Raw genomic sequence first — 58462 nt, forward strand, 5'->3', positions numbered from 1 at the left:
GTATAAATCGAATAATAAATAAATAAAATAAAATGTCTCCCAGGCTAAGGTAGCGGCTGATAGCTTGCTCGCGGTCGCTTCACACGTTCGCTTCGCACCCTTCGATAATCTCTCACGTTCATGTGTGAACAGCCTCTGCATAATCATTTCCGACGATCCTCCTGCCTTTGACATTTCTTTCACCTGAAGACCCTTTTGCACACACAACCTCGCAGGAACCAACCCAGGCATCTTTATTTTTACGCGCGTTTTTAAAAGTTCCCCCTTTCGCCTGCGCTCCTGCCGGCGGTTGGCAGCAACCCGAGCCCTGGTCAAACGTCCCTGGGGCCCACCAAGGGTTAAACCAAGCGTGGGCTCGGCCAGCCCTAGAGAGGAAGCCAGGAAGCCCGGCGAGGGGGATGAATTAAGCCGGGACACCTTCCTGCTCCTCCTCTTCCCGGGATCAAAACTTGGGATTTGAATTTTAATAAGGGGGGGATTTGCCTCTGCAGGGGTGGCAGCTTTGTGTGCGGCGGGGCTTTGTGTGGCGGAGCTGGCCTGAAAGGTCGGAGGGAGTGGGGGAAGGCAAGACCCTTGGAGCTGCAGATCCAGCTTTAAAAAAAATAATAAGGATCGAGGGAAGAAGCATCTGGGTGAGAAAAAAAGGCGAGGGGTGGCTCTTGCACGGCGTGCGGATGTTTATGCGTGTCTGGGTTGGATCCGAATGGAAATCGGGGGTTGCTCGCGGGGTGGGTCCGACTTCTCTTTCCAAGCTGTGCTGGAGTTTGTTGTTGTCTGTCACCATCTCTATACCATAGATCTCTCTCTATAACATTTTCCCTCTCGCTTCCCAGCCAAAAAAGGATGATCGGAGCGATTTACCCACAGCTTGGTAATAAGAGGTAGGCATACGCCGCGGGTTCATCTTCCCACTTTCTTCTTTAGGGCAGCCTCCGTGGGTCTAACTAAGAACCCCTTTGGGACCCTCACGGCAGTCCTGTGAGAGAGGGGTCAGGTCGAGCAGTGGCCAGTAGCCCCCATGGCCATCCTGTGAGTTTTGTGGCTGAGCAGAGATTTGAATCCAGTGTGTGTGTGTGTGTGTGTGTTTGTTTGTTTGTTTGTTTGTTTATTTATTTATTTATTTATTTATTTATTTATTTATTTATACCCCACCTATCTGGTCAAACGACCACTCAGATCCAAGACTGATAACTGTGATCTTTACACATAGTTGCGCACAGTCAACGCCATGATAATAGTCTTTATTCTTCCCGTTTCACAAGCTGAAAGATGAGGCTGTGAAGTGGGGGCGGGCGGATAGAGGTGACAGGGACATCCAAGGTTGGATTTGAACTCAGATCTCAAAAACCAGGATGTTCCCCATCCTTCTCTTTCTCTCTGTTTACTCAGGCCTGCCTGCCCACTCACATCCTTTGTTTGGAGTTGTAGAATAAAAAATCAGGGTCAAGTCTAGGAGAAGAGGTCTGTGGTAAGCTTTCATTGTGTGTGTCCCTCTGTGTGTTGTTGTAGGATTAACAAGAAGGTTTGCTGTGACTTCTCCCTCCTTTACAGAGTGTATTAGGACGGAGGAACGGTGTTGTTGCTGAAGCAGAAGATCCACAGCTAGATGATTCAAGGGAGGAGGTTGGGGCCACAGCTGTCCCTGTTTCCTAGACAGAAAATGAAAGCAGGACTGTGTGTTGCGTTCAGGATTATGAAAGAGGAGTGAAGAGGCTGGAAGTTTGCCATGCTTCCGAATTTGTGGGTGAACAGATCCGAATCCACATTTGTGTTTGCGAAGATGGGCTCAGAAGATGATGTGGATTATCAGTGTGGATTTTCTACGTGAAATATAAACATGAGGCTCCCGGGGTGGGTGGGGGCTCCTCATTCATTTGCATCTGTTTGGCAGTTTTCCTTCTGCCTTGCTGTTGGTTCGGGGATCTCATTTCTGCTTTCTGGCTAAGGGATGTAGCAGCGGAGCAGATGAGGTTTTGAAATCTGGATCATGTAAAGGGGAAGACTCAGATAGGGCCTGTTATCTAGCTTTCCATTCTGTTTGCATCTGAGGATTTAGAGGGGGGAGGTCGTCAAGGGATTAAAGGACCCCCAGCGGGCCGTGGGGGAAGGGCAGGCAAGCACCGGCAATGTTGATTCTCTGCAGAATGTGTTTGACGGCTGAGCCGATTAAGGGCTCGGCTTTATCCTTCTCTGGGCCCTGCACAACAACCTCTCTGTTTTCTTTCAAAAGTGTGGTCCTCTCTTTCTCATTCTCTCTCCTCTGTGCACTAGCTGTCTCACAAGGTTTCACATAAAGAGTCGGTGAAAAAAACTTTTGAAGTATATATTCTAACACACACACCCAATGTATTTTGGAGTATAAGATGTAGTAACACAATTCAACATTTTCTTGAAGGCCAGTATCCTGAAACCTTAATGTTTTGCACTTATAACTCTGTCAGAAAGGATGACCACTCTATGCCCTTCTCCTTACAAATTTAATTTACCCTACATAAATGACACAGGGACATGGTGGCACTGTGGGCTAAACTACAGAAGCCTTTGTGTGTTGCGGGGTCAGAAGACCAGCAGTCGTAAGATCAAATCCACGCGACGGAGTGAGCTCCTGTCGCTTTGTCCCAGCTCCTCACCAACCTAGCAGTTTGAAAGCATGTAAATGCGAGTAGATAAATAGGTACCACCTCGGTGGGAAGGTAAACAGCATTCCGTGTATAGCCACGCTGGCCATGTGACAACGGAAACTGTCTTCGGACAAATGCTGGCTCTGTGGCTTGGAAACGGGGATGAGCACCACACCCTAGAGTCGGACACGACTGACTAAAATGTCAAGGGGAACCTTTACCTTTACTTACAGAAATGACAGCTGGGTTACGTGTAAGCAACTGAACTGTTGACTTTTAATGGTTCAAGTACAGAACTGAATTTTCAAGCGAATAGGTAAAGGTAAAGGTTCCACCTGACAATTTTGTCTAGTTGTGTCAGACTCTAGGCGGTGGTGCTCATCTCCATTTCCAACCCCTAGAGCTAGTGTTTGTCCGCAGACAATCCTCCGTGGTCACATGGCCAGCGTGACTAGATACGGAATGCCGTTTACATTCCCACGGAGGTGGTACCTATTTATCTACTCGCATTTTTGCATTTTGCAGGCTTTCGAACCGCTAGGTTGGCGGGAGCTAGGACAAGCGACGGGGGTTCACTCCGTCGCGTGGATTGGATCTTACGATTGCAGGTCTTCTGACCTTGCAGCACAGAGGCTTCAGCGATTTAACCCACAGCGCACTGCATTTTCAAGTAAATAGTGAAATTTTAATACACTTCTCCCTTGAATTGCATGGGTCTGGGCAGCAGAGTTTCGGTTATACAGTGGTGCCTCGACTTATGACCATAATCTGTTCCAGAAGATGTACATAACTCGTAATGGTCGTAAGTCGAAGCACCATTTCCCATTGAAATGCATTGGAATGCGATTAATCTGTTCCAGAAGAGAGAGAAAATACACCCCCAAAATAAAATTAAAATAAAACACTGCAAGTCTCATAGGAACACGCTGGGGCTGCAAAATAATAATAATGATAATAAAATAATAAAAAACAACGGAGCAAGCCCCAAAGGTGCTAGGCCTTTCAAAAAACAAAAGACAAAAATAAACAATGGACCAAGCCCCAAAGGTGCTGGGGCTGCAAAAAAATAAAATAAAATAAACAATGGAGCAAGCCCCATCGAAAGGCGCTGGGGCTGCAAAAAATATATATATCAAAAAACAAAACAACAACACAGCATAGAAACATACTCAGTCACTTGGCAGCTTTTCCTTCTGAACCTTTTGGCTATTTCCTTCTGCCTTTAGCTGCATTCATAGATTGTGATAAATCATGGCTTGTGATGAGAACACACCTAGCCTCCCCTGGACTTGAATTCTCCTTTCTGCCCTGATGTGGCAAGGAAAAGCAATTCAAAAGCTCTTTTTTCAGATTTTAATTAATCAGTTTTGTGACATCTAAAAATATGTTGTTTTAAAGAAAATTCTTGCTGTTTACTAATTATATTGTGTATTTGAAACAAGCTAACTTCAAATTGTGGCCTTTGAAGGCTGGCATATTTTGACAAATCTGGATTAAGCTCAGTCACAGTTTAGCGTTCAGAGGAAATACTAAAATATGGTAATTGAAACTGAGGACAAAGCCCATCCAGCCTGTTTGCAACCATCTGCATGCAAAATTGGTCTGTGTATGCAATTAAATGATGGACGGCAAAATTTCTAGAACCCACACTGATTGTTCTAGACATCACAATAAACTGTGGCTTATCTTGATAGGAAACAACCTCAGCCTCCTCTTCAGCTCAAACATGGGAAAAAAGTTTTTTTACCTGTATAATATTAAGATCTTTCTTGGATTAGAACTAATCATGTTAACCACCACTGTATATTTATTGTTTTCAACTTTAAATATTGTCTTTCAATGTTGTTAGTCGCCTTGGGTCCTTTTCAAGGAGAAAGGTGGGGCAAAAATATTTCAAATAAATAAATGACTTTATACTTTGTTTTCACCCCAGAACAACTCGCAGCCTTGTGAATTGGAAATGTGTTGGCTCCGGGGTCAGCTGGCTTCCTTGAACGCTACATTACTGAGAGGATCGTTCCATTCGCCCTGCACAATGGGAGCTATGAGGTGGTATGAGGGTATTGCCTAAGGTCAGAGACTGGAGTTTTTTTTGTATGTGCCTGTCTGAGGTACAAAATCTGGATTTTTAGGGGGCAGGTAGAAGTCTTTGAACTCGGGAGAGAGCCAGCCCAAGGAAGACAAGGTTGCAAGCTCAGACTTGGAGACGAGGAAGGAAAGTGAGCACAACATCTTGTGGGAAATGGCGGAACAAAGCCATAAAGGGCTGGAGTCAGGGGAGGGATCTGGAGGCTCAGGGAGAGACAGCTTTTCAGCCCAGTCCGGTGCTGCTCAGGACCTGTCCCGATGGGCATTATCACGGCAGGAAGGAGTACCCCAACGCCTGGAAGCCCAGTGGCAAGAGTACTTGAAAACTGTCCAGTATCCCACTGCAGGATGGGGAGCATCACAGCTGCCAGACTTGACTTCATGGGATGAGCTGGCTGCATTTGACCGTGTGTTTGGTGCCTGCCAGTGGACCAGAGAGGGGATGAGCCGCCTGATGCCAACCCTCAGTGCCGAAGCCCAGCAGGCCTTAAGCAGCCTGAACACCAGAGACAAAGGGGATCATGGGAAAGCTAAAACCGCTGCCGTGCGAGGCAACCCCAGTAGCGCCGAGATGCAGCGCCAGCGCTTCCGGCAGTTCCGCTACCAGGAGGCCGAGGGGCCCCGTGAAGTCTGCAGCCGGTTACGGGAACTCTGCCATCGCTGGCTGGAACCGGAGAGCCGCACCAAAGAGCAGATCCTGGAGCTGCTGATTCTGGAGCAGTTCTTGGTGGTTCTGCCACAGGAAATCCAGAACCAAGTGCGAGAACGTGGGCCGGAGACTTGTGCCCAGGCAGTAGCCTTGGCTGAGGGTTTCCTTCTGAGGCAGCAGGAGAGTGTGGAAAGTGAACCGCAGGTGAGGATATGGCAGGCAAATGATTCCATCAATCTAGTAACCTTGTTTGTTGAATAGGAAGCTCACATCTTTGCACTACAACTCCCAGAATCCAACAGTTAATGTGGCTACTGGCATGGGGAATTCTGGGAGCTCCACTTCTTTTGAACTAGAACAAATTAAATAGAGCCCAAATCCAGGCTGTGTTCCATGAAAGGCGAAAATTTGCCAGCCGAGTAAATTCACTATACGATTTAGGTGGCCTTCGTCTATAGGTAAAGCACAGAAAGTTATGCAAAAGCTCTATCTGTGATCACTGTAGAAATGGTTGAACTCCCTTCTGGTTCAGTAGGATATGTGTAGTATATATATTTAAAGCGTGTTATCTCATTCTGCAGCTGGGGAAACAAAGCTCTGTATCACGTGGCAGTACTAAAGCAAAGCAAAAGCAAAAAGCGTGCTGCTTATATACTGCCTCAGTGCTTCAAGCACTCTCTGGGCGGTTTACAAGTTAATTATGCAGGCTACACATTGCCCCCCCCCCCCGCGAGCTGGGTACTCATTTTACCAACCTCAGAAGGATAGAAGGCTGAGTCAACCTTGAGCCGGCTACCTGGGATTGAACTCCAGGTCGTGAGCACAGTTTTGGCTGCAGTACAGCAGTTTAACCACTGGCCCCCTCCCTGATGTCCTTTAAAACAGTGGTCCCCAACCTTGGGCCTCCAGATGTTCTTGGACTTCAGCTCCCAGAAACTTTCACCACCACCTCTGCTGGCTAGGATTTCTGGGAGCTGAAGTCCAAGAACATCTGGAGGCCCAAGGTTGGGGACCACTGCTTTAAAAAACTCCTAAAGACATTTTATTTTGTCAGATCTTTCAGAATCCACCAATCTAAGATCCCTAAGAACATCAGCCTTTTACGTAATTGCTGGCTGTTTTTCACCTTGTTTTAAATGTTTATTATTTAGTATAATTTGTTAATTTAATGTAATACCCTTGATTATGTCGCATAATCAATTTTGTTATTGTGATTGTCTGTGAACTGGCTAGAGTGACCATTGGTCAGATGTAAGTATAAAGAACACACACACACACACACTGTTCTTTCAGTTCTTCAGATTCAAGACTGGGAATTGTGCTTTTGAATGGGAAGGCTAGAATTTTTCTCCCTGCTAACTAGTGTTCTGTGAACAAACTAGATGCCTATGCCACACAGCTCTAAACAGTGATGTTTTAATGCATCCCAACGAAGGTTTTTTAGCCCATATTCTTCTGCTTCCTCTATTTCTTTTCCCATTTATTCTGCCTCAAAGGATCAGCTGTAATGATCGATAGATTTTGTTTTCAGTATGTAACCAAAGTATCCTGGGTTTCTGTGTTTTATAAGTTCTTGATCTTACTTGCATATTTGCTGAAGTGGGGTTACAGGAAAGCAGGATGGGCCCCATCCTGCGCATTTCTGTGTTAATAATAATAATAATAATAATAATAATAATAATAATAATAATAATAATAATAATAATAATAATAATAATAATAATAATTTATTGTCATTGTAAGTATATACACATACAACGAAATTCACAGACACCCAGAGACCAGACACATGCACACACATAAAATTCCCAAACACTCCCCACCCACTAAAAGTCCCCCACTAAAAATACAAACATCTACATCCTGCCCTCCCCCTAAGATCCATGCATAATCTGATGAAAGGGGGCTTGACACCCAGTTAGACCACCCATATGGCCAGGTACCCTAATAATGCAGGAACTGCTGGATAGCTCAGTGGTTTAGGCATCTGGCTGCAGAGACAGAGGTTGGGAGATTCCCCTTTAGTCACAGGGGATTTATTCCAAGCCCTCTCTTGGAGGCTGAAAAACATGGGTTGTAGCAAATGCTATTATAATAGTGAACACTATACAGTGGTATCTTGACTTACGAACTTAATCCGTATTGGAATGGCGTTTGTACATCGAAAAGTTTGTAAGTTGAGGCAAGATTTCCCATAGGAATCACTGAAAACCATTTAATCCATATCTACTGGTTTTCATTCGTATGTCGAGGCGCTGCTCGTAGGTAGAAGCATTAGTTCCCACAGGAAGTAATGCAAAGCCGTTTAATCCGTACTCTACCACTAGGGTGTGATTTTTTATTTTATTTTTTCTTCTTTTGACCTAAGGTGAACTTAGGTCAAAAAAAGGGCAGGAAAGTTTTTTTGTTTTTTTTTTTTGTAAGTTGAGGCTCCGTTCGCCAGTTGAAGCAACTTTTTTTTAAAGATGGCTCATAATTGTTAACGTCTACTGTCATTTCTGGGGGGTGATTTATTCCAGATGATATCCGTGAATCTCTCTGAAGATCAACGGGCTGCTTCTGGGGCCAAGCAGAGGCCACTCACCAAGGAGGGCAGGCAACAGGATAATGGAAAGACCAACGTACTGGGTAAGGGTTTTTTGTTTTTTGATTTTTTGCCTTTTACTGCTGGTACTTCTGTTTTGCTCAGCACAGCTCAATGCTACAGTTCAAGAAGAGTTTTGGATTAGCTGGAAAGGATGCAGTAAAATACTAAATGCTGCATTCTAGATATTTTATCCATACTGATTTTATTGTAATAAAAAAGAATAAAGTCTCCTAAGATACTTCAAGCATCCTTTAACACGTGCAAGCAAAGCTTCAATGACAGTCTGTAAGGGGAAATACATTTTCCACTTCTGGGACATTGGGGCCTTTTCAGCTAATGACAAGAGTTAACTGCCCTGGGGTTGCTGCACCTAATAGTCCTCTCCAGTATTCTGCAGATTGATTTAGCTTTTTCTCAAACAATCATGCAGTGTGGTGCCATGGATGGAGTAATAGACAAGTAGTCAGGTGATCTGGGTTCAAGTTCTGCTTGCCATGGAAACTCACCAAGGGTGTCACTGATAATACCGCCCCTTAAATATCTCTATTAAGGTTACCATAAGTTGGATGGCACATAATACACATTATAAACAGGTCATTCAAAATTTATATAAAGAGCAGTTGGTTAGTACTATCCATATATGCATTACAAATTAAAATACTTTGGCCAAAATCCTGTTGTGTAAGTACACTTGTGAAAGAGTAACAACATCACCAGCTGAAGAGGTTTCTGGTAATTGAAGAATTCCTCTTTTTGTCCCACTCCTTGTCTGACTTGGGTGTAATAAATCTTATTTCATATGAGCCGTGGGAGTCTCAGGACAGAAGAAGGGAGTCTCCTTCTATCCAGAAACTCCCACGGCTCTCATTCAATAAGTTATGCAGGTGTAGCTTATGCAACAGGATTCTGACTATTATTTTGGTGCCTTGAACTAAGTACCTGATCTGTGCAGGAACTGAAGCCTACAAACACCAGAGTTCTTGTTCATCAACCCTTCTGGCTTTGGAGATTTTCTTAGAAGAGAAAGGCACATGCTCACTTTTAATTACTCTTTTGTAGTTGTGAGGGCTAGAAACTTGCTTTAAATATGTATATTAAAATGGGTGTTATAACATTTAAATTCTGTCCTTTTCTGTTGTCATGTTTTAGGTTTTTTTTCTGCAGTCTTGTCATAATTGCAAAAATGCAATTATGCCATAAGCAGAACGAATTACGCTATTCACCCCAATAACAGATACTGACCATATAATGTAAGAGCATTAAGAAACACTGAACTGAAATCACTGAAATGTTCTTCTTTTGCCTAATCTTACAGGGACAAAGGTGGCAAACAGAGTCAGTGGGTCATTTCAGCATCCCAAGGCCAAGGAAGAGGGGACACATACTGCTACCGGGATGACCCCAAGGAAAGAGAAATCCCACATCTGTATTGACTGTGGAAAATGCTTTGCACGCCCCTCTGATCTGGCTAAGCACGAGAACATCCACACTGGCGCAAAGCCCTTTCGCTGCATGGTGTGTGGAACACGATTCAGTCAGTTGTCCCACTTGACCAGGCACCAGAGGATTCACACAGGGGAAAAACCCCACACATGTACTGAATGTGGCGCAGCATTTGCTCAACGGGCTTCTCTAGTGAGTCACCAGAGGGTCCACTCAGGAGAGCAGCCATATCGCTGTTCTCACTGCCAGCAGTGTTTCAGCCACCAGTCTGCGCTCAAAGTGCATGAACGTATCCACACAGGCCAGAAACCTTACATCTGCCTGGAATGTGGAAAGAGATTTGTTTCCTCCTCCACCCTTAAAATTCATAAGAGGATCCATACAGGAGAAAAGCCATTTTCCTGTGGCGAGTGTGGGAAGCGATTCATTCAGCGCTCCAATCTGATTTCCCACCAGCGGACGCACTCTGGGGAAAAGCCGTTTTGCTGTGGCGTGTGCGGGAGAAGGTTCAGCTACCCGTCGGACCTTACTAGGCACCAAAAGATCCACACAGGGGAGAAACCATTTCCCTGCGATGAATGTGAGCGGAGATTCACCCGATTCTCAGATCTTCTCATACACCGGAGAATCCATACAGGAGAGCGGCCGTATCGCTGCCTTGAGTGCGGCAGGAGATTCAGACAGAAGAGTGCTTTAGTAACACATCAGAGGATCCACACGAAAGAGAAGGCAGTGGAGAAAGGCAAGCCTGTGACATCCAAAGAGTCGCAGCCAAAGAGTGAACTGAAAGCCAGTGAAACAGAAGAGAAGGGAGATACTCTAGGAAAGGAAAAGAAGTAGAAAGGTCCATTGAGAATTTGAAGGAACCAGCCTTGCCTTGTCTTTCCTGCTTCTGACCCATCAATTCCTCCTCAGTTTTAGAAGGATTCTCTAGAGGACAAGAGGAAATTTCATCTTGTTCCCTTGACAGGTCCTTTTGCTTCTCCAAAACTGGTCCCTCACAAGAATACAGCTGGATCTTTTTGCAGAGGAACTTTGATTGGGAGATAATTGAAGCTGACAATAATCAGCCTCATCCTTATCTCCAGCGACTTCACTAATACTCACTAGGAAGAGATCTTGTCACCCAGTAATGACTGGAAACTGATTTCAGGCTCGGATTCCTGTCTTTCTGTTTTCATTGTAAGAGGACAGCAAGGGCTTTGTTAGGAAGAAGTTGTCTGCTCTGTGGATCAGGCATGTCGGAGATGGTTTAACATCTTGCTGGAGCTGAAGCAGAGGAATCTACTGAAAGGAGAACCCTTAAGGCTGATCCCGGCTGTCATATTTCTCTGCCAGTGTTTCCAACCTTGGGTAACCCAGATGTTCTTGGACTGCAACTCCCAGAAACCCTGGCCAACACAGCTAGTGGTGAAGGCTACTGGGAATTGCAGTTCAAGAACACCTGGATTACCCATGGTTGAGAACCACTGCTCTATGCCATGATCTCCGAAGAGCTTGTGCATAAAGGATCTTTCTGTGCTGTGAGACCTGCTTTTCAATGGACAGTGTAACGGCAGGAAGAAATGTGCAGAATGTGTTATAATGAGAGACAACAATCATCCTGATTTGTGAAATGCTAAGGAGAGAATAGGTGTCTTTCTTGTAAATGGGAGCTTCCATTCGGCTGTTGTGGGATATGACGCAGCAAAGTGCATCGATCCTGGCCTGATCTCTCAAAATAATTGTCATGTGTATTGGGAGAAGAAAGATTACTGTGTCATTCAAGGGTTTCAGCGTTCCTCCACTATGTGGTCTGCATTGCCTATTGTTTGTAAGATTAATCTCCTGTTTCATCAATCTGAGCAATAACAGGGTTACTTGTGAGCACTAGCCACAATAAATCTCTTAGCTAGTGTGATCCATTGGCTTTGGGTACAGGAAATCTGAGTTCAAATCACCAGTCAGGTGCGACTTCACGGCACAGCCTTGGGCAAATTTGCAGCTTGATTTCCTCATTTGTTAAAAACAAAACAAAAACCATTAGACCTATCTCACAGGGATGTGAGCAAGAACAAGCTATGTAACGATTGTAAGGTCATTTGTCTATTGCAAATGCTACGTAACTGATGAATAGTGATTTGTAGATTTGGGGTGGATGGAGCATGGGGATAATTCTCTGCAGACGTACCCTGACAGTAGGCAACCCATGTTGTTTATACTCTTGGCTGGAGTAGAGTCAGTGACATTGCCACACGTGGGAAAGCTGTTGCTGATGATATCGATCAGCCTCACCTATGTTTACAGTGTGTTGAGTGGGCTTTATTAGCTGGTAATTATGTTTAGGACCCCACCCATAAGCAAGCAGCAATTGGAAAATGCAACCAGTCCTAGACTTCTTGAAGTGCCAGTATATACATTCAGTAAGATTTACTTTCGCATACACCCTTCTTCTCAAATTAAGAACAATGTTATCTTGTTGACCTACCCTTGCCCCTCCATTCTGCTTCTGTACTCTTGGAAAATCTTAACTCTGTAAAACAGATCCTAGTTTAGACTGTGGCAGGCTGAGCCATTTCTCTGTAAGTGAGCTTCACCAATGCACGCCAGCCCCCCCCCTTTTCCCCTCCACTGAGCCCTTCTTTACCTGTTTCTCTGTAACTGCTGCTATCTCTTTTCTACCCACCTTGTTCCTGAAATCTGTCTTTTTGTAGAGGAAGAGGAGGAGAAAATTCAGACTGGCTGGTCTGGTGACATCCATCAGGATCCATCATTTCTAGTCTCTCCATGTAACAGCAATTGAGAGCTGTCATGTTATCTTTTTCCATGATTTTGCCTCCTGGTGTATCCAGATTCCATTGAACTAGCTAGGCATCCTTCAGTCTCGAGAGACTATGGTAACGTGCTCTATATGGAGGACTTCGACGCTGTATGCAAAGGTGGAGTGTCCTCTCCAGAGCACGAAGCCTGGGTAAAATAATTTGGAGGATAGGCTGTTACCCACTGCTTCTGTAAAAGCTGCACTGCTATAGAAGTGAGGGCTTTGAAAATTACTTCAGAGGTGGCGTTTTAAACTCCTGCCATGCACATGTGTCTTACGAGTACTCCTTAAGAGGGCTCCCTGGATTAGCTGTTGTTGGATGTGGTCTGCTACTCCAGCACATATTTTCTAAAATTGATTTATAAGTTGCCTGGTTCTTGTGCTGAAATCTCAGTTTTAAAAATGGAGGAATTTGAGAAGTGATTTGGAAATTAAAAGAGGAAAACTACTGTACCAGGTTACTTGCCCACAAAGCGTGTTATGCTCAACACTGCGTACGTGCACCTGTGTCAAAATTGTGGGCTACATTTTGCAAATGTGACGAAATCATCTCTGATTTCAACAACCAAGAACAGATTCTTTTATTACATGTTACTTAATGTTATGAATTGTTTGGAGCCATTGAACTTTTAAAAGTTTTGTCATACCAAGCTTATCATATGAACCTTGATTTAAATTAAACACTGGCAGATTTTAAAGTTACTTTGTAAAATAATAATGAATCAGTGTTATCTGGCATACTTGTTTCCTACTTTCCTACCTCAGCTGACATGAAGTCTAAAGGGATTTTTCTACACTTAGAGAAGAGAAATAAACTGAGGTGGCTCTCAAAACTTGCTCTGCAAAGAGTTGTAGAAACACCTTTTAGTAGAAACAGGCGAACTATTGTTTTTTCAGAAAAAGGGGTTTTCATTTCACTTCCACTGAGTTCACTGGGGCTGATTCTGATCTGACTGGGTGTAGGATTGCTGCTGTAAGGTAAGAACTTCAAAAAGGTGACCTTGTTTTTGTGTAGCATCAAAAACAACTTAAGGACCCCATGTGTGTACTGCAGGAGTGAGTTGAATACTGGAAGCTGCAGTCCACAGTGAACGACATGCACCCCCTACTGGGTGTAATATGTGTCCATGAAGGATAACACTTCAAACAAATGATGATGATGATGATGATGATGATGATGATGATGATGAAAAGAAAAAGAATGGACCTTATGGATTATCAAGTCCAGCCTCTGTCAACGAGGCACAGTGGGGTACTGAACTCCCAACGTCTGGTGCCGCAGCCAGATGCCTAAGCCGTTGAGTTAGCTAGCAGTTCCTGAAGCATACTCTAATCCATGAAAATTTATTCTACAACAACTGTTTATTTTGAAACACTTCTAATTGCATTCACTGATTCCATCCAAACTGAACATGATTAAATCCCACTGAATGCTACAGAAAAGTCAAATGCTAGACTAAGAGAGTAATGCTGTATCAGATTACTCGGTGGAGGAAGAGGGGAGAGTCTGGGTCAGTCAGACCAAGGGGCCTTTCTAAGAACCACATTCTCCATCCCTCCTATCGCAGCCAACCAGATGCTGCAAAGAAGGCCATAAACCCACTCATGCTGTTTGTTTCCAGACTCTTAGATTTGGAAGTGGACTGCCTTGGAACATGGAGCAGCTGGGAGATGGTGCTCCCCTTTGCCTGGATGGTGCTCCCCTTTGCCCCATTGCCTGGAGAAAGTTCTTGTAGCGGGCTGTGGTCATCAGTGGCTCCAGCTACTTCTGAAGCCACTGCTTTGCAGTCCCAGTGATGTAGTTGATGGGGTACTTCTCCAGGCAGATATGGTGTGGATCTGGGAAGGAGCAGGAGGAAAGGGATGGTTTAGAGACTCTAGGGCTTGGCAATGCAGTATCTAGATATCTGCAAGTGTCTTAGGAGCCTCCTGCCTTCTGACGTAGAGTCAGTGGGGAGGCGGAAGAGGCTACCATTCGGTGGGATGTCCTGCTTCTTTCTCACCTCGTTGGCTGCAGATGCTCCGCTGTCCCTCAGAAATATTTCCATTGAGATGTTGATTCTCTGCTCCTTTGTCGCTTCTGCCTTCAGCCCGGGTCTCCTGTTTCTAGAACCCCATGCTGCTTTGTTCACAGGTGTGTATGTGTCATGCCATCCCTGGCTTCTTGTCAGAAATTTCTTGGAGAAGTGTCGGGCTTTTGTGATGGGTGTCAGAAGCAGGTGGCAACACTCCATTCATACAGAGATAGACACAACCCTCTGAGTTTTCCAGGCTGAAGGAAAGGGAAAGAATGCCCTGGGGAAAATTTCCCCACACATAGACTGTGAGCAGTGGAGGAATCATCATAGAAAGAATTGTCATAGGGTGGGAAGGGACCTTGGAGGTCTTCTAGTCCAACACCCTGCTCAAGGCAGGACACCTCATACCATCCCAGACAGATAGCTGTCCAATCTTTTCTTGAAAACCTCCAGCGAGGCACCCATGACATTGGGAGGCCAGCTGTTCCACTGCTTAATGGTTCTCACCATCAGAAAATTCCTCCTTATTTCCAGGTGGGATCTCCCACAAGTGGTGCTTGTGTCCCTACATGTTTCAAAGGCCAGCCTGACCTCCCTGACAATGCTGGCTTGCCCAAACTTCCAATAGATGCCCTCCGTTTGAAGGACATTCCCCTCATTGTCGTGTAGCAGCATCTCCAGAATGAGAGAGATGGAGCTGGTCCCCGCGGTGAATGGGTTTAGCTCACCCTAAGACCAGAAATGGGGGGGGGGTATTAATGAATGTGAGATGTGCTAAAAGTTAAACCAAAAGAGACTGGAATTCCATTGGCATAATTTAGTTGGGCTCAGTTCTCACAAACAACCCATCTTAGAAGTGTAGACTTCAGAGCTGATGGTGGGAATGCTAGGCCCATATAATGCAATCATTATATTTCAAAACAACCATGGTTTCAAAACAACCATGGAGGTCTCCACACCTACAGTATCCCTGACTGAGAAGCACTCAATCCCCACTTAAAATTTCCAGTGAACGAAAATCCACCACCTTCCCTGGTCTGCTGCCTCAGAGCCTTTACTCCCAGAAAGTTCTTCTGAAGGTTTACTCAGGGTCTGTCTTCCTGCCATTTGAGTCTGTCTTACTCTCTGGAGCCACACACACACAAAATGTGTTTCCTCCATCTCTTCAGGTGGCTTCCCCTTGCAAGGACTGAACCTCCGGACCTTTGCTGAGCCATCATATGATTCTGATGGGTCAGGGTCCAGTTTTGGGTCCCCCTGTTGCCCGCCCACCCCAAAGAGTCTCTGGAAGGGACTTCCACAGGCTGATCTGAGAAGAAAAAGCGAGGCAGTGGCTGAAGGAAAAACGTGAGGGTCCTGATCTGGGAGGGGTTTGCTGGGCCATTGCCCCAACTTTTCAGTTTTCCCTCTGAAATGAAAAGCTGTCTTGCGGGTGGGGGTACTCAAACCCTCCTCGGGTGCCTTTTGTTTCAAAATAACCAAAGTACTCTTAGAATTTCTGTTTAAATCCTGTGTTATTTTACCATAGAAAAGAGGAATGGGCTAAGTCCACTCCCAAGGCTGATTCTGAAACCTCCTTTGCAAGGAAGAAAGAAATCCTTAGAAACTCCCTCCACTGTGCCTTGCTATTGAGAAGCCTTCAGGAACAGTCAGGCCTCTGTTAGAAGGATTGAATTCCTGGCCCCCATATCATGCTCCAAAGTACTTCACCCCCCCTTTCGTCCAAATGGGAGGAGGACTTTTGCCCATTTCTGATGTTGTCCCTTTCACTTTGGGGCCATTCTTAGCAGTTCTTGTGTCCTGTAAAGGCTTCTGGGGACATCAACACGGGTCCCTGGAACCCCCATTTTTGCCCATCCTGACAACAGGACCACCAACCGCCAGTTTTGACACAGAACGTCCCAGTGCTTACAAGAGGTGTAATAGGGCAGCCATGGCACTCAAAGCCGAAATGACCACCTTCACTGCCTTCAGAGGGCCAACTGATAAGGGATGACCACCCTCTCCATTATCCTAGTGGCAACTGATAATGGATCTGATTCCCCTACGTTCTTTATTTTCTGCGGTCTCTCTAGAGATTGGAAAATAGGACATGCCTTGTCCCTCTGTTCTGTTTCCTCCTCCCGGAAGACCATCCCCATGTCAGGTTCTCTCAAGTATCTTCTTGTGATGTTCCATCAAGTCTGTTCCAAGGGATCATCATCCTCCCAGTGTTTTCCTGGTACTCCATTCTAAAAGTGGCCCCAGGCAAGGCCCTCCATTGGTGATGCCTTGCAGTTGACCATGCAGCTTACCCAAGGCCACCCAGGTGGCAGGACGGGGCGACCTCATCAGCCATACAATCTTCTTTGAGATGATCTTTGGTTGGCCCCAGGATTTGGATTCCTAGCGTCCTTTTCCTGTTGTTATCGGCTATCGGGCTGTTTCTGACATGCTTGTTGTCCACCTCGCAGGCAGGCGTTCCTGAAATGTCCACCTGCTACAGTGGGGAAAGCAATGGAACTTCCCAGGAACTGGATCCGTGTTGATGTCTCTTGAGGGAAATAGAGGTGGTTCTGTTTATGTATGTAGGAGGGTTAGCAAGAGGTACTTCTCTCAGAAGTGCTTCCCTCAGGTGCAAATAAAAAAAAAAGTATTAGCCCCATCATTGGGGAAAAGAAATTTGGATTGGAGGGCAAAAACTCCAGGCTGATTCGCATTGACTTGTCTCCCGTGGAGTTCAGAGACAAGAAGGCAAATGTGAGCACCCTAGTCCCAGAGCCTTTCCCACCTTATTTGTGAATGTATTCACACTCTTTGTTGGACTTTCCCACTCTCTGCTTCTGTCCTTTTTGGTCTCAGTTTCAAGGAAGAGAGAGCCTCTGTTTTCATGGGCCTGCTGGAATTTTGTATTGTGGTCTTTGTCATGGGGAGAAATCAGTGCGGCTTTGCTCTGTGTTTAAAGTAAGAGTTCCCTCTTGTGGGAAAATGAGTCCATAGCAGTCCAGCCTCTTTGAATTCTCAAGGTCTAATTTTGATTTCTCAGCTTGAGGTCGCTGAGAAACCCTCCTTTTGGAGATGACCTCTCTTCTGGCTGCGCTTGCAGCCCGACTGTCCAAGGATTGCTTTTATTTAAGAGGTGCCACTTTCACAAACGGAGTGGCTAAAATTCAAGAAGAGGTTTTCCTGCTATCGTCTGAATGTTGTTTAGAGAAGCCTTCTATGACATCCCTGCCTGATCTACTTTTATGCCTTGTTTTCCGCCTCCTCTGATGACTGATATTAAGTCTCTTGTATTATGTTTTATCACGAAGAGTCAGTCATGACTTAACGACTAAACAACAACAGTTATGTTTTATAGCCTCTTGGTTTTATTTTTAACCCTGTTGTTGTGGAGTTATATTTTATTCTGCTGTAACCCACTCAGAATAGTCTGCTGCGCTAATGGGGTGGTGAAACAAACAAACAAGCTATTTCTGAAGGCAAAACTGAGGCTACTCTACTTTGGGCACATCATGAGAAGGCAGAATTCTCTGCAAAAGACAATAATGCTGGGAAATGTTGAAAGCATCAGGAAAAGAGGAAGACCAAATATCAGATGGATTGATTCTCTAAAGGAAGCCACTTACTTGAGTTTGCAAGATTTGAAAAGTGCTGTTGAGGACAGGGCATCATTCATTCATCCAGTCCCCCCCCCCCCCAAATTCTGATGATCAAGAAAGGACAGGGAAAAGGCATTCAAAACACTCATATATTTTTATAGGACCCATCATTAACAAACCAAAGCCATTGCCTTTGACAACACAGTTTGCTACAGGATATCGTTAACTTAATCAGAAAAGACTGGTTTGAACCTATGTTAATGAGCATATGATTGCAGTTTCTCTTCATCTTGGGAATGAATATGAGAAAACCTTGTCTTGTGCCTTCCTTAATTACACAACATCACTCAAGCACAATGGTGAACTACCAACGGAGAAACACCACACTGGGTATATCTGAAAACAAATGTAATTGTATTGATAAAGTTGCATAATTTACACCTCTGACTCCCAAGAAATTGTTGTACAGTGGTACCTCGCAAGACGAATTTAATTCGTTCCGCGGTTAATGTTGTCTTGCGAAAAATTCATCTTGCGAAACGCGTTTTCCCACAGGAATGCATTGAAATCTAATTAATGCGTTCCTATGGGCAAAAAAAAGTCAGAACAAAGTCAAATTTGGTTTACAAAGGGTTTATTAAGTGCTCTTTAAAGCCATACATATTGTGCAGATGATTTCAAAAATTTCAATCAAAAAACTTTAACTTTTTAAACATCATAGAAAAACATTTAAAAATCAGCAAACATGAGGCAGGAACAAAAAACAGAAAACATTCGTCTTGCAAAGCACGGAACATTTGTCTTGTGAGTCATCAATCCCATTGCCAAAAACATTTGTCTTGCGAGTTTTTTGGTCCTGTGAGGCATTTGTCTTGCGAGGCACCACTGTAGTTGTAAACTGACAGATGTATTAATCCTAGCTTTTGTGTTCTTCAGACTGATGGGATTAAAAGATATGCATATATGTACTCTTCACATGGAACATTATGCATGTGTCTTTCTCCCCCCCTCCCCCCCTGAGTTTTAGCCAAACATGTGGTGAGTACAGAGTGCAAGCTTACTCTGGAAATGATGCACGTCTGTACTCAACCTATGCAGAGTTAACTACAATATGGGTGTACAAATTTGATGCTTCTTATTGTGATGTAGCTATAATAGTGATTATTATTGCAACAGGCCTGGCTTCCAGAAGGCAACTCTGTTATTCTGCAATCCCAAATAAATCTGTTAGGAAGTAAGGTGGAACTGAACTCAGTGGGATTTTCTTCTGAGGAAACATGTTGAGTATTGACTGCAAGACAGATGTCTCTTTTGCCCATCAACAATGTTTAATCTGCACTTGCAATTAAACAATTTCCAGATTAGATAAGTGGCAAATTTATGAAGGGTGAGAATACAGCAGTGGAAAAAAGCAGCATGAAATTAGAGTTAGACATACTCTGTGTTGTCTGAAGGGCTTTGTACTTATGATGGAGAAATTGTACAGTCTTCTCACATTGAAAGGCACTTGAGTGAAGGTGTTCTCTCCCTCATCCCCAGGTAGTTTGCCCTGAAAGAGAAACCTTGCAAATTAATCAGAATAGCAGCAGGAGGCATGATTTTTGGATCTTAGAGTTTAGTGGATAACAAGTATATTCTATCATGGTTACAGCAGAGAAGTTCGATCAAGAGCTGTTGCATGACCAATAAGAAAAAGGCAAGATTTTGAAACCAACTTTCCAAAGTCTTGTCTCTTGAAACTTCAGCATCATAGATATTCCCGAGGTCTTCCATTTGAATGTCTTCTGCCCTTGCCCAATAGTTCCACTTCTTTTGGATACTCAAGGAAGCTTGGATGTTTGCTTATCCTCAGGGATTTCAACAAAAGCACACCTAGTGTCCGAACATTCACAGGGAAAAGAGCTGGTGGCGTGGACATGGCCTCCCCCTGTTAAGTCTCATCAGCATCCGAGCCATCGCCCAATCCTTGTCTTTCAATTAATGTTGTCCACAGGATGGTCCGAGCTGGCTTTCACAAGGCAGACGGTGTCCGCATTAGGGTCCGCTTCAGATGCCAGTTGATTTCTTCCCCGGGTATACATCTCGCGAATGCCATTTACCATTTCGGACCCAACAGCGATATTTTCCATCATTCCTTCTGCAAGGAAAAGAGATAATGAGCCACAGTCCCCTGACCCCAAAGCTCCACAAGTTCATTATATTTTAGCCCTATGCATCCACTGGCTGGGAATAGGATGTGGTTGTGCATTGCCTGGTGGTGGTTGTTCATTGTCGGTGAAATTATATAAGGAGAAAGACACCTTATATCATTCCGTACAAGTATCTATAACTGTATTTATGGCTAGCTGACTTCCCATCACAAGAGCTGTGTAACGGTGTTTTACCGAACGGAATTATCCAACCCTGTACCAGACCCTAACGCTAAGTTTGTGGGTTGGGATGCTGCTGTGGGCAACGTTTGGGAGCAGGGTTTACCAGTTTAGCCTTACATGTAAACAAGCACTTGAATAGGCTCCCTGTCCCCACTTTCTTTATTCACTTTCTTGAGGAACACCCCTGCTTCCTTCCACCTCAAAACACTGCATCTTAAGGATGGGTCAGTTGATGATTTCCCCCTCCCCCCTCGGTTGATATTATTATCATACGATTAATAAGAGGAAAATCTCATAGTGCTGGTTTGGGCTTGTTTGCTTTTGTGTTAATATTCTTAAGAGGGTAGAAAGCAAACCTTTGCCTCCTTAAGCATGCTGATATAGGCCTCTTGTTTCTCAGTGGCCCTGTTTGCACCCATTTCTGCTGGCAATTCTAACTCAAAGATGCTTACAGAAGGAATGGTAGCAGAGGGCTTAATCAGCCTAATGCATAATGTCAGGTCAGATAGGGACCTGACAGAATTTTCACATGTGTCACCCATGTGGTGAAGCAAGTCCCGTAAAGGTGGTGTCAGTCCCATGGCCTAAAAGAAATAATGCTGCTGATCTGTCTGTCACAATGACGCCACTGAGGACATCATGCTGAATGTGATCAGGACATGCTCAGCCCCTGCCCCAAATGACTGATATAGGTGATCACGCACACAGAAAGGGAAACAAGGTCATCCCAAAAGCCAACCAAACCAAAACCAAGTTCTAGGGGGGGAAAATCAAATACTCATGGACAAAGAGTGTGTCCACTGTGATTAGGTTTGCACTGTGTGGTCAATGGAAAGTGCATCTATTTAAGAGTGAGAGTATAAACAGCAAGACAAACTTCCATTTAGTCATGCTCTCAGCCAGATTACTGGTGCAGCAAAAGTGGTCGTATAGACCAGATGGGCGGGGTACAAATAAAATCAAATAAATAAATAAATAAATTATGGGGTAGGACTGTGCAAGCTAATCTAGGAACATTTGGCTGATGCAAACAATCTCTGGGTTATACATTCAGGTGATTGTGACTGGAAAATTGGCTGCCACCTCCTTACCTCTTCTACGATTGAAGGGATTAACCGTAAATATTGACACTTTCTTTTTATGTAGATAGAACAGGACCGCAACGATAATCAGGAGAAGAGCTATCAGAGTCAAAATCACTGCAATGATGACTGAAGAACCTATGGAGTCCAGAGAGGAGAAAACCAAGAGTGAGAGCTTCTGGTTTTGTAAAACCCGAGCAAAGATTTGCCTTTCTCCATTGCGCTAGATGATGTAATTACCTGATTTCCCCTCACATACTGCTCCTGCATAGGTGCCACAGATGCATTTATGGGGGCCCGTGGGCGTGGCCTTGCATTCAGTGAGAGATGACTCCGATCCAGTACATTTCACCTCCTCCAGAACTACTGGGCCATTCCCAATGCCGTATTGGTTGCCAGTTGGAGCAGACAAGGCTGAGCCGCAGCCCAGTTGCCGACATACGACCATGGCCTCTGGAAGACCCCAGCCAGATGGACCTATAGTGACCCAGGACCCATTAAGCTTGAACTCCACCCGCCCAGTGCAGGAGTTGGGGCCACCGGCCAACTGCACTTCCATCTGGCCTGCAAAAAGAAAGAAAGAAAAGATTGTATGATATTCCCTTCTGAAATTCCATACTGGTTGACATATTAGCTGTCTGGGTGTTCACAATAATGTCATTTTCACACAGAGATTAAAAAAAAAACCAAGTATTATAACTGAATTTGATCTCCAAAGTCATATTTTTATGCTATACTCCTTCTTCTACTATTATTTTTTTGTAGTAACATGTATTTTTCTTTTAGATCACACATAATGGGAACTGTTTTTCTGATCAAGAGCTGACACATTAAATTAATTTTAAAATGCATACAGGCATCCTTTACCATCCTCATCCGTTCAGAGCTCCTTTAGAACCCAAGGAGGAAATATGCTAATAAATTGTATTAGATCTTGCTGTATTCCAAGAGCTGCTGGTTAAGAAAGGAGAGAAAACGAGCACATTGACATGGAGAATGTGTGGCATTCCAGAGGTTTCTGGATTACAATTCTGACCAACCCAACTCTTGATTGACAGAATACTTCAAGTCTCTTTCTCTGACCTGCTACACTTCTGATACTGTTGGACCACAGTGCCCGTCATTCATGGCCATGGTGCCCTATGATGCTGTTGGCTGACAGTGGTAGAGGTAGGACCTCCACCATCTATGGGCTCATGGGTTATCCCTCCCCACGGAAGATCAGAATATTTTGCTTCCACTGAGAAATACCTAAAGTTTTCCTTTTGCTCTAAACATGGATACAGGTGGTTTCCTTATCTGAAACTAATGACTGATCCTGGCTTTTACCAGACTAGCCAAAGTTTAAATTAATATTTCCTTGAATTGAGATATAACCAGTGGAGGACCAACATTTCTGGGCCCCTGAAGATTGAACTGTTATGGAGGCCCCTTCACAACCAGCAAGGAGGTCTGGACAGCCACTGTTGCTTTTTTTAATGGGGTTGTTCCCTATTATTTCACCAGATATTTTTAAAGGATTAGGGGACCTGAAGCTTGACCTTCATTTGTTTCATAGTAGATCCACCTCTGGATGTAATGGGAAACTCCGGTTATTTTTTGGTTAATGTCTGGTTGCTTTAGAATCACAAGAAAAAGATTCCCAAACTTTCTTTGCAGCTGCAAGAAGGGAGAAGAGGCCTCAGGATGTGACTCCAAAGCTTGTGACATATAGTGGGTGTAGCGGAATGCAAAAAGGTGATGTCATTCCTGCCTGTCCATCACAGCAGCTCAAGGGGGAGGAGCTAAGGAAGGGGCAGGAGGGGCGGAGCCAGAGGGACAGTTAGGGAGTTAGTTAGACAGTTAGAGAGAGAGTTAGGGACAGTTGGAGATGCGTAATGAGAGTTAGGGTTTAGGAGATCGAAGGAGAGGGTTAGTGAATTGAGAGATATTGATTGAAAGCAAGAGAGACATTGATTGACAGCAAACATGATCCAATACATATTAACACCTGAAACAGTTCATATGTGATTTACCTTTTGATTTGTTTGACAATGAAAGAACATTTAATTAAAACTCTGCTTCCTAAGTTCTATAACCCTTAGTGTTGGCAGCACCTGTGACATAGGTTGGTATTAGGAGAATACCTGGTGGCAGCGTGAAGGGCGTGTACCTTTGTGAGGTCCAAATAAACAGGGGCAACAAAGGGTAGATCGCCACAGTCGGCAAAAAGAATTTCTGGTTACATTCAAATTGACCCAAAATTGACCCAAAATTTATTTATTTTATAAAAAATAAATAAATAAATAGCTCTTAAGATGCAACACTGGGAAGTCCTTCCTAAAAGCCTATTAGCATTCATTCCAATTCCATTTTTAAATTAAGAAGACAACTTCCCCAATGACTTGACTTGCAGACCACCCACCTCTTCCTTTTTTTTTTCTGGGGAAAAAACCCTTGTTTTTAATAGGGACTCAGACTTAGGGCGTAGGACTCGGGACCAAAGATTTGGACTTGGGAATTGGACCTGGCGATTTGGCAACACCCCTGCTTTGTATTAAATCATTTGAATGGTTTCCACTGGATGAAGTTACCTGAGCATATCACACTTGCGTCCTCTCCATGGTCGCAGTCATGCTCGCCCACATTACGTCCGCTGCAGTCTTTGAGGGCTCTTTCTGACCCTGTGCAGTTGACATCATCCAGCACAATGGGGCCGAGACCTCGTCCAAAATGTGCCGAGTGGGGGGCTTCTAGGGCAATGCCACAGCCCAGCTGTCTGCAAACAACGCTGGCGTCTGGAATGCCCCATCCATCATCACACACAGTTCCCCACTGCTGCTGGTGAAAGACCTCAATCCTTCCAGCACAGGAGTAAGGGCCGTCTGTCAATCTAATGTTAGCCACGTTGAGGGTCATTGATGCTAGAGAACACAATAGAAGAAATATTCAGTGTGGCTATAATGATACGGCCAGATAATTTCTGAGCTGGCTGGATAGCTCAGGGAGTTGGGTATCTGGCTTCAGAGCCAAAGGTTGGGAGTTCAATTCCCCCATTGTGCCTTCTGGGAGAAGAACCTTCCTGTGCAGCTTGGAGCAAGCTGCACAGACCCAGATGCCCCCGGAAGAAGGGAAGGGTAAAACATTTCTGATTACTCTCTACCTGGGAAACCCTGAAAAGGGTCAGAATTGACTCAATGGCACATAATTATTATTAGAGAATTTCCCATTCACTTTAGAGAAGCACTCACCCCCCCCCCCCATGGCTGAGAGCTTAATTGTTGTGTTTGCCAAACTTGGAGCATGCAGGCAAAGAAGAAGTAGGCCCATCACACAAAATAAGTTGCTGACGGCCCTGTTGATCACAAGGTATGTAATCTCGTTTTTACACCTCCAACAGCAAACTTTTCATTCAGTCAGGCACAACCTTTTGGCCATCCTGTCAAAGATCTTGTGCTAGTTCTTCTCCCACTTCTGCAACATGTCTGCAGAGGAGCTCTGCAGCTTTTCATTTAATCTTTCAGCATGTCATCCCCTTTTTCCATTTGGTACACAAAGCTTACCTCCACAAACAACTCCTGCGTCTTGTCCATGGTTACAGTTATTGCTTCCCTGAGTATTTGCTGCGCATTCTTGGATGGCGTCTTCTGTGCCTTTGCAGTTGACATCATCCATCCAGATGGGACCTGATCCACGCCCGAAATGAGCTCCACCTGGGGCTAACAAAGCTGCCCCACAGCCCAGTTGCTTGCACACAACCTCCGCATCATTCAGGTCCCAGGTACGGTCACACACTGTTCCCCATGCAGTACTGTGAGATGTCCGAATCTCAATTCTCCCACTGCAGCGATCTGAGCCATTGACCAGCCTGAGATCCTCTGAAAATCAGAAGAAAGGTGCAGGAAGAGCAGAGGTTAAGACTGTATTGCAGAGAACAAACTCAGGAGGCTTTGACAGTCCCAATGAACAGAATACGTCAGCCTGGACTGATATAGCTGCTCTGACTGATATTGCCTCCATCATTGCACAGACATAAAGAATGATTTTACCTTACTCCTATAAAGTTTCGCTGCAAATGTAGCTAATAAGCTAAGCCACATCCAGCTTTCCAAGATACGTTTTACAGCCAGCTTATTTTTGGCCAAAGGGAGAAAAAAATAATAATTCAACCTGTGCTTTACCAAACCTTGTGCATATCCCTCTTTTAAGCAATCACCTTAAGCCCTCTTGGGCACATGGAAGCCCTGTTTTCAGTGAGGTGCTCTCCGGCTTGAATAAATGCAACTTCAACATTTCTGAAGTGTCCACGCAGTGCTCCACTTGTGGAGCTATTATCCTCCAAAAATGCTAAGAGGATTCTGCCCAATATCTATTACACACTCCCAGGGTGAACTTCTATTATGTTTTATTGCCCTGTTTTCCTAATTCTTGAACTCTGATGAACTGTCATGTGGTGTAGGTCAGTGGTCCCCAACCTTGGGCCTCCAGATGTTCTTGGACTTCAGCTACCAGAAATCCTGGCCAGCAGAGATGGTGGTGAAGGCTTCTGGGAGTTGTAGTCCAAGAAATCTGGAGGCCCAAGGTTGGAGACCACTGGTGTAGGTGACTGCCCAAGAACAATTATCCATCATGAATGATGCTCCTCGGAAACTTGATTTCCCAGCCACTCTTTTGGAACTTTTGCCAAAGTTCCAAAAGCAACATGCTGCTAGTGCATTCTGGCACACAACAGAACTACCATGGATTTCACTTTTAACAGTCTTTGTCATGCCGCAGTTCCAATGGTAGCCTTTGGCTAGCTCACTGCAGGCAGGGCATTGAAAAAAACATAGCTGACTGAAGCTCAGCGCTCCCTCTCAACTCAGCTGCCCTAGGCAAATGTCCAGCTCTCTCATCTCTTGGTTTGGCCATGATTGTTCCACAAGACTTGAAGTGAAAAGAAATTTGGAAGTTGAATGCAAGATAGAGCTCTCTGATTTTAAAAGAATGTTTCAGATCAATCACAGCTCTGAAATTCTGTAGCACCTCAGAGGATTGTGGGACACAGGAGTTGGCCCCCTTCCCTTCGTACTGCTTCCTTCAAGTGGAGGCTCCTGCATCCAAGCAGATTACCTGAACATACGACACCAGCGTCTTCTCCATGGTTGCAGTCGTTGTTTCCCCATTCCTTGGCCTTGCAGACGGTGAGGGAGGTTTCCGATCCTGTACATTCCACATCGTCCATCCAAATAGGATCCGACCCACGTCCAAACCGAGCCCCACGTGGGGCAGAGATGGCTGTTCCGCAGTCAAGGTACCTGCACACAACCATGGCTTCATTGAGGTCCCAGCTGTCGTCGCACACGGTTCCATATTGCTGGAGATGTAACACTTCTACCCTCCCTGAACATCGATGAGAGCCATTGACGAGCCTTAGCTCCACGGGGTCTGGAATGGAAAACCACAGAAATGCCACAAAGCCACAGATGTTTAAAGAGGATCCCCCCCCCCAAATGATAAGCATTTCTTTTTACTTGTTAGTATTGGTTGCCTCATCTCATCTGCTGATTCAGGATCTTCAGTGCTATATATTACTCTGGCAAATGTTTCCCAATCCCTTTTATAAAATATATATATACACAGGAATTCAGGGGCTATTTAGTTTAGAGAGCCAACCGGTGGAGCTTGCTTAGACCTTCTTATGTATCCTAATTATCCCATGCAAATGCTGCCATCCTTAATTTTAGGTATTTTTTACATACAGTACTTTTAATTTTAGGGATTTTTCTGCTCTAGCATTTTATTTCTGGAATCCCCTCTGTCCTTGAGTGTGCTGGGTATCATCCCTGTTTGCTTTGGGGTCCTAGGTAGAAACTCTTTTCTATGCTTGGATTGTTGAAGTTTCGATGCCGATATTTAATCTTATTTCTCTACTTTGCCTTTTTGATTTAGAATTGGGGGGAAATTCTCCTTGAAGAGCATTGCCTAAGAATGGCCTGACTTCAGTCTCTTTCAAAGATGGGGTCTTCAGTCGCAGGACTTCCGGTCAAGTCAAAATTAAGTCACACGAGTGGATTGACTTGACCTAAACTTGGGTTGTTGTTTGTTTTCAATAATTTGTATAAATAAATAAATTCTTTGAGAACCTGGCAAAGGGGCAAACAGTGGGCATAGGGACAGCCATGCAGTCTTCTTAATATACAGTGGTGCCCTGCATAGCGACGATAATCCGTTCTGAAAAAATCGTCGCTATCCGGATTCATTTAATGTGTTCCTGTGGGAGAAAAACTCACCGCTATGCGGAAATCCTCCATACGACTGCCATTTTCGCTACCTGGTATGCGAGGGAAACCACGCGAAAATGCTGTGGGCGGCCATTTTTTGCGGCCATTTTGGAACTGCCGATCAGCTGTTTTAAAAATATCTCAAACCGAAGATCGGTAAGCGAAACGCTTACCGATCATCACAATGTGATTTTTGGCCATTGAGAACATCGTAATGCGGATTTGTCATCAAACAGGGTGCTCGCTATGCGGGGCACCACTGTACATTACATAGGTATCCTTCAGTCTCGAGAAACTATGGTAACATGCTCTGTATGGAGGACATCGGCGCTGTATGCGAAGCTGGAGTGTCCTCTCCAGTGCACAAAGCCTGGGTAAAATAATATGGAGGATAGGGTATTGCCCAAGCAGCAAATCCCCCCTGTCCACGTCACTGAAATAGTCCAGTGGAAAGGCAAGAGCCAATACAACTGGTTCCAGCAATGTCGCAGGAGTTGCCAGAACGACACAAACTGCCTCTGGGACTCCGGCTCCGGATTTTGCCTCGAGGTGAACTCCTGAAGCCTTTTCCATCAGTGAATATAGCCTCAAGGCAGTGAAGGTTTGGAATCAGAGTTTTCCTTCTCCTAGATGGGCTGCCTTCCATGGCTGAAGAGCCCCACCTACCCGGGAATCTTCTTAACATATCTCCTACAAATGCCTCCCTCCTCCTACAGATGTCTAATTTCATCATAAAATCAAGACTCTGGTCACTCAGGAGACCAAGGACTGAATTCATCGAATTTAAGCCCAAGTCAAGCAGGCAAAGACTTTTCCCTTCAGGCAGGCTTTCCTTTAACAAAGGTCTGGGAGGGTTTCTCTTTTTAAATGGATTGTTGTGCTCTGTTGTTTTTAAATGCTTATTTTAGTATCAATTTTATTTACCATTTTGAACATATTTGTTTAATTCTTTTTAAATATTTGTATACTTCGTATTTTTAGCTTTATATATTGTATTTTTAATAATGTAAGCTGCCTTGGGTCCTTTTGAGGAGAAAGGCAGGGTGAGAACATTTTAAATTAAACAAATAAATTTTCAAAGGAACTCTCCCTATACGTATACACTAATGTCATTTATTTTTCTCATTTACAGTAGCAAATTTCTGTCATTCTAGTACTACTTCCATTATATTACGTATTCTTCATTAATACTTAGAAGTCTTCTTTAAACATCTGCCATTGTTTTACATAATGTGTCCCCTTTTGGGGTTCTGATGACATATTGGGGAGACATTGGCAGGCATTTCTTCAGGAGACACCATACCATTTGAGGTGGTAGGCCGGAGTCATCTCCACTCAGTGATTCACACTCAGTGGAGGCAGAATGTAGGAGACCCCAGATTCTTTACTAATGTCAGAATGGAGATTTTTTTGTTCGCCTCCACATGTACTAGCAAGCTGTAGCCTTGATCTAGACTTGAGGTAAGAAATGTAAGAAGAAAAGCATAAAGCATCATTCACTTTTGTTATAGCAAATATGTGAGCTTTTGTGTTACTGTTAGTGAAAGTGCTCAGCTTTTTCTGGGTTGGAATAATCCTAACCTTTAGTGTAATACACTTTGGCTCAGTAGCTAAACCCCAGCCCTATATATTATTTATTTATTATTATTTATTTTATTTATATCCCGCTTATCTAGTCGGTTGACCACTCTAGGCGGCTCACAGCAAAGGGGACAGCAATAATAAAAACCATTTTACAAAGAGGAAAACTTTCAACAATTGGATAAAACACGAGGAGAGAAAAGGAAAGAGGAATCAGGAATTAACTGGGGGGGGGGGGGAAGGCCTGCCGAAACATCAATGTTTTTAGTTGCTTTTTGAAAAGACTCTTTAGTCAAGACTCTGCTCACAACCTGACTTCCATCTCAATGGGCTCAGGTAGCGGCTCAAGGTTGACTCAGCTTTCCATCCTTCTGAGGTCGGTAAATTGAGTACCCAGCTTGCTGCAGGTGGGTGGGCCAAAGTGTATAATTAAATCGCAAAGCACCCAGAAAGTGCTTTAAGCATGATGAGGTGATATATAAGGAGCACATGTTGCTTTTTCATTTTGCTTTGTAACCTCCAAGAAAAGTTATAGTGCCCATGTTCTTATCTGAATGAAACTACAGTGGTGCCTTGTTAGACTATGATAATCCGTTCCACTGAAATCGCTGTTTAGCGAAATCATTGTCTAGCGAAAAGCATTTCCCTATTGGAATGCATTGAAACCTGTTTAATGCGTTCCAATGGGGAAGAATCGTCGTTGTCTAGCGAAGATCAGCCATAGGAAAGCCGCTTTGCGAACCACCGATCAGCTGTTTAAATAGCTGTCTTGCGAACCTTAGGTCCCGAAAACATCTGTTTTGCAAGCGCGGAGGGAGCTGTCAAAATCGTTGTCTAGCGAAAATCAGTTTGCAAAGCAGGGACCAAACATTGTCCAGCGAAATTCCCCCATAGGGAATCACTGTTTTGTGAATCGCTATAGCGATTGCAAAAAGTCAATGTCTAGCAAAAAAACTGTCATGCGGGGTAACTGTCTAGCGAGGCACCACTGTATACATGTGATACTCTTAGACAGGCCCCCTGTACTTGCCTACAGGAATGGCCTTTCCCATAGCAGAGAGTTATGTAGGAAGAAGTTTGTTGCACCAAAGATGTCACAACATGAAATAATTAATCCTCTTCAAATGTACTCTCTGGCCCTGAAGCAGAGATTGCAGAGTTGGATACATCTGTACCTACCCTGTCTAAGAGTCTCCACATCCATTATCCTCAGGGGAGCATTTCTACAAACACTTGAGGAAGAGGATTGATCATGCCCTACTGATAAAGGGGGCTACCATTTGGGAGGAGGGGGAGAGTGGCTTTACAATGCATTTGATTTGACTACTCTACTATGGTTTCAAATAATGTAGGTTAATATCTTCTGAAGAAAAAACAACTGTTGATGAGCCCTTCCCCTCCATAGGGCTGTCCTTTACTCAATTGGTTGTCTCCTCAATTTTACAATTTTTATTTGACCGCTTTAGCATTTTATAGCTTTTGCAAGCTACTTTGGGACTTACGTAAGGGAGAAATAGCACAGACTTATTTTAGTAACAAATGAAATATGGTAGATCGCTCTCTGGGTGGGAGAATTCCGTTTTGAGACATATCTAGATGCAACATCTGCTTCTTGAAAGAATTTGTAGATGGCATTTATAACCTACTTCTCAGATCTAAGAATGGCTGCTAAAGTGGTTTAAGTGGGAAAGTGGGAAAATGCAGGAATGATGTGATCAAAAGCAATTAAGAATAACAAGCCAGGAGTTGTTAGGGTTGCAAAAAATGACTGAATTCATCAAGGGAAAGGAAGACAAACTTAAGCTCTGGCCGAAGCCAAAGAAAACCCAGCTTTGCTCCTCCCAAAGTCTTTAAAGTCACTTGGAACTCAAAAAGAGGAGTTAATTCTTTTTCTTTTGCCAGGGATTCCCATTGCGACTGCCACCACCAACTAGACCCACTCCTGCATTCCAGCCATTCTCGTCTTGATGAGCAAGAGGTGCAAGGCAAGGACTCCCAGGCTGGGTGCAATGAGCAGAAAACTCCATTGGGGAGAAGGAAGTCCATCAAATATGGCGCCAACATATTAGGTGCAAAGCATACAGTACCTGCACATTCAACACCAGCATCTTCTCCATGATTGCAATTGTTGATTCCCCAGGTGCTTCCTGTGCAGTCTCGGAGGGCAGATTCTGTTCCTTGACAATTGACATCGTCCAGCCAGATGGGCCCTGTTCCCTGCCCATAGAAAGCCTTTGCATGGGCTTTTAGAGCCACACCACAGCCCATCTCCCTGCAGACAACCTCAGCATGTTTGGAGCCCCAGCGGTCATCGCACACCGTTCCCCACTGCTGGTCATGAAATATCTCCACTCGTCCTGAGCAACGACTTGAGCCATTTACCAGCCGGAGTTCTGTTAGGAAGCAAAAGGTCAGGGAAAAAAATCTCACCAAGGACATCAAGGCAATTGATCACTGGCAATATTATGAACACAGAGTGGTTGAAAAGGCTGGAACATTTCTCAAGGTGGACAAGACTGCATCAGTCAAATTTATTTCCATGCACAGATTGGATGGGGGGAAGAGGTTCCCTTCTGATTCCTTCACATGGAAAGAGCGCATCTTAGCATCAACTAAGGGTGGGGAGGAGGAGATTGAACCATGGGCATTAAAAAACTTTCAGCAATAAAATGAGACACTCTCCTCCAGCAGCCTAGCTCGCTCTGAGATTTTTCTCCCCTCCTGGAGATTGAGGGGACTGTTGAATTTCCTTGAGGTTTCAGCCAATGCCCTGAGAATCTCACAGTGCTAATTAGACATGAGCATTATTGCTGCTGGCTACCATTCACACTTGTTGAAAAATGGCCCTTAGAATTGATTTGTGTTTGGGTAAGAAGTGGTTAACTGATGAAAAAAGGAGTCAGGTTCTGGGACTTTCTCCTGTGTGGTCTTCTTTTGTAATTGGTAGAAGAGGGTATCCTGTATATCATCTTGACTGCTGTCATTGGTGTTGCTTTGAATCAGGCTGCCCTTTGCTATGTAAAGCTTGGCATCCTTTTTCCTGCTAGAAATGCAGACACAATATTGTGCAGCAAAATCAGGCCATTTTCTAGTTCATCGAACCATTGTGGGTACAGAAGCACTATATCCCACATTCATAAACCAGAGATTTTTAAAGGAACTGAATATTATATTCCATCTAGATGAGAGGAAGGGAAAGCAAAATCAGTGCAAATTTCAGACCAGAACTGCCCCAAGTAAGTTGGTGTGACCATTTGCCATCATATGTGAAGTCACACAGTTGATGTGTGATAGTAAATACCTACCCTGGCTTCCCATTTATGCTGATTCAACTCTGAAATTTGCACTGATGGAGTAAATTCCAGCAGGCATGGCTGACAGGATTCTGACCCACGTGTCTCTATTTTCTTTTTCTCTAAAACTGCAGACTTCTGAACTGGATTTGGCCTACTATGCAGGGAGAAGAAGTTAGGCAATCCTAACATGCAATTTTTAACAACAAATGTCAGCTCTGTATGATTTATGTGAAGTAACCTTGATAGGATGAATGGCAGCTTCTGAGGGGCTTTTCATCTGAAAAACTATGCAGGTGAAATAAGTGAACCCTCTTCTCATATCACTGCATTGAAGCTATCCTTGTCTGATGGTGAAATTTAATGTAATTGTCCCCAAAGTGCCATCACTAGTTTGTGCTATGATTTCTTGTTTGGAACCAGGAAAATAATGCTACCTGTGAAGTTAATGCATAACTTCAGAAAGTAAGGAACCACATGCACAAAGTGAGTTAGTTTGTGGGATATTGTACTCTAGCTAGTCCACCATATTAATACCCTATATATGGAAATAGGTCTGTAAGGAGATGATGTTGCCATTTCCTTCCCCTCTTCCCCCAAGTTAAATGAAAAATGAAAGGCAAGAGTATGAGAGGAAGAGGAGAGGACAGTAGCTTGGAAGAGAAACACTTCCAGTCTCAGATCATAATCATTAGCAAGCACTGCTCAAAACTGGTTGTTGACAAAACCTTCATTGGCTGCTTTATGACCAGCAGTGTCTCATCTGTTACCTGAGCACACAGCCCCAGCGTCTTCTCCGTGGTTGCAGTTATGTTCTCCCCAGGGTTTCAGGCGGCAGTCCCTGAGAGCAGCTTCTGTCCCCTTACATTTGACATCATCCAGCCAGATGGGATCGCTTCCTCTTCCAAAGTTAGCTCCTCGTGGGGCAGCCAAGGCAATTCCGCAGCCGAGTTCTCTGCACACAACTTGGGCATTGCTCAGATCCCAGCCATCATCACACACCGTTCCCCACTGCTGGTTGTGGAGCACCTCGACTCTCCCAGCACAGCGACTTGAACCGTTCACTAATCTGACCTCATTGGGGTCTGAAAACATAAAGGACACAGTTATGTTCAAATTCCTCACCTCGCCTTGCCTTTTTAGTTCTAATGGGGGAAGGACGTTCCTGTTGAGCCCCCTTAAGGGAATGCTTGTTGATTGGTAAAGCAGTGCAGATGCAGTGCAGAGTCCAGACTAATTTCAGAGAATATGAGCAATCTCCAGCATCACTGCTGGGCATTATGTCTCATAAAATTGATTGCTTTCCTAGCACAGATTATGCCTGGTGACTCGTAGATACCCTTAATGAACCTGTTAAAACCATCTCTTGGTCTACTTCTGGTAAGACTGATCTAACTTAGAAAAATCCCATCTGAAAAAATGTTCCAAGCAACAAAATAGAGCTACACGTCTACACTACACTTGGCTTACGTTTTACCAATAGAAGAAAATCCTCCTTCACATGACATTGAGACCATAAAACTCTTGCGCTAAGTCTTGATGGTTAACAATGGCAAATGGCTGCTAAATACTGTCCTCAAACCACCCAGTAAAGTTGAAGGAAAGAGTTTTGGCCCTTTTGGAATAGCCAGTTTTTGCTGCTGGTTGGTAAGAGGAAGCCATATGAGGAAGGAAGCTGAGCTTTTGCTGTTTTGTTGCAGGGAATTAATAGCATGCTAAAGATTATCCTCGTCTGCCCCATATTGCTGGCATTATTTACAAGAGATGATCTACTTACTCCGGAAAAGCTGAACCATCCAACTTTCAAGAAGAATACTGGGTGTCATGAAAACATTAATCTAGATCTTATGGCCCTGCATAGGGTTTGCTATTTGCTCCATATCATTACCTGAACACTCTACGCTTGCTTTCTGTTGCTGATTGCATCTAGCATCTCCCCAGGGCTTTTTTGGGCATTCATTCAGTAAAGCTTCTTTCCCTGTACAGTTCACTTGGTCTAACCACACGGTATCAGATCCTGAGCCATAACGTGACCCAGGAAGTGCTTTTAAGGCCGTTCCACAGTCCAGTTCTCTGCACACAACTTGGGCGTCGTTCAGATCCCAGCCATCATCACAGATGGTGCCCCACTGCTGGTTGTGATAGACCTCTACTCTCCCCGCACAGCGACTTGGTCCATCAGCTAGGCGGAGCTCTGGGGAGACAGAAATGGTGAAATATAGTAGTATATGGTAAAACACACACGCAAACAACCAACCTAATATTGATTGGTGGCCAACTGTGTTACATGGAGCATGATATCTTAATGGTGGAAGGGGAAAGAGGCAGTAATAAGGTTAAAAAGGCAAAGGACGGGAGAGAAGATAACTTTAAACTAAGAATTGTGTCTGAGTTACAAACACTGTACTAGGGAGGAGGCTATTCAACCTGTACTGTCTTTTAATTTCCTGAACTGGTCATGATTAGGTGAGTTTTAGCCGAAGCATGTATAGGTGTACAGAGGGAATTCAAACACTAGATGTCAGAGACTTGCACTGTCTTTGGACCAACTTATGAAAACAAACCAAATCAGGGATATTTGTTTGTTTCCAAAGTGACAAAGGGGTGGAGGATGGTGCCCTGAGGAATTAATGGGGCAGTGGGACAAACCTATAGATCCCTTGTGTTAAATCTGGTGTTTATACGTTACTATTAATAACAATAATGTGCCATCTAGTCAATTCTGACGTATGGCTATCCTTTTTAGGGTTTTCCAGGCAGAGAATAAGCAGAAGCGGTTGGCCATTTCCTTCTTCTGTGGGCACTCTGGAACTGTGCAGCTTGCCCAAGGCTACACAGGCTGAAATGGGGGAAGGGAAAGATAAACTCAGGAAGGAAAAAGATATTATGCTCTTTATTACAGAAACTGACTGCTCTTGTCCTAACCAGAAGCCATTCTGCTTGCTTGTGCAATTCACGTGGCCTTGCTCATTCTGTTTCTCTATTTTCAAGAATAAGTCTTCAAAGGGAACCAGAAATGCACAAGATTTTGTCTCACTCTGTGTTTTTTATCTGGGCATGATGTCCATCCAGGGGATTTTGCACATTCATAGTAGAAATTTGTTTGGGAACTGACAAAAATCCCTAGAAACCTGACTGGTTCAAAATTCAGGGTAATGGAATTGTTGGTACTTCAGATCTGATTGGTGAGAGGAGGTAGAGGGTTGCCAGGGTACATCAGAGTCCGTGACAAGCATCAGAAAGCAGGAGACAATATCAATTGCTCAAGCACTTGCATGGCTTCAAGCAATCACACTGCCTGCAACAAAGTTGGAGAATCCATGGTAGAAAAATGTGTATGCCCCAGTGGCAGAGGGTAAAGCTACGGATTAGGGGAGGTGGGCGACACCAGGCTGATTTGCCTATGTGTTTATACCATTTGGTCCATTTTTAAAAAGTGAATTAGATTTTCCCAGTCCTGTAGCATTTCCTGTATATTTTCTCAGTGTCGTGCAGTCTAAGCAGAAATTGCTGACCTACCCACACAACATGTTTCAAGGCCGTTTGCTTCCTTTAAAAGTGTTATATGAATAATTGCAATAAATGAATACTACATAAATAGGGAAAAAGTGGCATGTGGGAGGGTATGTAACTTTTTAACCCCCTTTTACTTAAAAGATAAGGCTTCCACAAAGGGGGGGGATAAGTTTGCCACCACAACTCTCTCCCTTCTTTTGGCAAAGCCTTTTGTTTTAAAGAAAACTGAAGGATTGCACTGTCGATCACCACCTTTCGAGGCGCAAATTCTCCTGTACACTCTCCTTCTATGCACCTTATTGTCTCCTCAAAATCTGCAACACAGCAAGAGACAGCAGCGACAAGTCATAACAAGAGCCAGTACTGTAATCACAGGCCATTTCTCCTTACTGTTTTGTGAAGCAACATCCCGTAATCTATAAAAGTAACTAAAAGTTATGGTTACGTTATGTTTCAAATCCTTTAGTTGGGGCAAAAATGGATCCTTATCCAAACTATACTATTGTTATCATTTCAGCAAAATGGTTAAAGAAACACAGCTTTCCATGCTTCTTCTTTCAGTCCTGAGTTTGCATAAGGATATCCCACCTGCGCATATAACGCCAGCATCCTCTGTGTGGGTGCAGTCATGATCTCCCCATGATTTTGCTGCACATTTGCTGACAGCGCTCTCCGAGCCTGTACAGTTAATGCCATCCAGCCAGATTGGACCACTTCCTTGCCCAAAGCGGGAACCCCGTGGGGCTGACAGAGCTGTTCCACAGCCGAGATAACGACACACGACTCTGGCATCATCAAGGTCCCAGTCATCATCACAAATAGTCCCCCAGAGTTTCTCGTGAAATATCTCCACTCTCCCAGAACAGTGATTGGGGCCGCTTGTTAGTCTGATCTCGGGTGGCTCTAAAAAGAATTTAAAAATTGGCAAAGAATAAACATTCCTGGAGTTGGTTTACAATGCGATTGCTCTCATACACAATGCAGCTGCTACTGTTACACTTGGGCAATCATACTTAGGAAAAGACTGGCTCAGTGAATTTGTAGGAGGAAAATGAACTATATACAACTCTGTCCACAATCTCTGATGTGATATATCCATTCTGAAATATTTTTAATATTTTTTTCAGTATATGTATATTCCAAAAGATAAATATACCTCTACTTGTCTTTTCTCCCCCAAGTTACCATATGTACTAGGTACTGTGTTTCTTCTAAAATACATAATATTTTCAGTCATTGGAGCATGAGGAATAAATGATCCTCTCTCTTTCTTTCATGTTAAGGCTGATCTACCTGTTATTTGAGAGGAATTTCTAGACTACCATACCTCCGTTCCAAACAGCAGATAGATTACATTCTAAACACACACCCCACCTTATTCATTGGTCAATGAGTTTTCTAATTGCTTGTGGGTCATGTTGCTTCACTGTTACTCCAAGCCAGTTTACCAGAAGGAATCCTTGGACTTTCTGAAGAATATTTAAAAGTTTATTTTAATAAAGGCTCATTTTCCCCCTTAATCCAGGAAAGGTAAGAGAACTTGGGGGGGAAATGAGCAGAACATCCATCTCCTCAACTGGCAGATAGGAGCGGTAAACATTTTGAAGAAGACGTGAGGGGGAAGGAACTCTTCCTTTCTTCCCGCAACAAAAAAAAATAATTATTATTACATAAATAATAAGCTAGTCAAAACTGGAGTAGATGGATTGAATCAGTGAAACTGATGGAGGAGATGATTAATCAAATCCCTTATTCTATTGTGATTTAGTATGCTAAGCAATAGGATTTCAGCCTTCATTTTCTCCTACAAATTTCTGTGATGATTACCTGAACATTCCACGCCCGCATCCTTGCTGTGGTCACAGCTGTGTTCCACCAAGTTTTTTGGTGGACATTTCCTTAGGCTGTCTTCTTCCCCTGTGCAGTTCACTTGGTCCATCCAGGCAGGGCCAGATCCTTGTCCAAATTTTGCTGCACTTGCAGCTGCTAAAGCATCTCCACAGCCCATTTCCCGGCACACAACACGAGCGTCATTTAAGTCCCATCCATTATCACACACCGTTCCCCATCTTTGGTTATGGAGTATCTCAACTCTGCCATTGCAGGGAGATGTACCACCTACAAGCCGGACCTCTATTTGGAAAAGAAGAGTATTAGAGACATATAAAATCCAGGTTTAGCTAAAGCGGAAGACCTTCAGAACCAGCATTGCTAGATTTTTAAAATACATCTCATTTTTTCAGCACATGAACAGAACCTTCATGTGTTTAGTGAGACCAACATCCTTAGCAATCCCTCTTGAGCAGTAATTCACTGAATTCCTCAAACATGTTTGTAATCAGGGCATGGCAGATTTTGAAACCCTGACTCACACAGATAATTTATGAAATAGTGGCGAGATGATTGTCCTGCAGTGATATTGGTCATTTCAGTGAGCTTGTTCTTTCATCAGCCTTTCTATTAATATAATTACCAGTGGGAAATGCACATGAAATAAATACATATAACTATCATCGCCAGTTTTCTCACAACTTGTTTCTCATCTCTGTATTCAACATCATGCAAATGTTAAATAGCAATGATTATTCTTTATGTGCCCTGAAAAGTTTCCTCTCCTTAGTCTTTCATAGCAAGCTGCACAGGAATAGGTTGTGCCAGCTGGCAACATAGCTCAGAAACATGAATCAATGAATTTACCTGAGCAGACAACACCGGCATCTTCACCATGATGGCAGTCATTGTCTCCCCAAGGTCTTGCTGGGCATTGACTAAGAGCGGATTCAGTCCCTGTACACCGTAATTCATCCAGCCAGATGCGATCACTTCCTCTTCCAAAATGTGCATTACGCGGAGCAGATATGGCAGCGGCACAGCCCAGCTGCCGGCAGACAACTCTGGCCTCCTCGATGCCCCAGCTGTCATCACAGACTGTACCCCACACCCCATTATGGAGGACTTCAACTCTCCCAGTGCAGCGACTTGAACCATTCATCAGTCGAATCTCAGGTTGATCCGGTCTTGGAGTCGTTGAGCTCAAAACTGCACCTAGGTAAATGAATGTTACAGAGGTGGGTAATAGATGGGAGACAGAAAAATGTCTTCCACATTGAAAACCACCCAGAGTGGCCTCAGTCAGATGGGTGATATAAAAATTAATTAATTAATTAATTAGGTAGGTAGGTAGGTAGGTAGGTAGGTAGGTAGGTAGGTAGGTAGGTAGGTAGGTAGGTAGGTAGGTAGGTAGGTAGGTAGGTAAGGTAAGGTAAGGTAAGGTAAGGTAAGGTAAGGTAAAGTAAAGTAAAAGATAAGATAACTAGATAGCTAGATAGGTAGATAAGATAAAGGCAGCAAATATTTCCATGGTGAGATCAAATGATGCACCATCAGCTTCAGCATTTTTTAATATCTAACATTGAACAACCATTGGCCAAGGTACTAACAAGCATGTCATGAGGCTGTTGCTCACCCACAATCCAGGTTTCCCCAATTTGCTGCCATCCAGATGTGTTGGATTATGATTCCCACAGGCTCCAGCCAACAAACTTATCAGTTAGGAAAGGTAGATATATTTTATACCCAAGCATTTCTGGGTCATATTTGGGTGCCACTACCCTGCAATTTGATGGACATGGTGGCACTGCAGGTTAAATCACAGAAACCTCTGTGCTGCAGGGTCAGAAGACCAGCAGTCATAAGATCGAATTCATGTGATGGAGTGAGCTCCTGTCACTTGTCCCAGCTCCTGCCAACCTAGCAGTTTGAAAGCATGCAAATACGAGTAGATAAATAGGTACCACCTCGCTGGGAAGGTAACAGCGTTCCATGTCTAGTCACGTTGGCCACATGACCACAGAAACTGTCTTCGGACAAAACACTGGCTCTATGGCTTGAAACGGGGATGAGCACCATGCCCTAGATTTGGACACGACTGGACTAAATGTCAAGGGGAACCTTTACCTTTACCTACCCTGCAATTTACTTCAGAATTGGAACAGCTGGTCCAGTTAGATTTGATGAACTTTCTATTGACTACATGACATATAGCTGTTTGGAAGTAAGCCTGGGAAGGTTTGGGTTTGCTTTTTTTAATGAGAATTCTTAGGTTGTTATTTAGCTTCCAGGGGCTTGGTTTTAATTTTTATTTGTTTTTGCCAGCAATTCTGCTTGCATTGTCTCCACTCACCCACTCACCCTGTTCCTGGATTGTCTGATTGCCAAAAAGGCAGTGGTGGTGTCTTTTAAAATAAAATTTGGCAAGTGACATAGTGCTGAATTGATATACTAACTTGAGAAACTCCAGTGCTTATTTGATGTAGAGCTGAAGTGGAAAAAAGTAATAACAATTGTTCAGAGGGACAAGAAGTGTTCACCGGAGGGGGACATTCCTCCTCTTCTGATACAAAGTGAGGATGAAGTATATTGAAGAGTGGGAACATTCCCTCTTTTCTCTCCTTCAAACAATTTGTACACTTTTCCATGTTAGCCCTATGTCAAATAAGCACTGCAGTTTCATATGCTGGTACATCAATTCAGTACTATTTTACATGATTTTTAAAGGCAATGTTAGTGACATAGGAGGATGAGTAACCCATCATCTTAGTGAGAATTGTAGTAATTTGAGGTGCAGTATGGAGTAATTATAGGGACGTGGTGGCGCTGTGGGCTAAACCGCAGAAGCCTGTGCTGCAGGGTCAGAAGACCAAGCAGTCGTAAGATCGAATCCACGCAACGGAATGAGCTCCCATTGCTTGTCCCAGCTCCCGCCAACCTAGCGGTTCGAAAGCATGCAAATGCAAGTAGATAAATAGGGACCACCTCGGTGGGAAGGTAACAGCGTTCTGTGTCTAAGTCGCACTGGCCATGTGACCACGGAAGACTGTCTTCAGACAAAAACGCTGGCTCTATGGCTTGGAAACGGGGATGAGCACCGCCCCCTAGAGTCGAACACGACTGGACAAAAATTGTCAAGGGGAACCTTTATCTATGGAGTAATTGCCTGGGGAAAATTAAAATTTTCCTTGTAAATGGTGATATTGATTTGATTGCCAAAGGAAATTTCAAATCAACTCAAACCAACCTGAGACAGCCTCTCTGTCTGCTCACACTCTCTGTTAGGTTCCATACCTCCCAAGACATTCACAATAAATATGAGGAACTATGTGTTCTATTTCCATTAGTCAGTTTTCTAAACTTTCTGTGCTTCTTTCCTTTGATATTTATCCCCTTTCTTCTATGTTGTTTATTCCTTCCTTCTTTGCTTTTTCTTCAGTTGACCGTTGTTTATTTTTTCTTCATTCAAAACTGCTTTGTGCGCCATTATCCATCCAAGTATAAAACAAGACAAGACATGTTTCCCCAGTGATTGTTGCCCCAGCAACATTTTGAGGGATAGGGGTATTGAGAGAAGAGAACAAGATCAAGAGGTGGTAGGTCAACTGAGATTGGAATTCCTTGTTTTAATCTTTGTCCCTTTGGTTCCTGGCCCTAGAGCAACAGTTCCCAACTGTTGGGTAACCCATATATTCTTGGACTTTACTTCCCAGAAGCCTTCACCACAATCTATGCTGGCTGGGGTTTCTGGGAATTACAGTCCAAGAACACCTGCTACCCAAAGTTGGGAACCACTGTTCTAGAGATTTATAGAAATTGATGATTGCCTATTTACCAATGTCAATAAGGCATTTAACTATCAGAAAAGCAAACCAAATAAAACTAAATCAAACCGACAAATAATTAGAAATCGTGACACAACCCCACGACTCTTAATCAACCTGAACAAACCTGGTTGCTGTAACTGCATGTTTTGTTTGTTAAATGTTTTAATGCTTTGAATGTTTTCAGATGTTTTATTTGATGCATTTTAATGCTTTGAGTTTACTGCTTATTTGTGTCTTATTATTTCCATAGGGCTCCTGTTGTTGCTGCTGTTTTGCTCTCTATTGTTTTTCTTTCAATGAGTTGGCACACCTTTTTATGCTTTCCAAAGCCTCCCCTCTTTAGTACTGTTTCATACCCAGGGAGGAGTTCAGTCCCATAGCACTTCCTGTAATTTAGCATTAAAGCAATCTACTGACAAATCGCATGGGAACACACATTGTAGCAGGCCACTCTCAAGCCTCTACCAATACAGGCCTCTTAGAGTGCTCACTACCTCTCATCAAAACTGCTGCCACCAACCTATCCTTTAAAATCAAAAGGACAAATGTTTCTTTCAAAACAAATAAAGTGTTTATTGATCTGTACAAAATTTAAAGGGTAAATCACAGGTATTAAATTAATTAGTCAATCACTGCTTATAAGACACTAGCTCACACAGACTTTTCCCTCACTGACAGGCTCTTTTGTAGGAGTGTGTAAACTGCTGTACTGCAGCCAAAACTGTGCTCATGACCCAGGGATCAGTCCCAAGTAGCCAGCTCAAGGTTGACTCAGCCTTCTATCCTTCTGAGGTTGGTAAAATGAGTACCCAGCTTACTGGGGGGGGGGTGTATCCTGCATAATTACCGTAGTTTTCCATGTATTATACTTTGGTCTAAAATCTTTAGACTAAAAATCGAGGGTTGTCTTATACACGGAAGTAAGATGAGGAGAAAAAAAACAAGTGGAGGGGGAAGCAGGGATCAAAGTGATCCTGCAGTGCTTTCCTCTCCACTTGCTAAGCCTTAGCAAAAGGAAAGCAGGGATCAAAGCAATCTGCTTGATAAGTCCCATGGGGATTAGCAAAAGGAGGGGGGAAGGATCAAAGCAATCATGTGGCTGTATAAGGGGGAAAGGGATCAAAATGATTGTGCAGTCATGGAATTGGTTTGATCCCTTTCCCCCTCCTTTTGCTAAGTCACACGGGGCTTAGAACAAAGGGAGAAAGCAGGGATCAAAGCCATCCTGCAGCACTTTGATACTTTTTACCCTACATTTGCTAAGTCCCACTTAGATTTCTTAATTTTGGGTTAGAAAAGTGGGAGGGCATCTTATACACAGGAAAATGCGGTAATTTGTAAACCATCCAGAGAGTGCTTTTACAGCTATGTGGTGGTATATAAGCTGCATGCTGTGCTTTACCTTTAGCTACGTAAACATCTGAGTTTTGGTGGCTCATGTTTTGTAGTGGATGTTGATTCAACGAGGCGAACAGCAAGAGAGCAGTCAAAATCCTGTGGCTTAACAAAGTAAATCACACTCAAGTAGGCTTACTGAGGCAATGAGGACTTGGTGAGTCAACTCCTCCACAAGTTCCATTGATTCAAATGGGTCCACTCTAAGTGCAACTTTAGCATGATAAGTTGCAGTTAGAATAAGCCCATTTAAATCAATAGAACTTGTGGAGGAGTGGAATTTGTAAATCCCCACTGATTCAATACGCCTGCTGTAGTGCAATTTACCAGACAACAATTTTTGACCACTCTTCTTGTTCACCTTGTTGAATAAACTTCCACTACAAAATACTGTATGTGTTATCAAACCAATCAACAGGCAGAACCTGAATCAGGTGTCACTCCTCCACTGTTTTGGAAGAGAACACTTCCAGAAGCAATTATTTTATAACCATAATGGAAAAAGCATTAAAATTATCATTTAAGTTGCAATCGTATTGTACTGGTCTATACCTTAGCTTCCCAGTGAGAAACTTCCATACTGGGATTCCTAGTGTGGTATAGTGGATAAAGTGATGGACTAGGACTCTGGAGATTAGGGTTCAAATTTCTGCTCCGCCATGGTAACTCACTGGGGGAGTGGAACTTTATAAAACCACTCCTTAAATATCCCATGTACCTTGAAACCCCTATTAGGGTTACTATATCGGTTCTGACTTGATGGCACACACCAACCAACATACTTTAGTTATTACCTTACCTTTTACCTAATTATTGCAAAAATTAACTTGTTATCCATGATTAGCTACCTCTAAGCTCTACTGCATGGTTCCGTATGTACAGCTGTCTTTGGAAAGTGCTTAGGAGCTACAGTTGGTCTAGAACAGTGGTCCCCAACCTTGGGCCTCCAGATGTTCTTGGACTACAACTCCCAGAAGCCTTCACCACCACCTCTGCTGACCAGGATTTCTGGGAGTTGAAGTCCAAGAACATCTGGAGGCCCAAGGTTGGGGACCACTGGTCTAGAATAGGGTAGTCAGCCTGCCAACAGGGACTGCACAAAGAGAACAAGTGACTCCTTTACAGAAAAGCAACATTGTCTTCCAATTTGTTTCTGGCCCAGCTTCAAAAGCTGAACTTTAAAGAATCTGTTTTGTCATACAGAGATGCCTCTTCAATGCAATCTTCCATTATAACTCTTCTGTGTGCCCTAGTATGCCTAGAAATATGGGAGGAGGGCCAGATAGAAAGAGGAAGAATTTTCAGTTATTCTGTGGTGTCTCTGAAACTTTCCAGTGAAGCTTGTCTCCTTCCCTCTGTAATGGGCTTCAGACTTCATAGAACTGTTGTGTTGGAAAAGACACAAGAGTTATGTAGTCTTCTCATTATTCCTAATAGTAGTGGTGATACAAAGCTTTCAGCATATGGTTACGGTGGCTTTTGAATATCTGGAAGACGTTTCTTTAGTGACAAGGAAACTAGAATGTCAGTTATGCCAAGCCTTAAATGTATTGTTTCAAAAACAATGCAAGGAGAAATATATGGTCAGAAAAGCAGTGCAACCACAAACATTTGCACATTATGCAAAGAAAGCTACCCCATTGTTCATAATATGCAACCTGCGCTATCTAAACTTAGAAAGCAAAAAGATGACATTGGAAGGTAGCCTTCTCCAACCAGATGTCCTACAGATCGATATATCAGACTACAAATCTAATCTCCTCTAATTTTAGCATATATAAATAAAGCTAGCTTTTCATCTCTGGGTGCCGGAGGGATCAAGCTGACAAACAGCATGCATTGGCTCTTGGTTGTGCAAACACATTTTGTGCAACAATGACCTTAGGACATACGGATTTTCTCAGAAAATACTAACTCATTCCCTTTTTGAACTATCTGTTTAAATGAGCAGCCCTGTTCCTACTAACCTAACCATTTCCTAATTAAAATGGCCCACTCTATCTGACAATTTAAAAGGAAGAGAGGTTATTTTATTTTCAGTAGGACCAGCCAGCAAAGTCTTTGGATTGGTTGATATTTTTATGTTTTGGGATTTTATCACTTTTACACTGAAAAATATAATCACCAAACACAAGATCTCAGATGTTGGGGACGAGCCAAAACAGCTAAACAGAAACAGAATGTTAACACTGTGAAACAGTAAGAAATTAAAATCCTGTTTGGCCACCATTAAAAGAACAAAACAAAAGAACTTTGCAATTAAATGAACAACTGAACGCCGAAGACTGTAAGAGAAGGATCTCAAAATGTGCAGGCAGAAATCATATTGCTAGTCTCAGTTACAGTAAACGTTTTGAATCAATAGCAGAATGGTGAGTTAAGACAAATGCATATCTCATTGATTTAAAAAGAGTAGTCCAGGTGGGGCTACCAACAGGATACTGGGTGTAATGAGGATGCCAAACAGATCTCTTGGATGACAGTATTCCACCAGTGGGGGATCAAAACTAAGAAGGTCCTTTCCCTGTTCTTACCTATCTCTAGTTGTACATCTCTACGTCTTTGTAGCTAGAGTTGGAGATAGATAGAACAATCTTAGGTGCTGGGAATACTTGAAAGCCAGCATTCAAAGAAAGGAGCCTGGCAAGGAAACAAGACTACTGTGTGCTTCTCCTCATCTGCTTACTTTCAGCCACATTCCACCTGACTAGGGCTGCTGATACAGTGGTGCCTCGCTAAACGATGATAATCCGTTCCAATGAAATGGCTGTTTAGCGAAATCATTGTCTAGCGAAAAGCATTTCCCCATTGGAATGCATTGAAACCTGTTTAATGTGTTCTAGTGGGGAAGAATTGTCGTTGTCTAGTGAAGATCAGCCATAGGAAAGTCGCTTTGCGGACCGCCGATCAGCTGTTTAAATCACTGTCTTGCGAAGCTCAGTTCCCTGAAAACACCTGTTTTGCAAGCAGAGGAAGCTGTCAAAATCCTCGTCTAGCGAAAATCAGTTTGTGAAGCAGGGACCAAACATTGTCCAGCGAAATTCCCCCATAGGAATCACTGTTTTGCGAATCGCTATAGCGATCGCAAAAAGTCAATGTCTAGCGAAAAAACTGTCATGCGGGGTAACTGTCTAGCGAGGCACCACTGTACACAGGAAACTAAAGTGGGGATTGCTTTCCACCAGCCAATAACATAAGTAATGAAATTTAAGCTTTAGAGGAAACATTGCCAATGCCAGCCAAACAGTAAGAATCTTGCTGATGTTAGAGATGTTGCAACCCGTAATCAAATAAAGAATGCCATGCTGGCTATTGGTGTTGTAATAAAACGCAAAACAACCCCTCCCCCACCAAAAAAATTTCCCTTTCCTTCAAACGGCAACTCTCATTACAATGCTTTACTCGGTGCTCTCTTGTCCCTCTTACCTGGACAAAGGAAGGAGCGATGCTATTTTCAGCAGAATAGGATGCGATTAGTTCTTCCAGTCACTCTTAATCAGTTAATCTCAAGAGTCTCAGAAGGAATGGGGTGCCTCACCAAAAACCTAGAGCTCACTACAGCTAAAGCTGCCACCTTTTCTATCCCATTTATTTCTTTAATGGCTTCTTAGAAGTGCAGGAGGAGAGAAAAGAGGTCGGGGAGGGGGGATCTGAGCTGCTTTGTGTGTTTTGTGGTTGCTTGGGCTGTGTACAAAGTGCTGGCCTCTGTCACCTGCCTGCTTGGAGCTGGTGCCAAGGATTCAGACCTTTTCCGTGCAAAGGGAGGATCACGAACTGTTTTCCAAACCCCACATCTAGCTGGACTTTAAGAATGCAATCACAGGGGTTAGTTCTCTTTTCATAAACGATCCATTTTGTATTTTTGCCCTTTCAGCATTGTTCAGCTGCAAAGGCAAGATTCAGCAAGCCGCAAATTTCATAACTTTCCGAAACATTCGTCACATGGGACAATGGCTTAGGCAATCTAGCCGCAAAAATCAGAAAATCATGAAAACAGCTCAAAATCATGAGCAGATTTGATTTCTTAGAATTCTTCAGAATGCAATGCTTGTTCTGACTTGGTTTTGCTTCCTTTTCTGTCGCTTGGTGATAGGACTGGCATCCTAACTGTTAACAGTGAGGTTTTTAGCACATGTCAACCCTTCATCAACTCTTCATCCCTTTCCTATATTCTCCTATATGCTTATAATACTCTGTTATTCTCTCTGACTAGCATTGGGTTAGGTAACTTTAAAAGGCTCTGCATTCATCATCATCATAGAACTGCAGAGCTGGAAAGGATCCTATGGATTATTGAGTCCAGCCCCTGTGAAGGAGCCACAGTGGGGAATCGAACTCTCAATCTCTGGCTCCACAGCCAGAGACCTAAACCAGTGGTTCTTAACCTTTGTTACTCAGGTGTTTTTGAACTGCAACTCCCAGAAACCGCAGCCAGCAGAGCTGATGGTGAAGGCTTCTGGGAGTTGCAGTCCAAAAACATCTGAGTAACAAAGATTAAGAACCAGTGACCTAAACCACAAGCCATAATAAACAAGAGTTTGTTTTACTGGGGCACTAGTGGTGAGGGAGAAAGGTGTGAGCAAGGACCTGTGAAGCTGCTAGTCAGTGCCAGTGAGGAAACAGCTGTGAGAAGGATATATGCTTGTATATGTGTGTGCATTTTATGTAATACAGTGGTGCCTCGCTAGACGATGATAAACCGTTCCACTGAAATCGCTGTTTAGCGAAATCATTGTCTAGCGAAAAGCATTTCCCCATTGGAATGCATTGAAACCTGTTTAATGTGTTCCAATGGGGAAGAATCGTCATTGTCTAGCGAAGATCGGCCATAGGAAAGCCGCTTTGCGAACCGCCAATCAGCTGTTTAAATCACTGTCTTGTGAAGCCTAGGTCCCAAAAACACCTGTTTTGTGAGCACGGAGGGAGCTGTCAAAATCATTGTCTAGCGAAAATCGGTTTGCGAAGCAGGGACCAAACATTGTCCAGCAAAATTCCCCCATAGGAATCACTGTTTTGCGAATCGCTGTAAAAAAGTAAAAGGTAAAGGTTCCCCTTGACAATTTTTGTCCAGTCGTGTCCGACTCTAGGGGGCGGTGTTGTGGTCTGGTCAAATCTGCATTTGTTCTCTGAGCTTCTGGAAGCCATTCTTGGAAGGCAGCTGTAGCTCACTACAGCTGCAGCTCATCAGAAATTATGTAAATAGGCGTCTCGGTCCTGTATATAAGGAAAAACGCCAGCACAGTTGGTGTGGGTTAGAATGGGTGTGTAGGAGTGCACGTCTGCTGCTATTTTCTATATTTTGTCTAAAGTAAAGTGCCTCTGAAGAAGACTTGCTTTGCTTGTTGTGCTTCTTTCTGCTGGAACCTTTGCTGAAAAGGCATAACCCTTACATCCAAAACACAACAGGCGGCGCTCATCCTGCTCTTCAAGCCATAGAGCCAGCATTTGTCCGAAGACAATCTTTCCGTGGTCACATGGCCAGTGTGACTTAGACACGGAACACTGTTACCTTCCCACCGAGATGGTACCTATTTATCTACTCGCATTTGCATGCTTTCGAACCGCTAGGTTGGCGGGAGCTGGGACAAGCAACGGGCGCTCACTCCGTCGCGTGGATTCGATCTTACAACTGCTTGGTCTTCTGACTCTGCAGCACAGGCTTCTGCAGTTTAGCCCACAGTGCCACCACGTCCGTATCGCTGTAGTGATTGCAAAAAGTCAATGTCTAGCGAAAAAACTGTCATGCGGGGTAACTGTCTAGCGAGGCACCACTGTATTTAATCTAAAGTTTAAGAGATTGTGGAGAATGTTTGTCCAAACCAAGGGATATTTCCTTCTCCTTCTCACAGAATGCCTGCCAAAATTTCGGTGGTTCAGTCTGAAACTTGCCTGTTATCTGAGAAGTCCTATGATGCTAAACTCTGCCGGCACAAAGCAATACAAAAGATAAACCAAGATTTGGGGATGGAGAAAAAGCTCTAGGAACTCAGCAAAAAAACAAACAAACAAAAAATGGGGGTGCTGGTAAAAAGCAAGATAAGAGCACAGCCATCTGGATAGTAGAGAAATGTCCGGAAAGATCAGTTTAGAAACCAAAACAAATGGTGGAAAACAACCTGCAATTGGAGGAGCCCAAATGGGAAATGCTCTCAAATCTGTTGATAATGGTAGCTACAGAAAACTCCAATGCAAAATTGAGTGTGTGCACATGCATGTGTGTGTTTGTGTGCATGCACACACACACACCCCTCAAAGTAAGGCAAACTTTCTTCACCAATTCTGTCCTCCGGTGCTCTGGCTACTTTTTTTAAAGCAAGTTTATTAAGGTTGTAAGTCAGACCCACTGTATTATTTCCAGCTCATCATTTCTGATATACCCCTTGTTGACTGCTTCCTCTGGAGCTGCACCCCTAAGGCAAGGGCTGGGCGTAGTTTTGTGGAACACTGGATACCAAATTATATGAACAGTCTCCACTGACAGTGGACGTTCTTGGGTTCAAATGGTTGCCCTTTGCATGTACCAGGAGATGAGAAATTGTAAAAGAGGGAGTGGGGTTCACATGTTCCCCTTCTTGTGCAATGAATAAATACATGCAATTAAGATAAAAATCCCATCCCAATGTAAGTGAACTTTCTGATTGTGCATACAAAATGGATGGGGTGTGCCATTTTATTTGAAAATATAAATGATTTGGAGTCACAGCACAGCACACTTGCAGAAATCAAACGTACTTGTTAACTACACTCCCTGTAAGAGAGATTCCTAAAGATTCTACTCGGAATTGCCTTTATTGTTACTTATATACCTGTTACACATTAATTTTGTAGAAATAATACACAGAAAGTATGAGAGATTCAGGACTGATACAATCAATTGCATGATGGGATCTATACAATTAACCCATGTTATGAACAATATAAATAATAATAATTATGTATCATCAAGTCAATTTCTGATGATTTTCTAGGAATGACTTGCTGAGATGGTTTACTGGTTCCTCATTCTCATGATGTTCTGGGACCATACAACTTGCCGAGGGTCACACAAGTGGCAGGGCCTATAACCCCAGCAGCTATCTATGTGGAGAATGATCTCAGTTAGCTTCTCTCAAAGGGAAGCAAAGGAGGGATTTGAACCATTGACCCCTGGCTTCATATCCAGGTACATCAACCCATTTGGCTCTGCCAGCATGTGGACAGAGGAACACTTTCCTTGATTTCTCACATAACTTTTGCCCAGAAATGTCTAATAACAACATAAGAACAACGCAGTAGCTGACCAGACAGTTATTGGCAAACCCACATATTGGACACGAGTGCAACAGAAGTCTTCAGCAGGCATTCTTCAATAACTGGTATACAGAATGTTCATCAGTCTTGACTAGGAGCCAGTGACGAACCTCCATTTTTGGGCCTGAAGCTTGAACTGTTATGGAGGCCTCTTCACAACCAGCATGAGATCTAGTTAACAACTATTATCAACTTCAATGTAGTTGTTCCATGACAGATCACCACAAAATTTTAAAATCTGTGTGTGGAGTGAAGTCGATTCACACACACACTGGGATTGGGGGGTTCCTGAAGCTTTAGCTTCATTAATTTCAAAGTAAATCCACCTGTGCCAATAGCCATTCACAGCACCACCTTTCACGAATCCTCTTTTAAAGCCATCCAGAATGGTGACCATTATACCTTGCATTCACAAATGCTGTGGTATAATTAGGTGCTATATGGAGCACTTCTTCATCTTCTCAGAATCTTTAACTGTTCCATTTCAGTGAATGACTTCCAGCTCAAGTATTATGAAAGAGGCAGAAAAGCTTTGCCCCGTCTACTGTCTCCTCACAATGGATAGTTTTTAATGCACATCTGTCCAGTCTCTCTTTACTCAACGTGTTTCAAAGCCAGTAGACAATTGTAAACAATGGCACTGAACAGTGGAAGAGCAAATAAAAGCACAGGTTCACCAATGGCAGAGGCACAAAAAAGGGTGAAACAACACTGTTTCGGGATTAGGGTCAGTCTGAGCATGGCAAGGGCTCTCTTGCTCGAGTGGAGACATGAGATGTCTCTTTGGTCAAACAATGGGCTACCAACAAATCCAGTAAATGTTCACTAACGTTGGTGTCTCTTGTTAAAAAGTAGTACATGGAAGAGACGGAGGTCTCTTTTGTTATAAAAGACCACTATCTGGGCAAATTTTAACCTTTGGATGAAGCTCCCCACGGCCATTTTTGCTTTTCTGTTGCTGCTGTGCCACTTCCCTCCACACCATTTGAGTTTTTTCTTTCTTTTTTAAAAAATTAAATCTTATTTGTGCTTGAAGGCAAATAAAGAGAGGAGATCCCCTCCAACCTTCAGGACACCAGATGCCAATGTTCTGGACTACACATCCATCAGCCCCAGAGGAGCCTGTGGGAGGTGTAGTCCAAAACACCTAGAGGGCATAGCTCTGGGGAAGGCTGGGTTAGCATGACTGTATGTAAAACAAAGCAGAGCTTCTATAGGTTTAATACTAGAGAATACCTTGTCACTTTTTAAAAAAAAAATCAACATGACGCTTTAAATCTAATTTCTCTAATAACAACCGTTAAGAGGTGCAGCTACCCTGCATTACTTTGCTTCTTTCACTGTAAAACCAAATGAAAACTTTAAAAAAAAACAGCCTTCTTATGAATTTAGCCAGATTAAGCTAAAATCTTAAGGCAATCCTTCTCAGAGCTCAAACACAAGGCACACTGAACAGGTCGGTTGATTCTGGGAGTTTTTTCTTTATTTGTATGTAGCAGCCAGAGCTGGCCGGATAGTTTAGCGGTTTAGGTATAGGGTTTGATTCCCCGCTGTGCCTCCTGGGAGTAGAGCCAGCCTGTGTAGTCCTGGGCAAACTGCACAGTCCCAGGGTGTCCCCAGAAGAAGAGAATGGTAAACCACTTCTGAATATTCTCTACCGAGAAAAACCTGAAAAGGGTCATCATAAGTTGGAACTGACTTAATGGCACATGGTTATTGTTATTTTAGCAGCCGAAGGGAAAGAACAAGTGGCAATTTGGATTACAGACCATCCCACAAGTAAACAAATTAAAGATAATCAGATGTTTAGTTCTGACAGAAACTGCTAATTGTTTCAGAAAGGGAAGTGGCTTTTTGCATGAAGTAGCAGCTTCCTTCCAGATGGATATAGACAGGAAATGTTCCTTCCCATCTGGGCCACTTGGAAAGATGCTTTCAGTAATGGCTTCTGGTCTACCACAAGATCCATACCCATCATAGCCACTCCATTTTCCAAGGTGGAATGCACAGGAGTCTGGAATGTTAGAAAAACACTTTTCCTTATCTGTTACTGAAAAGAAGAAGAAAAATCTAATCTGATGATGTGGGTGTTGAGGATGGGAGATGTTTAACACAATTTTGTCATTACATTAATCATTGGTGTTAATGTAGAAACCATACTTCTGACAGAAAATGGCAGATAATAAATTGGTAAACACCACTGACTAGAGATGGGCATGAACCGGTTCATCCCAGTTCATAAAGGTGGCAGCAGAGGTGTTGCTCCTCCCCTTCCCCACCTCCTCTGGCTCAGTCAGGCAATCACCAGGACCCACATGCTAGCTTCCTGCACTTCCTCAACTGATCTTCCAGTCCCTACAACAGCTCAGGCTTCTCTACCTGTCCTCTTGGCTGATGTCCCATTCAAACAAAAGGGCGGTGCAATGAAGTCCATGTACTTGTTTGTGACTGGGAGATTAGCCAAGGTGGGGGGGGGGGGGGAAAGGAAGCTGGAAAGTGGCTAAATCAGCTGAGGAGTTGGGGGAGGGAAGCAGCAGCATCTGTGCTGCCACCTTTACAAACTGGAACAAACTGGGATGAACTGGTTCGTGCCCATCTCTATTGTTGACATAGCGAAAAGTGTTCATTTGGGTTGTTATGTTGCCTTTTCTAAACTAACGTTTTCCAGATGGAGTTCAAATTCTATAATCTGTTTGATACCTTGGATTTGCAATCCAACACATCTGGAAAGTGGAAGACAATGGAAGACAGAAGAAAGTGGAGGACAGTCCATAGAGCATGGCACCTAATAATCTGTGCAGCTAAATTGTTCGATCAGCTGTTAACCACCATCACCACCAACTTTGAACTGCAGAACTGGAAGGGACCCTATGGATAATTGAACCCAGCCCCTTTCAAGGAAACACAGTGAAGTATTGAACTTTTGCTTCTGCCAGAGATGGTTCTTTCCATTCTGCCTACACCCAACTAGCTCTTAGAAACCATTGCCAACATATTTGTCTTTAGGTACCACGAGTCTTTTGGGGTTTTTCTAGATGGACTGCTCCTCGCATCACTAGGGCTGGGAAGTACGGTAGTTATTTACAAAGAACTAATTACTTATAACAGTTAATAACATATTATAATAATTGAGACACAGTCAGGTTAAAGCAAAGCAAAAATCAACGGGTGCAGCTTATATACTGCCCCATAGTGCTTAAAGCACTCTCTGGGCAGTTTACAGTTTAATTACACAGGCGACACATTGCCCCCATGTCCCAGCAAGCTGCATACTCAATTCACCAACCTCAGAAAAATGGAAAGCGAAGTTAACCTGAAGCCAGTAACCTAAGCTTAGAATAGAACTCGGGTCATGAGTAGAGTCCTTACTGCAGTATTGCAGCTTAACCACTTTGCCATGAATCTCCTCCTTAACAAAGAATTGCTTCACTTTCTTTTGTAGTACACCTCTTTCAATGGTTACAGGTGTGTGGCCTCATTGAATGGGTTAGGAGAATATCACTTGGTTCAAGCGCTGACTTACAGTACGTTGCTTCTCATGCTGCCACCTCACGCTATGTTGGAGGGTGTAAAGGTCATAACTGAGACCAATCTTACAGCAGGCTGGGTGATGTAGCCGCTTCAGGAAGCAAATGATGTACGTCATAGAAGAGCAGCAAAAAGCTATTTATTTAATAAATTACGAGTCCTCTACTGCCTCCCAGGAAGGGAAGGAAGACTCTGTGAGACATTTTGCTTCAGGTGCCAAAATGTCATTGGGAATTATGCACCCCTGACCTGCCGAAAAGGCAGTGATCTGCTGTTCTACCTCAGACAGCAAAATGGCTTGGATCAGCATAGTGGACAGTGCAGTTCCTCCCATGGGCCAGAATTTGCAACATTCAGATTTTTATTTAAAGTCAGACTAATTAACTTTAATAACTTTTGAAGAAAAAACCAGGAGTTACTTTTTATAAACGCAACTATTGCAACAACAAACTGCTTTGGTTGGCATCGGATTATAATTCTACCTAACTACTTCTTCTTCTTTTTTAAGCTAACATTTCAAGGCCTGAGTACTACCAATCCAAAAACAGGGTGTGGTTAACTCAGTCTTTCTCACCTTTACAGATTTCTCAGTGTAGAAAATAAAAATAAGAATACAAATTAAATAATTTAAAAATATTAAAGATGCAATAGAAAAACACAGGGGGATTAAAGATGGACATCGAAAATGTCTACAAACAACCTCCCTGCACTAAAATTCTGAGAATGAGGGCAGACTATTGTACAAAGAAAACCTAATACATAAGCTTTTAGAATTAAACATACATACAAGAAAGCTGGATATTGTTTGAGTGGGAGACACGTTCAGCATCCATTGGCCTAAGCACTAATTTGGGGAAATGCTTTCAATGAACCTTTTAAAGAAGTCGAATAAATTGTTGAGGAAAAAGTGGGTGAAGTTCATGGGGTACATTGGGTCAGTCAAAGGTGGATTACATCAGTCCTCTTTAATTTCCGCAGCAGTAGTATTGAATGTTTTCCAAATTGTTTATGGACACATCCTCTCAGCATAACCTCTATTTCTCAACAGTCTCAGCGAGGGTGGGGAAAATGTCTTCCTGTGTCAGAAGACACAAGATTATTTTCTGTCTGAAATACTAGCTAGCTGTGAAAACACACATGTGGAGTCATTTCCCCCCTTTTCTTCCAGACTTAATCCTTAATGCCACGATTAAGGTTGCCAATTCAACACACGTGGCATCGTACTAGCAACCTATGAAGTAACCAATACGTTCCCCATGCTAATAAACAACTCATCTAAGTATCAGAATGGTTCCAGTTTGAAGCAACAGGACCAACATATTCCCAAATTGGAACTATGCCCAAGCTGAATGGTACCACTGGTGGTCCATTTCCTCACATTTCCAAAGTACTGATACTGCAAAACATGCTATTCCAGAAGTTTGCATTTGATGTACCTTGAACCTGAAAGAACAGAACCCAGGAGTACTGACAGATTGTTTGACCTGTGACTCACATTTTCCCAAGAAAATTTGGATTTTCTCTCTCTCTCTACATGCTCAGATGGATTCACTGTATCCACCCACATACCCACAAGCTTTCACATGAGGGAAAAATGTTATACTTCTCAGTTTCTGATAACACTGCTCTGTGAAGTTTTCACTCAATTACTATAAACAATGTTAATTTTGAAAATATTTTGTACATACTTGAAAACATCCTTCAAATTTAAAAACTTCATTTAGTCCAAAATTGAGACTCATTGATTTAATTCAGGGCTGTGTTCAACTCAATCTTATGTGTTTATATTTTTATTGGTTACTGTGTTCATTGTTATAGCTGTTAATACTCAAAATCTCTTTACATTTAAGGCATAATTAACCTGTTTTTAGTACTCCTGAATATACACTCACCAGTTAGCTGGTATTTTGATACCCAAGGTGACAGAAAAAATTGAAATATTGAACTCCCTCTACCCACTTCATGGTCAGAAACCAACTAGATTAGCAATTCAATCTGACTTCAACACTGTTGTTGCTGTTATGTGTCCTCAAGTCCCCTCAACTTAAATGAGTGACCTCCAAAAATCTATGAAATCTATTATGAGATTTCAGCACTAGCAATGGGAAAGTGTCTTCAGGCTTCTATAGTGAGCAAGACAAGTTTTGTGTGGCAAAGGAAACAGCTGTGGAGTTCAAGAGGAACAGCTAGGAGATTGTCGCCACTGTCCCCAGAAACGGCTGCTTGGGGCGTTCACTTCACTCTGCCCAAGAGTCAAACCAATTCAGAACATTAAAAAAAGTCTGCTGTACTAGACCCAGCTCCAAATGATCAAGAATTTTTCATAAAAACTCCTGCAACCATCGATTGCTAGATGAAAGTGAGCCATAATTCACCAACTATACCATAGAGACACCTATTTGGAAACACTTAACAATTCAACCATATCTAGTCTACATTAATTGTTCCTGCGTAAGTCTTGATATTTAAAAAACTGAAGAACCAACATACTATACAGTATTCTGTATTGCCTACACCCAGCCTTAGCCCCTTTACAAGAACTGCAACAACCACCAAGCATCAAAGTGGACAAGTGTGGGCTAAACATAGGTAAGTGGAACATTAGTGAGCCACATTTTGAGGTCGACCTGGATGAGTCCAATTCCATTTTTAATTTGCAGTTTAAATAAATAAATAAATAAATAAATAAATAAATAAATAAATAAATAAATAAATAAATAAATAAATAAATAAATAAATAAATAAATAAATAGAAGTTCACTCACCCCAAAGACAAGCATGGAGAAAAAAGGCTATTGCCATATTTCTGAACCCTCTCCCTCGTGACTGTCCCCCAAAGGGGAAGGTCCAGGAGGCCATGGGTTCCAGATACTCAACTAGATGGGAGCAGGTTCTTTCTTGCAGGGAGTGCTCTGGTTTGGAGACTTGAGCTGTCACTTGTCCTGATGGGACTCTCATATAGTTCATTGCCATGGGCAAAGGTTGGGAGTGGAAATGCTGGGAAGGGGCTGGTGGTAAACAGGAGGGAGGAGTCTCATCAAGCCGAGCTTGGCTCTCTGCCACCACTGCTGTTTTTCCAGGTTTGTGACATCGTGATGCAACTTTCAGTTCCCCTGGCTAATTTCTTATCAAGTTTTGAGGGGTCGTTTTCATTTCACTGCTGATGAAACTTTCGGCCACATTTGGGGCTTCATGGGACACATGGCTCAGCTTAAGAATTAGTACGCAAAGAGGGTCATGAATCTTGCAGCATATTGTTTTCAGAGGGAAACCAAGACTATAACCCAGAAAATCCCTTCTTTAAAAATATGTTCTTCATTTGGAATAGATATGGAAAAATATTTATCCCACCAGTCTCCCCATGTCATCTAGTGGCAGAGCTGGAGAAATTCCCAGGAAATCTAAAAGGATGGAATGAGAATTTATTAATAAAGAAACAAGTTATTAGAGTAAATGAATGGTTAGAAAAGGTGAATAGGAACAAATAAAAGAAGTGATGGGTGTGGATAAAATGTTTTGGTATAATATTATCTAGTTAGAGCTGTGGACAAAGAATTGGATAAAAAGGGAATTTAGGAAATATGTAGAAATTATATTGCAAAAGGAAACCAAAGATGAAAACAATGTAGTGAAAAGTATGGTAAGTAAAATTTTATAATACTGTATATTATTGGAAGCAGAAGATCAGGAGGACTCATACAAATCATTATGGAAATTCAATATGGGAGTAGAAATAAGTACTAGAGCTTGGAAAAAAATATGGAATTTTAAAATCTAAGTCAGTAAAAAGCAATTTTAATATGTTAGCTCAGAGATGGTACTTAGCTCCAGTGAAATTAAATCAAATAGATAATTAATTACTCCAAGATGCACTTAGGCAGGTTGCCAGAAAGTAGGTACTTATTTTTATTAATGGTGGGAAGTGAGAATATATTGAAAGTTTGACAATTGGTTTTTAAGGAAATAAATAATTAAAATCATCATTATCACCGTCATCTTAGAACTACAGAGCTGGAAAGGACCCTGTGGATCATTGAGTACAGCCCCTGTCAAGGAGCCACAGTGTAGAATTGAACTCACAAATCCTGGTTCTGCAGCCACATACCTAAACACCACTGAGCTATCCAGCAAGCAAGCCGAACTTCGCTGTATGTCCTAAAATGGCGCTTTTATTGGTATTTGAATAACTGGACAACTAAAGAATCAATTTCTAATCTGTTAATGGTGCCAAGGGTGATTCTTGCTAGGAACTGGAAAACAGTTTATAATTTCCAGTTAAATGACTGGTGCAGGGAAGTTTGGGATGTGGCTATCAATGATAAGGTTACAAGTAATGTAAAAGTTAAGAGAGGGTAACAGGAAGAGAAGAATTTATAGACGTATGGAGAAAAATTATCCTTAATGTGCAGTGTCAGAGTTTTGCTCCAGAGTATACGAAAGAATAACACAAGTGCCTCTTAGCATGTTGAGAGTATTGTGCCATAGTAACAGTCACACATCTCGAGGACTGCAGCAGGATTGTAAATTGAAAGTAACACGAACTCAAGCATCTCAACCTGCTCACTCCCCATTACTCTCTGAGCTCTGTGCCATGACGTAGCAGAGAGCAGAACAGGCCATGACAGTCGTTGTTTGGCTAGGAGCGCCACATGTTAGGGCTGCAATTGAGCAGCAGAACTTGTGTTGTGCCTCCACTAGACTTCAGCTCCAGTTCTGTAG

General features: G+C 43.1%; 2 protein-coding genes across 3 annotated transcripts; one reads left to right on the top strand and one right to left on the bottom strand.

The window, feature by feature from the left end:
* Positions 1-430: 430 nt before the first annotated feature.
* LOC110086463 (uncharacterized) lies at positions 431-12906 on the top strand. Of its 2 annotated transcripts, XM_078378128.1 has the most exons (6): positions 431-632; positions 834-881; positions 1390-1468; positions 4555-5562; positions 7878-7986; positions 9261-12906. In XM_078378128.1, exons 4-6 carry the CDS (start codon positions 4864-4866, stop codon positions 10226-10228), a joined length of 1776 nt encoding a protein of 591 aa, XP_078234254.1. In that variant the 5' UTR covers positions 431-632; positions 834-881; positions 1390-1468; positions 4555-4863; the 3' UTR covers positions 10229-12906. The 2 variants fall into 2 exon arrangements, with proteins under 2 accessions (XP_078234254.1, XP_078234255.1); XM_078378129.1 differs by lacking the exon at positions 1390-1468 and having other exon boundaries at positions 499-632.
* A 6186-nt stretch (positions 12907-19092) lies between these two features.
* LOC110086457 (scavenger receptor cysteine-rich domain-containing protein DMBT1) lies at positions 19093-57100 on the bottom strand. Its single transcript, XM_020807384.3, has 13 exons — positions 56509-57100; positions 38571-38918; positions 37701-38006; positions 36462-36776; positions 34246-34551; positions 33128-33442; positions 31152-31457; positions 26333-26647; positions 24784-25098; positions 23815-24144; positions 21482-21805; positions 21251-21379; positions 19093-19924 (listed from the first exon to the last, which is right to left on the bottom strand). Exons 1-13 carry the CDS (start codon positions 56714-56716, stop codon positions 19761-19763), a joined length of 3681 nt encoding a protein of 1226 aa, XP_020663043.3. The 5' UTR covers positions 56717-57100; the 3' UTR covers positions 19093-19760.
* Between the last annotated feature and the right edge of the window lie 1362 nt (positions 57101-58462).

The sequence above is a fragment of the Pogona vitticeps genome, chromosome 6 (genome assembly GCF_051106095.1).
Source record: "Pogona vitticeps strain Pit_001003342236 chromosome 6, PviZW2.1, whole genome shotgun sequence".
Lineage (NCBI taxonomy): Eukaryota > Metazoa > Chordata > Lepidosauria > Squamata > Agamidae > Pogona > Pogona vitticeps.

Excerpts from the sequence above, each read along its gene's own strand:
- LOC110086463 (XM_078378128.1), top strand. The coding sequence starts at position 4,864 with ATGGCGGAACAAAGCCATAAAGGGCTGGAGTCAGGGGAGGGATCTGGA. Across the intron at positions 5,563-7,877 it reads GTGTGGAAAGTGAACCGCAG|ATGATATCCGTGAATCTCTC; the intron begins GTGAGGATATGG and ends GATTTATTCCAG. Across the intron at positions 7,987-9,260 it reads TGGAAAGACCAACGTACTGG|GGACAAAGGTGGCAAACAGA; the intron begins GTAAGGGTTTTT and ends CTAATCTTACAG.
- LOC110086457 (XM_020807384.3), bottom strand. The coding sequence starts at position 56,716 with ATGGCAATGAACTATATGAGAGTCCCATCAGGACAAGTGACAGCTCAA. Across the intron at positions 38,919-56,508 it reads TCTCCATGCTTGTCTTTGGG|GTGCAGTTTTGAGCTCAACG; the intron begins GTGAGTGAACTT and ends TCATTTACCTAG. Across the intron at positions 21,806-23,814 it reads CGCAAGTGTGATATGCTCAG|GCCAGATGGAAGTGCAGTTG; the intron begins GTAACTTCATCC and ends TTCTTTTTGCAG.